This window comes from Triticum urartu, chromosome 7, assembly GCF_003073215.2.
Source record: "Triticum urartu cultivar G1812 chromosome 7, Tu2.1, whole genome shotgun sequence".
Lineage (NCBI taxonomy): Eukaryota > Viridiplantae > Streptophyta > Magnoliopsida > Poales > Poaceae > Triticum > Triticum urartu.
In genome coordinates, this window is record NC_053028.1 from 163,351,942 (window position 1) to 163,423,549 (window position 71,608).

Sequence of the window (71,608 nt, forward strand, 5' to 3'; positions counted from 1 at the left end):
GAACATCATGACCACAAGGAGGCCACTTGAGCTGCTTCACATGGATCTTTTTGGTCCCAATGCCTACAAGAGTCTCGGTGGAAATTCCTTTGGTCTAGTTATAGTTGATGATTTTTCAAGATTTACGTGGGTGTTTTTCCTCAATGACAAATCTCAGGTCCAGAAGATCTTCAGAAACTTCGCTAGGAAAGCCCAAAATCAGTTTGATGTGAAGATCAAGAAGGTTCGGAGTGACAACGGAACGGAGTTCAAGAACGCAAATGTGGACACCTTTCTTGACGAAGAAGGGATTTCACACGAGTTCTCGGCTACATACACACCTCAACAAAATGGAGTTGTTGAGAGGAAGAACCGGACGCTCATCGAAATGGCAAGGACAATGCTTGATGAATACAAGACGCCAAAGCACTTTTGGGCAGAAGCGGTTGAGACAGCTTGTCACGCAACAAATCTCTTATATCTTCACAAGCTACTCGGCAAGACGGCATACGAGCTCCTCACCGGTAACAAGCCTCAAGTTGGATACTTTCGAGTATTCGTCTCAAAGTGCTACATTCTTGATAAGCATCGCCGTTCAAAGTTTGCTCCCAAATCTCATGAAGGTTTTCTACTTGGTTATGGCTCAAACTCTCACACTTACCGTGTCTACAACAATTTCACCCGAAAGGTTGAAGAGACGGTAGATGTGAAGTTTGATGAATCTAATGGCTCGCAAGTAGAGCAATTGCCAATTGATGTAGGAGACAAAGACCCTTCAGAAGCAATTCAAGATTTGTCCATTGGCAAAATTCGTCCAACGGAGGTGAAGGAGAGTACTTCATCCGTCCAAGTGGAAGCTTCTACTTCACAACAAGGTGAACCAAGGATCGACACGGAAGCATCCACAAGTGGGCCACACCAAGATGAAGAAAACGAGGAAGTACGTCAAGATGAACATCAACAACCTCCTTCTCCACCACGACAAGAGAACGACGACGTCAATAATGAAGAAGGCCAAGAAGAAGAACAAGATGAAGAAGATGCTCAACAAAGACCCAAGCAAAAGCTCTCACGAGTTCGAGCAAGAATTGCCAAAGATCATCCCGTCGAGCAAATTCTCAATGATATACAAACCGGGAGAATCACTCACTCAAAAACTCGTTTAGCTAACTTTTGTGAAAACTATTCATTCATCTCGAGCATTGAACCAATGAAGGTTGAAGAAGCATTGGAAGATCCGGATTGGATAAACGCTATGCATGAAGAGCTACATAATTTTGAGAGAAACCAAGTTTGGACATTGGTTGAGAAGCCCGACAACAACCACAACATCATTGGTACCAAATGGTTATTTCGCAACAAGCAAGATGAAGATGGACAAGTGGTTCGCAACAAAGCACGTCTCGTCGCCCAAGGATACACACAAGTCGAAGGTATGGACTATGGTGAGACATATGCTCCCGTTGCTAGACTTGAGTCCATTCGCATCTTACTTGCCTATGCTAATCACCATAATATCACCTTGTACCAAATGGACATTAAAAGTGCTTTTCTAAATGGAGAAATAGAGGAGGAAGTTTATGTCAAACAGCCTCCCGGCTTTGTCAATCCTAAGAAACCAAATCATGTTTACAAACTTCACAAAGCCCTTTATGGTCTTAAACAAGCTCCTAGAGCATGGTATAAATGCTTGACCAAGTTCCTTACTACAAGTGGTTTTGAAATTGGTAAAATTGACTCTACTCTTTTCACTAAAAAGGTTAATGGAGAACTTTTTGTATGCCAAATTTATGTTGATGACATCATATTTGGTTCAACTAACCCTCTCTTTAGTGAAAAGTTTGGAAAGCTAATTTCAGAGAAGTTTGAGATGTCTATGATGAGTGAACTCAAATTCTTTCTCGGGTTGCAAATCAAGCAAACTAAAGAAGGTACATTTGTCTCTCAAACAAAGTACACCAAGGACTTATTCAAGAAGTTCAACATGCAAGAATGCAAAGGTATGTCTACACCCATGCCTACTAGTGGACATAATGATTTGACCAAAGATGGTGAACCCGTTGATCAAAAGGTTTATCGCTCTATGATTGGTTCATTGTTATACCTATGTGCTTCATGTCCCGATATTATGCTAAGTGTGTGCATGTGTGCTCGATATCAAGCTGCTCCTAAAGATTGTCATCTTAAGGCTGTGAAAAGGATAGTGAGATATTTAATCCATACACCAAATTTTGGCATTTGGTATCCTAAGAGGTCTTCTTTTGATCTTGTTGGCTATTCCGACTCAGATTATGCCGGAGACAAGGTTGATAGAAAGTCCACTTCGGGTACTTGTCAATTTCTTGGTAGATCTCTTGTGTCTTGGTCTTCCAAGAAACAAAACTCGGTATCCTTATCCACCGCCGAAGCGGAATACATTGCCGCTGGTTCATGTTGTGCTCAATTACTTTGGATGACCCAAACTCTTAAAGATTATGGGATTTATGTGAAACATGTCCCACTGCTTTGTGACAATGAAAGTGCTATCAAAATTGGTCATAATCCTGTACAACATTCTCGAACTAAGCATATTGAAGTTCGTCATCATTTCATTCGAGATCATGTTGCTAAGGGTGACATCAATCTTAAGCATGTTCGCACCGATAAACAATTGGCGGATATATTCACTAAACCGCTTGATGAGAAAGTGTTTTGCAGGTTGAGAGGAGAATTGAACATTATTGATGCTTCGAATTTGGAGTAGAAACTCCATTGGCCACATGCAAGACATGAGCTTATGACTAATCCATGATATATCTCTTATGATAACTATCTTATGTCTTGGATATATTTGTACCTTGCATGTTGTCTAACCCATGTAGGTGCTTGGTTGAATCTAATTCCATGATATTGTGACTCACTCACATCTTGAGCAACCTCTATATCACCAAGACTCTACACAATGGTGGTTGAAGACAAGGAAGCACAAAACCATTCAAACATATCCTTTGACAAATTCTATGTTGAGCTTCATGATTGTCATTTTTTTTTCACAAGTGCTCTTCCTTGCAAGAACTAACCCATGTAGGTAGATGAACTCAAACTCCAAGTGGTGCTCCCAACTCTTGATGAGCTACATCAACCTTGAGCACCCACACAAGTTCAACTACATGAGCAAGAACCACACCACCACCCAAGGTATGTTATTCCATCTTAGAGAAGCTTTACTCCAAGACATGAGTCAAAGCAACTCAACAAGATGTGAATACATGAAGATGCTTAAACGAAAAATGGTAACCCCATTTTTGAGCTTAAACGATGAGTATGACCTATGATCAAGTGTTCTCACTTGACTCCTAAGTCAATATACTCTAACATAGGTGACTATGTCACCGCCTAACTCTAGATGAAGTTCTCTTGTGTTCTTTTCTGTGTTATTGCATTTGTCTCATGCATGTTTAGTTTCTTTTCTTTAACAAAAAAAAACTTCATCTAGATCTTTCAGTTTCTTCTTTTTTCTCTTTGTTTTTGTTCTGCATGTTCTGCATTTAATTCCTTGCAAATCCTTCAGGTAATTCATTGCAAATCTTTGTGAGATCCTACAAGTGAGCTGAGGTGACTAGTGAGCTGAGGTGACAAATGTCTTTCTCTGTGTAAACTCGGTTTCACCGACTTGCAAATTTCGGTTCAACCGAATCTTTTCGGTACCATCGAAATATGCCACTCGGTGCCACCGACTTTACAATCAGAAAAACAGTTTGCCACTTGTTCTACATTTCTTCGGATCCAGCTCCACTCAATGAATCTTGTCCTCTACAAGCATCACAATTTTATCCTCTGCTTTGTGCTGAATCTCAAGGACCAAACCTATTCGACGGATTCCAGGAAAAACCTTCTTGGAAATTGATGTCAAAGGGGGAGAGAGAGATCACATCAAAGCTTGTAGGAAAGAGAGATCACACCAAGAAAGAAAAAGTATTAAGGGGGAGAGAAAGTCTCAAGGATCCCAGATGTTGTTAAGGGGGAGAGAGAGATCTCCAGGGAGAGAAAAATACTCAAGGATCCCAGATGCTAGATGTTCAAGAGGAGAGATGCCACATGTCTTTTTGGGGGAAAGACATGTTCATATGAACTCATTTGAATTTAGTTCTATTCAGCTCTGATTTTCTGTTTCCTATCTTCTCCCAATATCCCATGTAAGATTCAGGGGGAGCAAGACACCTAAAGGAAAAGAAATCAGCCAAATTCATTGCATATCTTTATTCTTGGGGACATGTTGAATCCAATGTTATCACTCTCTACATGTCATCCCAGTCTTGGCATTCTTGTGGTTTCTTTTGTTTGCTCTGGCTAGTGGACGTACCTGTGTTATCTAACCTTGTTGCAGGTCCATTCCATCCTAAGCCAACTCGAGACCACAAGGTAAGTATATGCATCAAGATCATGAGTATGAGGAGTTCTTGCTTATGTACATACTGTTTGCAAGAAGGACTCATGAGCATGAAGGTATTTTCCTTAATAATCTTTTGCTCTGATGCATATGGCCAAGATACATGTAACACATTGCCTACTCTGTCATGTTTATGCTCTCTCATGCCTCTATATTTCATATCTACATGAGTGCATACATGTAGGGGGAGCCTATGCTTGCTACATGTTCTTCCAAAGCTTTACTTGCTGTTCTTTATATCTTTATCTAAAAGCTTTGATGTATGTTGCCATCAATTACCAAAAAGGGAGAGATTGAAAGCACAAGTGCTCCCTAGGTGGTTTTGATAATTGATGACAACATATCTCTTGTTGGACTAACACTTCTATCTAGCATGTTTCAGATAAGTTCAACAATGGCATGGCATGGATGTGAAAGTGGAACCCTCAAAATGCTAAGGACAAAGGATTGGCTCAAGCTCAAAAGCTCAAGACTCTTCATTTTATATTTTAGTGATCCAAGATCACATTGAGTCCATACGAAAAGCCAATACTATCAAGGAGGGATGAGGTGTTGCTTAATGAGCCTCTTGCTTCATGTGCTTAATGATATGCTCCAAAATCCTCAACTACTTTCCCACATCCACATATGACCTAAACTCTAAGCCAAACTCGGTCCTACCGATTTTTCCTATCCGGCGCCACCGAGTTTCACTTGTCATAAGCCACTGCCAAACCCTAGCAATTCGGTTCTACCGATAAGGATCTCGGTCTCACCGAGATGGGATTGCAAACTCTCTGTTACCCATTGTAATATTCTCGGTCCCACCGAGATATGCAATCGGTCCCACCGAGATTGCAATGTAAACTCGGTGTTTCCCCTTTGTAACTTTTCGGTCTCACCGAGTTCCACTCGGTCTCACCGAAAGAGCAAATAGGTCCCACCGAGTTTGCCTGACCAACTCTCTGGTTAGCTAATTACCAAACTCGGTCTCACCGAGTTTGTGTAATCGGTCTCACCGAGATTACGTTATGCCCAAACCCTAACCGAATCGGTCCTACCGAGTTGCATGTCAGTCCCACCGAAATTCCTAACGGTCACTAGGTTTACTACTTCGGTCAGACCGAGTTTATTTATTCGGTCCCACCGAGATTGGAAATCTGTGTAACGGTTGGATTTTGTGTGGAGGCTATATATACCCCTCCACCTCCTTCTCATTAAGTGACAGAGCCATCAGAACACACACATCATTCCTACTCATATGTTCTGAGAGAAAACCACCTACTCATGTGTTGAGATCAAGACATTCCATTCCTACCATATGAATCTTGATTTCTAGCCTTCCCAAGTTGCTTTCCACTCAAATCTTCTTTCCACCAAATCCAAATCCTATGAGAGAGAGTTGAGTGTTGGGGAGACTATCATTTGAAGCACAAGAGCAAGGAGTTCATTACCTACACACCATTTGTTACTTCTTGGAGAGTGGTGTCTCCTAGATTGGCTAGGTGTCACTTGGGAGCCTCCGACAAGATTGTGGATTTGAACCAAGGAGTTTGTAAGGGCAAGGAGATCGCCTACTTCGTGAAGATCTACCGCTAGTGAGGCAAGTCCTTCGTGGGCGATGGCCATGGTGGGATAGACAAGGTTGCTTCTTCGTGGACCCTTTGTGGGTGGTTGCTTCTTTGTGGACCCTTCGTGGGTGGAGCCCTTCGTGGACTCACGCAACCATTGCCCTTGGGTGGAGCCCTGTGTGGACTCGCGCAACCGTTACCCTTCGTGGGTTGAAGTCTCCATCAACGTGGATGTAGGATAGCACCACCTATCCGAACCACGGGGAAAAACATCCGTGTCTCCAATTGCGTTTGAAATCTCCAAACCCTTCCCTTTACATTCTTGCAAGTTGCATGCTTTACATTCCGCTGCTCATATACTCTTTGCTTGCTTGCTTGATATGTATTGTGTGTGCTGAAATTGTGCCTAAACTCCACTTAAACCGAAAAGGCTTAAAAATTGCAACTTTAGCAAGAAGTGTCTAATCACCCCCCCCCCTCTAGACACATCTACTTCTAGATCCTACACAAGGCCGTATTTTTTGGCGGCTAGGACTTCGGTCCATCTATCATTAAGCAGATCTTGGTCAGCTTGAAGCTGCTGCTGCTTCTTCTTCAGGCTCCTTGCAGTGGCTATTAGTTGGTGCTTTAAGCGCTCCTGCTCGCGAGGTTCCTCAGGCACGATGAAATCTTCAGCGCCGAGGCTCACCTCATCCTCAGAGGGCGGAAGGTAATTGTCATCCTCCGATTCTTCGTGCGTGGCCTGTTTACCGGGGCTATCCTGCTCGTCGTCCCGTTCATCATTAATTGTATCAACGGGGTCTTCGTTGTCTTCGGCGTCATTGTCCATGCTGTCAATATTCTTAGAGTCGTAATCAAGTGTTACGGTCGAATCCTCGATTGTTGCTATGAAGTGGGTGGCGGGTGGGAAGCAAAATTCTCCATCGTCAGCCCCTAGCTCGAGCCGGATATAGCTCGGCTGAGAGTCCTCCGCCAAGGACAGGTTTTTTAATGAGTTTAGCACATCGCCCAAAGGAGAGTGCTGGAAGATGTCTGCGGCGCTGAATTCGAAGATCGATAAACGATCAAGCTTGGCATCCGCGGGCGCACGTGGTTTGGAACCTACAGCCGGAGAAGAGTCCGGCGTTCCGGTGGCATAGGCATCGAGTGGGACCAGGTCCATGTGTGGCTCCAACGCCGCAGAATCTACGGCCTCCGTGGTGGGGTTAATCCCCTCGTCTTTGGATGGCGTGGCCTGCTCAGGCTCTAGGGCCGGAGCGGTTATAGGAGCGATCTCCTGGATGCGACCCGATGACAGATTTATGTCATGATCATCGGGGTGATTGGGAGCGGCTACCGTGGTATCGAATCCGGCGAAGATCAAGTCTCCACGGATGTCTGCGACGTAGTTCAAGCTCCCGAATCTGACCTGATGGCCAGAGGCATAGCTTTCGATCTGCTCCAGATGGCCAAACGAGTTGGACCGTAGTGCGAAGCCACCGAACACGAAGATCTGTCCGGGGAGGAAAGTTTCTCCGCAGACAGCGTCGTTATTGATGATTGAAGGAGCCATCAAACCTTTCAGCGACAACACAGCAGAACTCTCAATGAAAGCACCAATGTCGCTGTCAAAACCGGCAGATCTCCGGTAGGGGGTCCCGAACTGTGCGTCTAAGGTTGATGGTAACAGGAGACAGGGGACACGATGTTTACCCAGGTTCGGCCCTCTCTATGGAGGTAATACCCTACTTCCTGCTTGATTGATCTTGATGAATATGAGTGTTACAAGAGTTGATCTACCATGAGACTGTAAGAGCTAAACCCTAGAAGTCTAGCCTGTATGACTACGGTATTGAGTATATCCTATTTGGACTACACCCTCTGGTTTATATAGACAACGGGGGGATCTAGGGTTACATAGAGTCGGTTACACAAGATGGAATCTTCCTAGTTGTTCGCCAAGCTTGCCTTCCACGCCAAGGAGAGTCCTATCCGGACGCGGGTGTAGTCTTCGCTCTTCACGTCTTCACAGCCCATCAGTCCGGCCCATAGATAACAGGTCGGACGCCTGAGGACCCCTTAGTCCAGGACTCCGTCAACGGGCGCCGCCCGTTCATCACCGCCTCCTCCGCACCACACGGTTGCATAGGCACCTGACCCATCACCTGCTCCTCCCTGTCATATGGTTGCATGGGCGCCGCCAGTCCATCACCGCCTCCTCCGTACCACACAGTTGCGCGGGCGCCCGGCGCACACCGCCTCCTCTGCACCACAAGGCTGCACGGGATTTGCATGTCCACCACCACGCTGCACACCATGCATATCGCCTCATCTTTCTCCTATTTTTTGTGCGGTAATTAACGTCCAATGACGACGACGCTCGGGGCCTATAGGAGCAGGTGACAAGGTAGGCTGCCATGGCTAGCAATAGCATTGTACATGTAAGACTGTCATCTTCGGAACTTGGTCGCCTTCATCGACACACCATGGTCCACAAGGTCTGCGGTACAACTCCCGATACATCCTTCCTCTTCCTCTATCATCCTTTCTTTGGTATCTTGATTCAAATTCAACCTCGCTCAATTCGGGGCTAAACAAGTGGCAGATTATCTCACAGTGTAAGGTTTCAATCTAAAAGTCTCATCCTGCACTGCTTGAGTGCCATGTTCGTGCTTGTGGATTAACAACCTCAGGTAGTTTATACATGGCATGCTTTATGTTGCCTCTATTCCACAATGCAATGCATATTAATTTTTCAAAAGTCAAAAGATGTCCATGTTTACCAAGTTTCTAGAATAAACTATCAGTATCTGAAGTACTAGATAAATAAACTATAAAAGTACATGTGGATATTGATTTTTGTAAACTTGGTCAAACATTGATGGGCTTGACTTTTCAAAACAAAGTATGTACTATATTTTAGAACGCAGGGAGTATTAATTAGCATATGGTTCCACGCCTAAGGAGCATATTATCTAACTGAACTTAATTGACACTAAAACAATAAAACAAGAAGATAACTAGGTTATTCTGTGAAGATAATTTGGTTAATTATCACCGGGTCGCTTGTGTACACAGCTGATCACGCCTTATTAATGCATCAATAATGTTGCATTCAAATGAAAGCTGAGATCAATCACTTGTACTATTATCTCTTGATCCTCTCGTTTCCGTCTCTTCCTCTTAGAGGCCGCTATAGACATGCTTCGTTCCCTTTCCTATCATTAGTCGGTGCAAAGCATTGCTTTTATTTCAAATATGTTCTTTCTATTTTGATTCTAACTACGCATCTAAATGATCAATATTGAAAACCAGAAGCCATGTACTTTGGTGCAGTGTTGCAACTTCCAAGTATTTATCACTCCCACTACCCTTTTACTGTTATTGCAGACCATTATTGTTGGTGTTTTGTATTATTTGTATCTGACCAAGGTAAGTTATGAAATACCGGTTGGTCAAATCTTAGAGCTGTATGATTGTTGTAGGTGTATACTACAATCAGAAGCCTGAGTTACACATATCATAATTTTGAATTAGTTTTGCAGATAAATATTATCATGTCCATCCAGTACTATGTTTTAACCATGCATGTCCGGGGCATACGTGGCACAACCACTACTTTGGATATGTTTTTGACAGTGCTGCTAACACATTAGTAACAAACAAATAAATGGTAGAAAGGTAGAACGACGCGGCAAGGCGTGTGTATGCTTCTAGTCATAATCAATGCGTCAATGTAGCTACCAATCATGATGATCGGGCAAACTTTGCACTGAGGGGCCCCATTTCAAACAAATGCCTAGACTCTCGTTGCCGGCCTTTTGAGTTCAAATCATTCGGCAAGAGATGTGTGGGGTTTCAGTTTACTAGCATTCATGTTAATTACAGAGGGTAGGAGATTTCTTTTACTCATTGTAGTCGTTCGTAGAATAAAATTAGTCATGAGCTGGATGCCTACGCCCCTACGGGCGTAGTACCCCCGCACTGCAGTGTGGTTGCACTCAGGAATGGACTTCGTTGTAAACTTGCTGACAGCTGAGAAGCCTCCTTGAGTAATGAAAATCTTCTTTAACCCCGCAAAAAATATATTACAGGGGGTGTACCGAAAGACGGCTCTATTGCATGAATACTCAGGTATTTTCCTTTTTTGAGGGGTAATAGAGCTTTTCTTTTTGCATGGTAATATGTGTCTCATTTATATCATAATAATGATCATATTGTAAGCAATGCAAATACCGACCTATCAAAATTAAAAAATAGCAAAACGCTAGCCTTTGCACAAAAGAACACCAGCAAAGAAACAAAATTACAAAGAATCCCCTGGGTTTGACCCCATTGCCTATCACTTGCCTCCGGCACCACGACAACAACCAGCAAAGAAAAAAATAGTGAAACACCTCCTTACCCGAGCTCAACGCGGCTTCAAGCTAATATACAGCTTTGCAGACCTCCAAGGGGGCTCGTCAAAGAGAAAACCATTTCCTTTGAACAAATCAGGTCAGAGCAACACTCCGAACAAGCCACCAAACTTCAGATCTGGCACCCCGCATGACTAAGACGTCGGAGGAGGAAACCATACATGCCAACCACGAACCCAACACACGATCCACCATCTTCCAGATGTCATCAATGCAAACCACAATCTGCATCCACTCCTGCACTACCTTCCACCCTCTGCTCCCGGACCGCAATATGATTATCATGTGGAGCAGAGACCGCAAGTTTAGAAGCCCAAGCCACAACTGCCAAGGCTTCTAGGTGCTGCCACTACCATGGGTTCTTTCAACGTGCACAACTTCATAGCCCACAACACCTTCTTTGACAGTGCCAAGAATCCATACTCGAAGCCAAAGATCTCTTCCGATCGCTTCTGGAGCCATCAGCAGTGCAGCTATTACTCCTGCATTCTATACAATTAAGAGCGGATCTTTCCACACATGTGTCTTGGCTGTGAAGCTATTGCTGGGTTGCCCTGTCTTGAAGAATCACTTGAATGCTTCAGGGATGTTGGTCTTCTACCATTTGTGACAGAGAAAGAGCACTGGAATGAAGAGCTTCTGCTGCAGTTCTATGCAACACTACATATTCGCGGCTACAACAGGGATCCAAAGACATGGATTCTTGAGTGGATGACAGGTGATGTGCATCATGAAGCCAAAGCTCAAGACATCATCAAGCTTACTTCCCTGCCTAGGCGAGTTCTACGAACTTGGTTGTCAACGTCATCGCGATGAACTACAGAGTATCTTCCAGAGGCCTGAGCCCAATATGAGTGGGATGAAGCCATTGCCCCAAGATGCTGAATACCCCCAAAGAGTTCTTCGTAAAGGACCTTGAGTACTTTCCCCGCACTATTTATCATATTCTGTGGTGTACTCTATGGCCGATCAAGGGACACTCTTCTGAAGCCAAACTAGAAGGAGCCATGAAGACTTTGGTATTTTACATCATCCATGGCATCAGATTCAACTCCCGGGATTTCTTCATCAGACAACTTGCTGCATCTGGGATTGATCTGTTTGGCCTCAAGATTTGTGATCCATGGGTGATGCACCTGATCAAGCTCCATTCTACTATTGACTATCATCCCTCGGCGCACAACCATCTTGTCTTTCTGCCTGAGGTTGATCTGTCCATTGAAGACATCTACCCCGAGCCTACCAAGCAACCTATACATCTTTAGAATGTTGAACACCATAGCTTCCGCAACCAATGAAGGGAATTCTTGTCCCCAATGCTGCAACCCCCACTTATCCTCTGGCTAGGAATATGAGAGTGCCACTTCGTGCCAACACTGAAGCCACAACAAGTACGGTTGCCCAAAGGCCTCGGAAGCGTTCTCGTGTCCTCAATGACCAAGAGCTTCTTATGGCTTTGCACCAGAAATAGGATAAGCATCATGACTGGCTAAAGCGTCAGATGCAGAGTATCTTGGTGGATGTCAATCACATTCGAAATTGGCCACCAAGAACTCGTTCGTTGCCCATGAAGCCTATCAGCGGTCCTGGAAGAGTCTCACACTGTTATGTCCTGAAGACGATCTTCATGAAGATGACTTCACCGAGGGCTTCAAGTTTTATTCTAGGCCTCCACGAAATGGAAGTTGGCGCCGCACTCCCTCAATTGAAGATTCTGGGCGCTCATCCTCGGCTGCAACTGTTGTTGCGAGAGTCGTCGATGAAGAAGACGACACCACTTCACCGACCATGGCTACACTGCATCTCGACACTGCATCAGGCCCGTCTGCACCATCGAACTCCAACTTGACCTTGCTCCTTCATCTACTCCTGATGGGAACGAGTAGATACTATATGTATTCAAACCTTTTTGGTCCTTACTTACAAAAGGGGGATAAGCTTATGAGTTGATAGTCTTCAAGTGGGTCCTTATGGGTGGTTGCTTTATTTTGCTAAGTCTTTACAACTCTCGTCTTTTGAAACATTTGGTTCTTTGAGTTGTAACACTTAAACTCGATGGTCGTCTGCTACTTATTCTGCTACCTTGTGATGCGATGATAAATTCCGCATGAAGCCATTCCACAGACGTCCATTTTTCATTATGCATGTCATTATCTTCGTTATCTCTTTATATGCATGATGAATTGTATTCATAAGTTGAAGAGGATCTCCACAAAGTAAAACCTGCCATGTGCATTTGCATTCAAAAGCAAACTACTTATATGCACATCTTCAGGGGAAGCCTTTGCTACTTATGAAGACAATGCCTTAATCCTTAAAGTTTCACATACTTTTATCCCCGTTGAAAACTTTAACCGGTTTGTCATCAATCACCAAAAAGGGAGAGATTGTAAGTGCATATAGTGCCACCCTTAGTTGGTTTTGGAGTATTGACGACAAACTTGGTTGAGGGACTAATGTGTTTGTGAGAATTGCAGGATAAGATAGGTAGTAGTCCCTCATTTGATTCGGTTTACCTACCGGAGATGACGCCTAAAAATGTGTGAAGACACTGAAGACAATGGTGGTCGGTGAAGATATTCACAGTGAAGATTATGACATGAGAAGACATTCACATGAAGACTATGGAGTGGGAAGACATAGTTGTTTCGTAGTTTCCTTTTCTTCTTTGTTGAGTCATAGGAACCACCATACTGTTAAGTGGGGTCCAAGTGAAAAAAGTCAGAGTGACTGATGTGATGCTCAACCAAATCCTATGTCTTCGAGTGAAGACAATGAGAGCAAATCTTATCCAGAGCTGGATGAGTCAGCTTTACTTGTAGCCCAAGTTAAGCTGTCGCGTGTGTTTGAAATCTGACCGTTGGACGTGTCTCAGTTCCTTAGTGACCTAGGGTCATTTTGGACAAATCAAGTCGGGTTGCCCCTTGGCTATAAATATCCCACCCCCTACACCATAAATTGGTGGCTGCTCAGAGTTAGTGCACGGCTTCTGTTGTTTGAGAGCAACCCACCTCCGAAGCATTTGAGAGACAGATCCTTGCGAGGACAAAGACAAAAACACCCAGAGCCAAAGAGTGTTAGGAATCACTGAAGTCTTTCTGCCTGCATGATCTGAAGACTTGTTACACTTGAGGACTTTGAATCCTCCGGCCGGTTAGGCATCGCGTTCTGAGCATCCAAGAATCATTATGGATCGCCGGTGAACGAAGTCTGTGAAGGTTTGGAAGTCTACCTTGAAGACTTACCAGAGTGATTGGGCGAGGACTGTGTGTCCTTAACTCAAGGGGAATAAGGTGAAGACGCGGTCTTCTGAGTTAAATCTCAGCCTCCCTAACCAGACCAACAGTTGTCACAGCAACTGGAACTGGTCTACCAAATCATTGTCTTCACCAAGCTACTGGTTCTATCATTCACTTCCCTTTACTTTACAGTTTGTCTTCGGGAAGTCATTGATTGTCTGTATGATCTGATTGACTTCACTGAGTGAAGTCTGTTTACTGTTTGGCTTCATACTGTCTTCCATCCTGATCCATACTACCTAGCTGCCGATAGTCTTCATGCTTGCACTTCATTGCTTATTTGACTGTGGCTTGCCTAGTGTAGTCTACCTTCCGCTGCATATCAATAGGTTCATTTCTACTGTTTTTCTTCAAAGCCCCCGTGTTTTGAAGACTTTCATAAAAATCGCCTATTCACCCCCCCCCCCCGCTCTCTAGTCGATAACTAGCACTTTCACATACTTTGAGCGATCCAGATTTTCCCCGATCAATGATGTCAAGGCATGTGAAGAGTAAGGCTAGACAATCACAGGACCTTCACTATGTTGCAATGCCAACGCCATGCTTGCATTAATGCATGAATTTCCGCTTCTAGTCCATCATTGCAGTTGAAGAGATATCTGTACACCGCGAAGATCATCCTGCCATCATATCTTCGAAGGACCATACCGCTGCCACAGTGCCGTCAACAGGTCAAAAGGCACCGTCCACCGATAGGGCAACCCGATCTGTCGTGGGTGGCGGCCATGGCAGCACCGGTACAACCACTCTGGTGGTAGGAGGAGGCCCCATGTCCATTATCATCTCCCCTCTAAGGATTTCTTGTGTAATGAAATGCCTTGACACTGATACGGAAGACATGTAGCTTTGAAGATACTCGGTCGAGATATGAGGAGATGATGCTTCCTTGCCGTGGGCCAAGTCTGATCGCAACGAACAAATTTGCCACACCAACGTGAGGTGCAAATTATGGCCACGAGGAATGCAAGGATCTCGCCATGCCTTTATCAAGGAACCATCCCCAACATGCCAAATAATGCAATTTGTTTCCATACCACTGATGTATTGCCACAGAAAATGGTGTCTACTAAATTCCCCATGGGATAATGCCTTGCTCTTAGTAGACGAGCACACAAACTATCAAGAGTGTCTAAAATTCGCGAGGTCTGTTCTGCCAGTAGGGCCTGATTAAAGGCTCTCATACCCTTAGACACATACCTGGGAGCCCCATCTTTTTCATTCCCTTTTATACTTCGCACCAGTACTACCTCATCATGTGTGCCAAGTCATCACAAACAGAGGCGGGGAAGATGAAGACACTCATGACATAAGTTGGGAAAGCTTGCGGCACAGACTTGATCAAAATTTTCTTGTTTCCAGACCGGCGCGCATGAATAAACACCTCTCTTGGGCACGCAGCTAGGTTTGGATCCAAGTTATGCACTACCTCCATTTCAAAATAATTGAAGTTCTAGATTTGTCTTTAAGTAAAAAAATCATTAAGTTTGACCAAGTTCATACGAACATATATCAACATCTACAACACCAAAGTTGCTTCATTATGATTCTAGGACTTCCATTGTTTTGAAACAGAGGGATTAAAACACAACCCGTCACATTGCAACCCTTAGAAACAGTGAGGTCCTAACCTCGTTGCCCAGCCATAACCCCATGCTTTTTAGGATAAACCCCATACTATGTTCCATCATGTCATCGATGTAGCTCCATGATATGAAATTCCTCGCCACTTACTTCTCTACACTGGCGGGGGACTCTAGTGGGCAAGGTTTTGCGGCCGCCATACCTTAACTAGGTGCAAGAAAAAATATGTATGCATATACAACTCTCGACTGGCTAGGTGCGCTCACTCGCCTCGCTAGGAAAATCGCTAACACAGAAAAAGAGGCCATTACACCGGATAATGGGCCAAAACCCAATTTTGATTAATAAGAGTATAAACTTACAAAATTCAAAAGAAGAAAAAAAAGAGAAAAAATACAATACACATTGGCCTATCCAATGCTCGTTCTTTCAAACATCATGATCATCAGGTTATGTGTTCAACTAAGATAGACTGAAATCCACTATTCAAGATCAGTTGCAAATTTAGGCTTGATTCTATGAGTGATAAGTAGAAGGTCTTGCCTAAGGGAGAAGTGCCAAGACTTCACGGTGAGAAACTGATGCTTGAAAATCCATCCATTTCTTTGCATCCACACATTGCAACTTCCCATGATGATAACTATTAATGCAAATTGTTTGGGCAAAGCTTGCATATTCAAGAGAATCCCATCCAAGACATAAATTCCTCTCTTACGAAGTAAATTAGAAGCCCAGCGGACATGAGCAAATGGACGGTCCCAAAACTAGTGTAGAATTGTTTCATCATCACAGGTGGTACAAAAAGCACAGTTGTAGTTAGACAAATGAAAGTTCTTGCGTTGTAGAAGATTAATGGCATTAATTATGTCATGTAGAAGTTACCAGAAAAATATTTTGTATCTTGGCATGACACCATTTTTCTAAATGATTTTGAAGAGAAAATGTACATCTAGTGCATGTCTCAAAATTTTGTATGTCTAGTTGGAGGAAGATTCTACAGACTTCCATTGGTATGCCCATCTATCATTCCGGCCATTTCAGTGAATAACCTCAATAGAGTTTGTAGTTGACTAAATTGGTCCACAGCCTGTGTGGATGCAGGAGTATGGAAAAGTTCTAGTAAATCAACTTTATCCTAAGTATCTTTAATGGAAATGTCTTGATGCTTGGCAAAGGAGAACAATTCAGGGGATTAATTTTGGAGAATGTGTGTTTAGACCATCTATCCTTCCAAAGCATAATAATGCTACCATTTCCAATGGTGCATTTAGCAATTTCCTTATAGCTTTGGATTAATATGGAGATATCTTTCCACCAAAAGGATCTCATCTTACTGGTTGCCAAAGATTTATCCTGAAAATATATTTCCCATATCAATTGCACCTAGGGAAGATCCTGAGGTATGAAGAATTTGTGTAGATGTTTCATGAGCAGACATTTATTTTGCATGGCCAAATCCAGGAATCCCAAAAAAACCATGTTCCTTGGAGAGACACACCTTTTCCCAAGCAATCAAAGTCACTCCTCTTTACTCAACACCAAATTTCCTCCAAAAGCAATGTTTTGAATACTTGTTTAGTTGTCCCACAATCCCCACCGGCAAGATAGAGTGCTCATTTGGAAAATAGGCATGCTGGAAACAACTAATTTACCAAGACCAACTTCTCGGCATAGGAAAGCAAATTGGAACGACCAAACAATATTTCCTCAACTCTTGTAAGGATAGGCACAAAATATTCCATCTTAGGCATGGTCAAGCTCAAAGGTAGACCTAAATATGTGAAAGGCACCGATCCAATATTGCATCTCATAATAGAGGCCAAGTGAGTCATTTTTTGAGCAGAAGTGTTTATCGGCACAATTACTGATTTCGCATAATTGCTTACAAGGCTTGTGTAAGTAGTGTAGGTAAGTAGTAAATTTTAAATTTGGAGGAGTTGATTTGGTCATGCTGACATGATAATAATAGTATCATTAGCATATTGGATGACAAGGAAGTCTAGGCAAGACCTTTTTGCAAGACGGGCAACACTAAGCTTGTTTTACATGGCCTCACTTAAGATTGACTGAAGCAAGTCGGTGGCAAGTACAAATATTAAGGGTGAAAGTGGATCTCCTTGTCTGGCTCCCATCTTTCATTGAAGCTGTTTTCGAGGAATCCCATTGAGAGGGACTGATGAGAATCCAGAGGAATATATCGATATCAGTCCACCCCATCCATTTACTATCAAAATCTCTGGCCTCAAGAATTTCTTTGATTGTTTGATGTTCTATCATGTCAAAAGCTTTCTCAAAGTCTAATTTTGAAATCACTATCTCCACTTTAGACTGGTGGCACTGATGGATGCATTCATAGGACCATGCCAAACAATTCTGTATAGACCTTTTTCTGTAGAAAGCCACAAACCGATTGAGTGTGCCCAACACAACATGACGCATACGCGTGGAATGCCAGCCGCCAGACGGAGACGCACATGTGCCACTCCCAAACCTAGCTAGTGAAGCAGTGGCTGGCGAGATGACGCGAGCCGGCGGACGGCGGCGGCTAGGACATCGAGCAAGCGGGTGACTGGGCGCTATCGTGCAAGAGGCACTACACAGCGAGAGGCAGCTGAGGGTGGGGCCTAGCAGGCGGCGACAGTGAGTGAGGGCGCAAGGCGTAGTGCAGCATCGTGTTCATTGCTGATAAAAGACGGAGAGGAAAAGGAATGGGCTAGCAAATGCAATGAAAAAGGGGCGAAGCAAGGGTATATTTCTTTGAATTTTAACATCTTATATTATGAATGTGAGGAGGAAGGGGCATGGATGAGCTTGCTCAACTTATAGAGATTTATCATGAGGATTTCGCTCATTATGCACGTGAATATATGGAAGATAACCTTGAGTTGTTCATTATTCATATGAGAAGAATTGAAGACTTTAGAGCTTGGCATGATATTGCAAGCATGACTAAAAAGATGATTGAATTTGAAAGGCATGTCATGTTTCTTACTGTTTATCGCCTCATTGAGTTGGCATTGCTACTTTCGGTAGCGACAACGCTAGTTGAAAGGGTCTTCTTAGCAATGAAAATCATCAAGACTGAGTTGCGCAACAAGATGTCCGGTGGCTAGCTTAATGACTTGATGGTGTGTTACATTGAGCGAGGGGTCTTCAAAGTCTTGATCTTGGTAAAACTAAGGAAGATTTTTAGAAGGAGGCTATGGCACTGTCATTGCCTAAATCTTCTAGACACCATAGAAAACATCATTATCGGTATGCTTTAGGTTGTTTTTCTATTGAAATATGTCAACATTTTCATTGTATTTGATTATTCATTTGAGAATCACATAAAAAATACTAGTGTGTGTTATTAGTGTGGATTGACTCTCTTGGTTACGCATCAATAAAATCGTTGCTCAAGACTCCGCCCCATCTTAAACAAATGTTGTCCTCCTCCACTACTTCTCTGCTAGCTAGTTGACACTTCATCTCTTCCTCCAACTTCGGACCACGTAGAAAAACCATTAATGAGAATGCTAATGTGAACACTGGTCTGGTCCATATAATCTCCATTTCCATAACTTTGAAAAAATCAAGTCATTTAAATTTGAAAATACTAAAAAAAGGTACCCTTGCATCTATAAAATCGAGACAGTATGTAGTTGGTGAGGTGGGGAGGGGGAGTAAAATACTATATATAAAGTGGCTAAGGTAGGAGCCCTTCCGTGCATTTGTCGTTGTGAATGATGGCTCTCCTGGCCTAACAAGTGTACTAGGGTTTTACTTGGTTCTTCACTAGTTTTTGTGTTTTGAGACCGTTTTGATCTTTTTCCACCACTTGGTAAGCGGACGATAGATATTTCACTCCGTTCCTTTTGTGTTTCTTTTCTTTTCTTTTTTATTTTTCTTTTGCAAGTTTATTTTCCTTTTTCAACAAATGTTTAGAAATTTATAAGATACACACTTTTTAGAATTTGTTTATTTTTTAAAAAATGCTCATGTTTCTAAATTTGGTTCATCGATTCCAAAATAAATACTAAAAAATTGTTACCTTCATTTGAAATATGTTTGAAAATCAAAGAAGTTTACAATTCCAAATTTTCAAAAATATTTCCATTTTTAACTTTAGGGTTTCCACCCCTTTCCTCCTCACACTATCTCATCCCCCCCTCCTCCTCCTCCTCTTCCTCCTCCTCCTCCTGCACCACCACCTCCTCCTCCCACTTTTCTCTTCCACCTCTCATGTGCAGCCTTCCCCGACCCCGGGCCTCCCTCGACCCAGCCTTCTCTCTCCCTCTCGACTCGCACGCACTACCACCATCAGGAGAGGACCGAGCATGCCTCACCCACCTTCGTGTATGCGCCATGGATGCGCTCGGGACCGGCCATGTCGGCAGCTACCGGTCGCCGGCGAACACCTCTCTGTCTCCTCTTCCTCGCTTCCCTCTCCCCCCTTCATTGGAAAAGGTTCATTTCTGCCATCTTATATTTGCGATCTTGGCCCCTCAATTATCTAGGCATCCAGGTGGAAAACTCTATTCGTGGTCAACTTCCCTCAATGGTGTTATCTGTTTGCACTGCAGTAGCTAGATATGTTCGCAATTCAAGTCTAACCATGGCGACTATTTTTGTATGTCACAAAATTTTAATCCAAGCATAGTTAACTACAAACATGGTGTTTGTTTATCTTAGGTCTAAAATATCTGCAAGGACTTCTAATGTATTTATCCATGGTACATGGGATTTCCATCCATATCTCTAACTATACAACATGATTTTAGACAACAACTATGTACATGGAACACACATTTAGGAAGTGTTAATTTTATTTGCAGGAATGTTACGTTGAATACATATTGTACAATTGCCTTGAGTAATTTAGCAATTAACAGATGTTGGTTGTGCAGTATCAAAGGTGGCCATATAACTCTTAGGTAAGAGTTTTCCAGTTTCTATACAAAGCTGAGAAAATTATGACCTGAATGTTCCTGCAGAAATTCGTATATATCAATTTCTATACAGACCTGCAAAGATCTATGTTCCAGTTCAAACTTACTAAGTTTTTTGAATAGCATATACGACAAAGTAGTAGATCATTAACAAATAAATCTTCTTTTCTATGCCTGCTAATAGTCACTCCTTCTTTGCACTTTTCTCCATAGTTCCTCCTTTGTTTCTATTCTGATAAACACTATTTTTATCTTTTCTCCGCACTTAAAGGCCAATCAACAGAGACGTCAAGACGATCACTAAGATATACAGCCTCTCAGCTGCTCAATCCTTTGGAAAATTTTAAATAGAAATACGTTACAAAATTGGCAAATCTTATATTAATTTTTATATTGGTGTATATCTTGAATTAAGCCATCTCTTCGTAAATGCTAAAGTTTTCTGCATGTTCAGCCTAGCATACACTATTAAACTCACTTAGTTTGCTGTGGCCCAGTGGGGTAGGCCTAAATACACAACAAATTATGGCCTAATGCAATCCATGTATGGTGCAATGAATTATTTTCAACTCAACATAATCCTCTCCTGAATATTCAAGTTCTGAACACCAAATTTAACTTTCCCCAATTTAAAATGATTCTTTCCGTTGATTATTCTAAATTTTGCCATGTTGTGATAGAAAAAGGCATATAGAACTATATGAACAACTTTTAAATCAAGTTTTATTGAAGTTTAGATCATAAATTAGGCCACTTGCCTAATCAATACTAAAGTTTCCTTTAAACTACTTGCATTACTGAAACACTCACTATTGATTGAATTTCCCTATATACAGTGCTACAATTAATCCGGGCAACATTGTTTTCAAAGATGTGTTCATGGATGATGCACAGCTCCACACAAGAGTGTGTGTCATGTGGCACTATCCATTCATTGTTCAACTCTCTCTGATAGTCACGCAACCTCCACGGCTTCACACAAGACTGTGTGCCATGTGGCTCTATCCATTCATTGTTCAACCTCTCTCTCTCTCTCATTCTCTCTCATATCCAAGCAACCTCCTAAAGCAATAATAACTGCCATAAACCAAAGATTTGAGACAAAGGTTCAGCTAATCATCCACACGATGAGCGAGGAAGAAGTGGTTCTGTCTTTCCCTGATCATTGGGAAGTTGTACGAGCATCCAAATATGCAGATAAAGGAGACATGTGAACGTTGTGGCATATCGCTTCATAGTTTATCTTCTACAGTCAAATGTAATAGTGATAGGCAGTAATCTAAGAATTACAGTATATATGAAAAGGCGTCCTCTAAATAAATCATTGCATCTCAAACTCATTGTCATTCCTTCTCTCATGTTAAAATAGAAAACGACATACTCCCTCCGTTCCAAAATAGATGACCCAACTTTGTACTAACTTTAATACAAAGTTGGGTTATCTATTTTAGAACGGAGGGAGTACATGCAAGCATGGCGTGCCGCCGCGCCTTCCGCCTGCTAGTATGTACTAGTTCAATTCATGAGGAAACAAAGCTAGATTCGCCACGCAGCCGGTGAACAATAGGATAGGGACATGGATATGGGCAGAAGGGCACATTTTTGTGGGGCATGGGGACAATCCGATTGGAGCTGAAAAATCCAACACCGAAATTCATTCCGGGTCAATCAATCGGCTGATTGGATCCAGAGCCTCGACATTGCTAATCTTCGCTAAAGAAGAGACAACTAGACAATGACCGATCACGAAAAGCAGGACTAAACTCGAATCATCAGGGCTAGCTTCTGCCTTTTCCAGCCTACGGCAAAGTTGGAAATGGAGCATCTCACAGTGCACAAACAGTACATTCAGTTCAACGCATTGTTCATCTGTTCAAAACCTAGTTGTTGTCCCAATAGTGGCGTAATTGCACTGCTAGAGCGACTAGTCAAACCGAACATTCTCATGTCACTTATCAGTCAACCACAGCCATATTCAGATGAATTTGTAGACCCATCGCCCATTTGAAATGCTGGAAACTTGGTGCAAATTTTACATGAACTTTATGCAAAATTTACACTTTGTAGTGGCTGGTGGTTTAGTGACACGAGATCCCTTCCTATATGGAAGAAGAGATCCAAATGTTCCAAGGGAGCATCGATCGATCACGGGCTGCATAATGTACATGCTCCTAGGCTTGATGCAGCATATGGGCGCACAGTGCAGTCGTGCACTTGCGCTGTGGAGTCATAGAAGTTACCCAACGCCGACAAGTGCAGGGAGCCACCACCGCACCGGCACTGGGTCCTTACTCCGTAACCACGTCGCCGTCACGGCACGCCCACACACCCCCAACCCCGATCAACTGCCCCCGGCCGAGCACCACGCACAACTGCTTATAAACCCTTCGTCTTCATCGTCCCCGCATCACCACCGCCCCTCGCCTCTCGCCCCTTCCGTCCCCTTGCCGCCGGAGCGAGCAATGGACCTCGACGACGACATGGTGCCGTACTCCCCCTCCGGCGACTCCTCGCCATCGTCCTCCGACCTCGACACCGAGGTAGTTATCGAATTTCTTGGCTGGGCGCGGTTAGTTCCATTTGCATGCGCTGACGGAGTTGTTGGTTCTGGTCTGTTGGCAGTCGACGGGGTCTTTCTTCCCTGACCGGAGCACGACGCTGGGGACGCTGATGGGCGTGTCGACGTTCGGCGGCGCCGGTGTCCAGCGGCGGCTGACTCGGGCGGCGCCGGGGCAGGAGAGCGAGAGGCCGACGCGTGCGGCAACGGAGGAGCGAGACGGGCGGCGCGCGGGCGGGTGGCGACGGAGGAGGCGGCGGCGGGGCGGGAGCTGGTGGCGGCTGTGCCGCGACGACGCCAGCGGGCCGCCGACGAGGCTGGGCGAGTTCCTGGACATGGAGCGGCAGCACGCCGGCGCCGACTTCCTGTGCGGCGGCGGCGGCGGCGGCCCGCAGGAGCCGGAGGCGCCATCGGTGGCGGCGACGCCGCTGTTCGAGGACGGGAGGGTGCGCCCGCCGCAGCCGCGCGCCGCGCCGCCGGAGGAGCGCGGGAGGTGGCGGCTGCAGCGGGCCGCGGAGGGCTCGTCCACGTCCTCGTCGCTGGCCAGGCTCCCGGTGCTGCTCACCGGCATCTGCAGCGGCGGCGCGGGGTAGGCAGGGGCAGCACCCCGCAATTAACACCCCTCCCGAGGGGCGTTTACGCCGCGTACGTGAGAGCGGACTGAATGCAGCATGATTCTTTTCTTCACCCCACGGAACGGATTCCCTCTGCCGCTTCATTTCTCCTTCCCTCGTTATTAAATAATAATAATTGTCGTTGTTCGGCGCTCCCCCTCTGGCCCAGTACAAAAATTCTTCGTCTGATGCTTCACTTCTTCTCTTTTTGCTCTACTTTACTATCGAAAAGAATCGGAGGCGGTGCAACAAAAGTGACAAAGCTATGTTCTCTTTGCTCATGTTCTCTGTTACACCCGTCAGTTTTTATCTTATGTACGTACTTGTGTAAATACCAAAAGTAATAAGAGAATTTTACGCAAAGCTGCAGTGGGCAAAGTAAAGTCGCTTGTAGTATTAGTCTGTATGTACCATTCGCGGCCGCCGTGCATGCATGCAACGCGGATTCGCGGCAGTAAGTGTATCGCCAGTACAGGCGCGGCGCCGTGGCATTTTCTCTCCTGTCCGTGCACTGCCCGCGGCCCGATCCCATCGCACGGACGGAAGATACGCCACGTCGCCCGGCGATTCGAGTGCCAGCTGAGAGCTGACCGCCGAGAGCAGACACGAAACCCCGACGCCATCGGACGAACCTTTGCACGGCGGCCGACGCGATCCGCCGCATGGGTTCATCTTCGTCGGTCGCTCTCGGGATCAGGTTAGCGGCGATCCGTGGCCATGCCTGCTCTGCTGCCCCCACGCGGCAGCCGAATGATGATGAGGAGGAGGAGATGTATCCGGAGTTGCTTCCGGTGTGAAGCAAAGCTTCAGATTCCAGCAAGGGCCCAAAGGGCAGAAAAAGACGCGGCACCTGCACTGCGGCACATGACATGTCCACTAGCGGACCAGGTCACACCTGTGTAAGTTCAACCTCAAGCTTAAATTGGATGGCCGCTCTGGCAGTTCAAAGCTTGGAATGAATGATGTTCAAGTAGAGCTCCCGCGCGCCGATTCTTCTTTGGCTTCATGATTCATCATACCAAAAAGGAAAAGGGAGTTGTGTTCTCTAAGCAATGTTGCATCAAAGTATTTTATTAAGGGGGGTTGACCTTGGAGTATTCCATCGTTGTGTGTGGGCAAATTTCTTGGGATTGGTTGTTTTACCATGAAGCGATGACATTGACCTCTCAACCGGAAGAAGGCGGCCATTTAGATGGCAGAGGAGTTGATGCGATGCTAAACCTAGGACGATGATGATGATGATGATATAGATAGTATATTTTTTGACAATAGGACGATGATGATGATATAATACGTAGTAGATAGATATAGATTGCTTGTCTTGGCACGACCGATCCTTTTCCTGCCATTTTTTACAGGAAAGGAGCGGCATCCGTTTTACACGTAGAAGTAGAAATAATAATACAGGGGCAGCTAGGCAACAGGACGAATCAGCCCACTGCAGCCCATACAAAACAAGGACCGCCAACCAGGCTTCCTTCTTCGGCCCACCACAGCTAAAGAGCCCACTTCCACCAATATCTCTTCAGTCGGTGCCATCGGACTGGGGCAGGTTGGGGTGGGCGGAGAAGTAGGCGAGGAGGCCCAGCAGCGGGGCGTTGATGTAGGTGGTGGGCTCGGACTGCTGGAAGACGGCCCGCGCGTCGGGGAAGTTGTCGCTGGTGTTGCTGGGCCCGCCCACCACGGCGCCCACCAGCAGGTTCGGGTTGGGCGCGCTGCTCCCGTAGTAGGCCGCGCCGGCCTTGCATCCGATCCGGGCCGGGTGGGCCGACACCGACGGCAGCGAGCTCCCGCGGTGGTGGATGCGCCGCGGGAACCGCTCCCCGTACCCCACCATGTACGACATGCGCAGCGGGTTGTCGCCCAGGATGTAGTCCACCTGCCAGAGCAAAACAGGAGGTTAGTTTTCGCGGCGCGTTTCGGGCGCGGGAAGCACGGCGGCGGGTTCGGCGGCGACGGACCTGGCGCTTGGCGACGCGGCGGAGCACGACCGGCGAGGCGGAGGAGCCGCCGCACGGCACCCGCGCGTTGGCGTGGCTGGCGTAGTTGGCGTAGGCGAGCAGGAGGAACGACAGCGACGTCACGTGCTGCATGTTGCTGTTGCCCACCTTGAACAGCAGCCCACCTGCGTCCGTATTTCACAAGGTCAAGTTCAGAAATGTTTATGCACACGCTGGACTGCATGATACACCAAGCTAAATTGTACTCCCTCCGTTACTAAATACTTGTCTTTCTAGACATTTCAACAAGTGACTACATACGGAACAAAATAAGTGAAACTACGCTTTAAAATATGTCTACATACATTTGTATGTAGTAGTCATTTAAAATGTCTAAAAAAACAAGTATTTAGAAACGGAGAGAGTATAATAGATTGGCAATGGGTGGCTGACCTGGGGAGTACTCGATCTGGGGGTGGTTGGAGATGCCGGGGAGGAGGGTGCAGATGAAGTTGTCGGCGTTCACCCGGAACGACTTGAAGAAGGAGTCCTTGCCCATCAGCACCTCCTGCGGCACAGCACAGCAGATCCCACCATCAGCGACCACACTAATCAACCCAACACTTTGGTGGTGTTTTGGTTCTTTAGTCTTAGGACTTTTTTCAGTTACTGGGATTTTTTGAAAAAGACTCTCAAGGAGGTGCTTCTAAGGATTTTTAGCAAAAAGTCTTAAAAAAGTCCCACCCTGTTTAATTTGCTAGGAACTTTTTCTAGTCCCAACACAAAAAAGTCCCTGGAACCAAACACCCCCTTCAGTACTAATATGATATGATAAGTGAAAAATGACAGTGGTTCTGGCAGGCATATCGCGCTACGATCGAGACCCGTGAGCACACCACTGAAAAGTCGCCCACAGCGCGCTGCCGGACCCACCCTGCTCGCCTGTTTTTACAGCGGGGCACCCGACCCCATGGGTAGACCAGACCGGGGCGGGCCGGGCCAGTGTTGCTACTGACGACTACTGAGAGACAAACATGCTCGCCTGCCTGCTTTCATCCACTAACCAGCCTATCATCACTGCCCGTACTACAGATAAAAATATAGAGTAACATTGTTGAGGAGTTTGATTAACCTATCCAGATAGAATCTGGCCCCAACCAAGGCCCGGCAACGTGCTGTGCGAATCTAGGATACGCTCCAATGGGGCACGGGCCCAGTAATGTACACATGCTGCGCCAATCTATATAGCCAGGCATGTGAATATGTGATGAGTACACTCTGCCACGGTGTGAGTAGGCATCACAGGTCATACGGCCACGTCCATGTGGAGTGCCACATGAACGCCACAAAGTGATTAGTCGGGCCAGAATCGTGTCAGCTCTCACATGCTGATGCGCCAAACAAGTAGTCGCATTGATGCATCATAAGATACTACAATGGGGAGAACAAAGGCATATGCTCAGCCCGAACACATGTCCGATCTCATTGCCTAATCACCCAACAAATGTACGCCACACGATCTACTAAGTTTTGCTATCCTGGCCTTGGGACAATTGTTCCTCTGACAGCTAGTTAATCCAGACAAGCGAATGCACCCACCATGGCGTGCACGTTCAAAGGAATATCCGGCGAAGATGATGGAGACGTGAAACGCAGCGCTTTGCAAGCATAGGCTCTACGCACTAGTAAACATGATATCGAGCCGACCTTTTTCCTCATCCTTTAAATTTTGCTTTTGGGCCCGGCCTAGCACACCCAGCCCCCACATGTCTGTCTGTCTGGCCGAGCAAAAGCGCAGAGCCCGCGTGCAAAGGTTCCCCGCCGGCCTTCCAGCCCATGCATGACCTCGCTTTGCTACGCGAGCAGAGCGCCCTGCCCTCTCCTAGCACACGGAGCTCCTCTGCAGTGGTAACAAAAAGGGCGGCAAGCAGCCGGGCGCATGTGCGCGCCGCAGGGCAACCAGAGACTAGCGTCGTCGTTGCTCTCGCTCTTGTGTGTACGCAAAACGAGCAGGGCAGAATCACGCAATGACACACGAGAAGCGGCCAAAACAGGGCCAGGCATCCCTGCGTCGACGCACTGCCCTAGAGTACCTGGCTACACTTCACGCCCTATACAATAGGCCGGTATAGCAATGCAGTCCAAGTCAAGTACTCCGCCTACTGTGTAGTCTGTGTTACACCAAGTGGTAGTAGAGTGCTACCCTACTCTAGTCAACAGGAACATGCATGTAATCTACTACTACTCTAGAAATGAGGATACTACCTTGGAGATGAGGATGTTGATGCCGGCGTGCTTGTTGTCCCAGCCGAACTCGTTGATGGAGTCGCTGGCGCCGAGCGCCACCTCGTTCTTCTTGATGTAGTCGCGGTACACCCGCTGGCGCGACGCCTTGTGCAGCCACGCCGCCCCCCACAGCAGCTCGTCCTGGTAGCCGTCGTAGTCGCAGTAGCACGGGCACACCGCCGAGTACAGGCTGCTGCTGTACGCCCCGCGGTACTTGTCCGCGAACTCAAACACCTGCTCATCGCAACCCAAAAAATGAAAACTCACTCAGCCCATCTGCTTGGCCTGCTGCCACTAATGGAAAAAACGCGTGCAACATCTATCTACTGTGACCAAAGCTATCACCAAGAAGACCAACGGCGAGCGACGGGAAATGGTAGGGGTACGTCTGCAGCGACGTGGCAGGGTCATAATAATCGGCCGGCTTTAATGCGCTTTATTTACGAGCCAGCGAACGGAGAACGGGGGGTGAGTGGAGCGGCTGTCTTACGGAGATGGCGCGGTCGAGCAGGCGCTTGGAGTAGGCGGGGTCGGCGTCGCGGAAGACGATGGAGCCGGCGGCGAGGGCGGCGGCGGTCTCGGCGGCGACGTCGGAGCCCGGGTGCTGGGGGTCCACCTTGTAGACGGTGCGCGGGGTGTCCATGTCCTCGGGCCGCTCCCAGCACGAGTGGTCGCGGAAGGCGTCGCCCACCTGCACGTACACCGTGTTGGGCGTCGCCGTCGCCTTCATCAGGTAGTCCGTCGCCCACCGCACCGCCGCCCGGGCCTCCCCGCCGTGCGACCCGAAGTTCTTGCCGAAGTCGATGAGCCCCCACGACATGAGCGTCGTGGTGAACGCCATCGGGAACCCGAACTTGACGTTGTCGCCCGCGTCGTAGTACCCGCCCGTCAGGTCCACCCCGGCGGCGGCGCCGTCGTTGAGGGCCGAGTCGCGGCGCCAGCGGACGCGCTGGTCCGGCGGGAGGCGCCCGGACCGCTGGCCCTCGAAGAAGAGGATGCTCTTGTGGAGCGCGTCGCCGTAGTTGTGCTGGGCCTGGGCCACGGCCGCCGTCGACAGGAGCAGCAGCATTGCCGCGGCCGCGGCCGCACCCATTGCCTTCGCCGGCGACGCCATTGCTTCTCCGGCGTGGATGGGTGGCGGTTTAGTTGGTTGGCGCTGTGTGTGTGCGGCGGTTCGGGCGCTGGACTGCTGCTGCTGCTGCAGTGGAGTGGCGAGGCCGAGGATTTAATAGGGGGAGGACGCCGGCTGGGGTGGCCAAGTTTAATGGCATGTGAGGCGAGGCTCCATCTCCATGTGAGGCTGAGCCAGAGAGGGAATGGGATGCTGGGGACGGAGCCAGTGGCCGCGCGACACGTGCGCGTGGCAGCGTTGCGGCGCCCGGGGCGAGGTCGACGGCCGCTTCGGTGGAACTGGTCCTTGTGGACGTCGTTGCCGTGGGTGCCAACGAAGGACTATTGCCATTTGGGAGCACGAAAGTGGCGTACCAAACCCTCAGAAATGCCTGTCTTGGGACCGGTCGATATAACTTTTCTCGGAATCTCGACGGCTGTCCCTAATACCTGTATTCACGTACAATCATTGGTTCACAACCTTGCAACATTTTGGACGCAAAGAAACAATAAAGCAAAATTTAAACCTATCAGAGATGAAGTACCGGGCAACAAATTAGTTTCATGACCAACATTGTCGTAACCGATATTCGGAAGAAATATTGGTTGGACAGAAAATAGAGTATCCAAAATAGTCATTGCAAGTGTTACAGAATTTCACATGAAATGTCTTTATATGATAACGCGTGCGCTCAGGGAAGACGGTATATGGGATGCTCTTGATCGCCCTGGTGAATTTTAAGAGGTTGGACTAGTTAGTAGAAGTATTTTACATAGTACTTCCTCCGTAAAGAAATAAATGAGCGTTTAGATCGCTAAACTAGTGATCTAAATGCTGACTCTTATATTTTTTATAGAGGGAGTATTAGCTAAGTGTAGAAATATTGATATTCTATTGTTTACTAGTTACTACTCCCTTCGTCAACAAATATAAGAGCGTTTAGATCACTATTTTAATGATCTAAATGCTCTTATATTTCTTTATAGAGGAGTAGCAAATACTTGGTGCCTTCTTTCTATATATGAAACGCCACGATACATCTAGGGAAAAATGTGGGATGTAATTCCTCGGCATTATGATCCGATTGTGAAAAGAAACAAAAGCAAAGGTCATTTTTTATGAGATTGGCTAAGTTCGTATGCATAAGAATTAATAAACTAGTCATTTCGATGAGGTTGGCTAAGTTGCTATGCATAACAATTATTTTGGGACGGAGGGAGATTGAGCAAAAGATGCAGCTTCACTAATTGAGTTAGGCACCTGCACTTCCACCGCAGCTCTAAGTTCATTCTTCAGACCCAAAAGAAATTGTGAGGGAAGCCATGCTCGTTAGAAGAGAAAACAGATGGTTTGAGCAAGCATGGGTTCAAGCTCGTCTTTGGCGACCAGCAAACGGAGGGCTAAAACCTGTAGTTTTGAAGCAAGGGATGAGCGCGAAAGCCGTTGCGCTACAGCCGTAAGTACAGTTGCGGGCGTCAACGATCAGCAGTACTGAGCTACGGAAAGTCTATCGAATTATAGCTACGGAAAGTCTATTGAAAGGACCTAATCATTCATGGGTGCTCAACGATAGATTCCACATCAAGATAGGCAAAGCGGAATACCATATCCCGCCCGGCTCCGCCTTTAGCTGACCCCATACCTCTATTGAACCCTACTGGATCCAATTGTTTAAGTGTTTAGTCGCTTTCTTTTAAGCTTGTTAATGGAATTCCACAGGAGTCAAGCGCTAGCAAAGAAGAATTGGAAATCAGTCGCTTCCCTTCTGGACTCAAGCTTCGATTCAAGCAGTTTATGTACCTGCAGACGATTTGACCGACCCTGCCCCTTGTTCCCCCTCTCCGGTAGATCTATCCTCATCTCTACGGTTCCCAAATTCTCTCCTTTCCAAAGCTCCACAAGGGGGTAAATAAGGGGGAAGAGGAGGGCACAACCACCACACTACACGTATAGACGCGAACCCCCTCCTTACCGTACATGCGACTCTCACCGCATACGGCTCGCACAAAGACTGCTTGAGGAGTCGTTTTCTCGCTATCTTCTTCGTCTGGATTAGCCTTTTAGTAGCCTAGTAGGTTGTTTGAGTTTCAGGAAAGGAAGAGTAATAAACTGGCTAGGGGTAAGTCGACTGAAAAAATAATTTGGGTCGGTCAATTTGTTTCTAGTCGTGTGATGTAAAACAAATGGCCATATAGTCTTCTTCAACCTCTTGCCCTCATGTTCATCTTCTTCCGCAAACGACCCATGGACCATCGGCCAAACCACCAGCCTCACCGTCCCATCCTTCCCTCATCGCCGCCCACCACTGTGCAACTACTTAGGATCTATACTGCCCTCATAGATCAACATTAGTTTTTCTTGTGCACTTTGTCCTCATCGGTCACCCACCATCAAATTGCTCCAAGCCAGGCACGCTTAACTTTGAGGTTTCTTTTGGATGGGCTCCTGAAAAAGAAGGTGCATCTTATTGATATGAGTAGTCTATCATTCATGTTAAGATGGAATGTCACATCCGGCGAGTCCTGCACCCTCTCCCCTCCAAAACTGAATGGTCAACTTTCTTACTCGCATCCACGAGTTGTGGGTCATTCCTGGATGAGGCTGCTCTCATCCCCGGTCTAACTTCGCTCGCCCCGGCTCCGCCGTTGGTGGTTTCGGTGCCGCGCGCCGTCGTTTGCTTCCTGCTCCACCGAATTGACTGACCCAATTTCAAAATTAAGACGACCGACGTCCAGTTAAACCAAACAATAAAACAACCACTCTGGGTATTTTAGAGCATGCAATGTCATATTTGATATGGATTAATGTTATATATTGAGATAATGGGAACGAATAGACGCCCACGGCCGCTAGAGGAAATACCGGTGGACGGCGGTGGCGGGCTCTCATCCTCTTCCGCCGATGGGACCTCTGGCCTAGAGTGGGGTGCGGCCCTAGATGACCTTGCGTTTGGCGGAGCTGGGAATCGTCACGATAGCCCCGGATCTTTTTGGTGGTGGCTTGGCTGCGACGGCTGCGAGAGCAGCCTGACACCCGCCTATGGATCCAGGCAATGGTGGCCGCGACGATATGTGCGGTGGTGGTTAAAGAATCGAAGACGGAGATGTCATCCACGGCAGCGGCAGTCACCTGCGGTTCGACTATGCCCTGATTTAAGACAGGATATTGCATATCAGGGTTGTGCGCAGCCACAGGTGCAGCTGGACAACTGAAGGGATTCATTTTCCCAAGTTCGCCATCAGCTGATGGCTAGGACGACATGAGTCTGCCGGATTGGCCCTTAACTTCGACAGTGCCTGACAATCGCATCGTTGTCTGTCATCAAGCTCATACGAGTACAACTTTTGGCTGCGTTGATCAATTGTGTGCATGAGCAGTGGTTGTTAACCCCAACATTCTAGCTGAAGACATTTTGAGATGTCATGTTTCATGGTCCTTGCACATGAGATGCACATTCTCGTTCCTAGAGTGGTCTCGTCGGCATTGTCAAGGATAGAAGGAATGAAGGTAGTGGTCAAGCGGATGCGGCAACACATCGTGGGCTCGTTTTGGTGGCAGTCATACCTGACAATGGCGGTGTTTCGACATTATTATCTTGTTGAAGGCATTACATGAAATTTTGCTTCGTTCTGCTCTTAGGGTGAAAGCTCGGGATTTAGTCTTTGACTGAATCTGAATCCGGCAAGGATGACACTTGCGTGTCCTCGTCTTTCTAAAGGCGTTGCTTTTGAACAACCTTCTTGCAAATATGTGTTGTCACAATAGTGGTTGATGCTGCTGTTGGTTACTGCGTGCCTTAGATCTTGTTCTACTCTTATGTTCTTGTTTCATTTGGCTGTGTGCATCCTCGATTCCTCGAGTTGATCGCGCCTTGCATCCGCATTTCATCTTCGATATTATGAATAGATATTTTTTAAATGCCTTCTTTCCGTGCAGTCGTACTCGTCGTGAACTCCATCGCTGCCGCGAAGCAAGCAACCAAACGCCGCCGGCCGGTGCATGGACGGGGCGTAGCACGGGCAGAGCCGAAAGCAGCACTGGCCCGGAGCCTAGCCTGGGGCAGCATCAACCGGATGTGACGGGACGAGGGGAGGGGAGGGCCCCCGGCGCCGGCGATCTCACGTGCCATCGGCGGAGGCGATCGAAAGTGATGGGAGGAGGGGGCGTGGGTAGGCATGTTACCAGAGGACGATATCGGTCCATACAGGAGCACGTACCTGCGCATGGCCGTAGCGACATTAGCGGACGCCGTCGCGGGCGGCGCCCGATCGACGCTGCTTAACCACTGCCTACCATGCGGCGCCGGGCCGATCAGCCCGTGGACCGTGGTTGCTTGCTTGCCCGTGCGGTGAGGTGGTTGCCGTGTACTCGTGCGCCGGTAAGCCGGTAGCTGCTGCTGCTGTAGCAGTGGCGTGCGGTACTGGGAGATACGCTTGCCCTGCCGTAAGCCCGTAACCATGCAGTAATGGCGGGAGACGTGTAGTAGTACTTGTTTCTAAATATGGGCTGCGCCTGCTACCGTGTACGTACCACCACTCGTTTGATTTAGACTCTGTCAGCAGTGTAGATACGCATCAACACATGGGTGGGTCGTCCAAACAACTACTAGTGCGTTGTTTTCTGAACTTTTACGAGAAATAAAAACTTGTCCTGCAAAATCTCTGTTTCCAACGACCAACATTGTACTAATATTGTAACACGAGCAGAGGAGATGGCGGCCCACACCAGCAGCACATACTCTATGCCCGTCACGCATGGAGGGAGCCGCCACGTCCACAGCCACTTGATGCAGGCGGCAGTAACTGTGTCTGTGGCCGTCATCGATAGGCGAGCCGTTAAAGCCTGGAGGCGGGGCGAGGACAGCGGGAAGCGGCAGGCAGACCACCGGCCTAGTAGAGAGAGATGGGTACGGATGGGCGGTAAGAAACGAACGATCATTTCTAATCGTAATTGAAGACGCCGCGTACGTACGGCCGGCCGTAGAACCCGCCGGACGGGGACGGCTGGTGATGATGGCGGATTCTAGCATGCACCATCGCGGCCGACCGAGGCGACATGCATCCTTCCCGCCCTTTCTCTTTCCAGGCCGCAAGCCCGCAAGGGGTAAAAACCAGGGGTGAAAAAGCCTCTCCGTCCGGCCATGATTTCGCCCGGAAAAGTCACCGCATGGGGCGGAGATGCACGGGACGGAGGGGGCACGGGGAGGTAAAAAGGCGACGGGAGAATCGATCGATCGGTGCCCTTTTTTGACAGGAGGGCAAACGTTTTGGTCTTATCATCAGCTGCGTTTTCGAATCTTTCGTTTGCTGGGGAACATGGCGTTCACTGAGCATGGAGACGGAAAAACTGAGCCCCGAGGCTAACCTTTTTGTACGTGTTGGTGTAAATTTAACCGAAGGAACAGAGCCACTTTCTTTATCCAATGTTTATCCAGCGGGCAATCGAATGGCTTACGCTCTTTAACATTTGTTCTTGTCAAGGGCACTACTGGGCGGGAAAAAAAGAAGAGCGCGGCAGCAGCTGCAGAGCTCCTCCTAGAAAGCTTCCATCTGCTGAAAAAGCCTTCGGGCCTTCAGGGCAACAATAGTTTGACCGGCGGTGTCAGGGAGAACACACACACACGGAGGCCATAAAAGCCTGCGCGCCAAGACCCTTTTCAGCACTGTAAAATTTGAGCCGATTCCCATGTTCATCACTCGCATCCTATGCATTCCATGGATCTGCCAAACCTTTCCTGTCATTTCTCTAGTAATCTGAATTCTAGAGCACTACCAGCAGCATTCTTTTCTTTCCAAATAGGCGGCAACAGACCATGGGAATCAACTTAACATGGTGGTGGCTAAGACAGAACATGGCAACAAAATAACAAGATAAGATTCAAGGCGGAATCCGCCAAGCGCACGACGGGCACGTTCTCGTGCCCCTGATGCGATGAATGAATCCAAGAAACAAGGAACAAACCAACCAGCCAGCCATTAGTGAAGCACATGAATGGTCCAGACCCTCCCCGCGCCGAACAAACAGTTTTACCTGCCAGACACGGCAACATCAACCGGCCCTGCTATCACTGCATCATCATCAACCCCACCGTCACTGCAAGATCCGCAGCGTTGTACCTTGTGTGATATCCCACACCAGTGCGCAACGCATAAGTATTGATGGATTCAAGAAAACATTTTGCCATATTCCTGAACGAAAAATCATCACCAAAGCACGCAGGCGGGGAATGATTTGATTGTCTTGTCAACCATGATTCATCAACAAAACACGCAGACGGTCAAAGATTTGATTTGTCTCATCAACCATGATTGTGTGGGTAAGTGTAATTCGCGGTTCTGTGCCAGGAAAAGGATCCAACGTCGCACATTGTCTTGAAAACTACTCGCCACTCTTAGACCACCCACCACTCACAGTTGTAACATGGCTTAACAGGAGTCGATCAAAATATCCACCCACCATTCCCAGTTGTGATCTTTCTGAAAGAAATCCAGAGCATGATACTACTGCCTCCTGCCCCGTCCCTTCTTTGATTGCTGCTGCTCCGCTTGTTCCTTCCCTGAAACCTCGCTTATGTCAGCTGCACCATGGAAAGGTCAGGGATCCAAATTAGTGCAAAAATTCGAGGCTTAGACGCAATAGCCATAACCAAGGAGAAACGTTGGGAAATACCATCAGGTCCACGAGTCATGAGAGCGAAAAAGATGTTGTTGAGCTTCTCCATCTTCTTTGCGTCCTGAGCTTGATCCGTCTTGAACTTCAAGCACTGCAAAGTAATCACATACAGTCAGCAGAGCAGGGTTGCTTTACTTCAATCAAAGTTTAAACTACAAGCAGTTCCCGCATTAATATCAGAACAGTCAGGCGTTGATCAAGGACAGCACACCATACAATTCTCCACTTTTATCAGTTTAACCAAGACAAAGTGCACACGGTCGCTCTTATAACTATAAGAAACAAGCAGGAAGCAAGACCTCTATTCGGGAATCCGCAATGTAGGCAAGAGACCCATGAAATTATGATGCTGTGCTTTAGCACCATAGCACAACATTGCTGACCCCATCACAAATACCAGAAAAGAAGAAACCAGTGGGAACAAGCTGCTCGTGCTAACACTGGGCAAGCAATAAATTTTAAAGAAAGAACTGGGAGCTTTCGCTATAGAACTTAACAACTGCATGGCAAGAGAACAGACAAACGGAAGCGTATTGTTTGACTTTCTGGAAAGAATAAGGTTAAGTCTAAGATGGATCAAAAGTACACGTTACATCTGACAACTGCTATTGTTGCTAGATTGGTACACATATTTGGCACCTAGCACACATATTTGGCACCTAGCCTATAACACCACAATGCCAACCGAGCAAATAGATTGGTAATAGTTGAGTTTTCTAACGTTTTCTTTGTATAGCATAAAACGAAATCGGTTCACAATTTAAGTGGCTATCTAATTACAGGTTGGGTCGAATATAGGTGATAATGTACTAATCTTAACAAAAGAACAAATAAACAAGAGCAACACTATATTACAAACATTATATTTCAGACTTTACATTCATTTAAATATAGCCACTATTTCACATTTCATTTCACAGTCAGAATTACGGTGAGCGCAGAAGATTGATCACGGTGACATACAAAATCCTAGCCGATTCATTCAACTGCAAGACTCTATAGTCATAATACATACTGCCTCTGTCCCTTGATATTCTTATATTGAGGGACAGAGGGAGTACAACATAATGTTGCTGCGTAACACTGTAGTCAAGAATAACCCGACAGTATTTTTTCATCGCATTTTTACAGTGATGGCTTTCAATCTAGAAAAAGTAATAGGCAAGTGCAAAGTTAAAAACCAATCCACCACAATCAGCGAGTGACTAGGAATCTGGATTACAAAATGCAGACAACCTCTCATTAAAATCCAGGTTTTGGATGTCATACTTCACATCGACCTCTCATTAAAATCACATAGAAGGGATAGATAAAGAAATGCAGAGCTGCATATCACATTTTTCAAGGCAGATACATGCATATAATATGATTGACATGATGACCGTTAAAGATGTACTGCATTTAACAACACAAATCATGGGACTTACAGGGAAAAATATATAGATTTTACGAATATAACATAATACCAGCAGATGATTACAACAAAAGTCAATTAAGACGATCCATGACAAGAAGAGAAAAACATTCAGCTACAGTTTCATCAAACAAGAATGAATATAGTTTGATTGATGATTAGGAAGTAAGGTCAACCAAAATTTGCTCACGGCACATTTTCGAAGTTCCGCAAGAAGGTGATTTCCAATGGTATCTACGGCATTTCCTAGCACAATGGGCCCTCTATGCTGAATGTGCTATTGTTGTCAACTAAAAGGCACAGCTGTAGGTTGACTTGTGTGCCTATATAACTGTGGAGATTCAAATATTTCATCTGGAAGTGCTTATTCACTGAACTATTATGCAAATTCAATCATTTGCAGCAATGCAATGTCGAACCATGAAAAAATGCTACACCAATATTTATGATTTCCTGAACCGTTGGGTGCAATCAGATGCACAACTATATGGTTACATCATATTCCAAAGCAAATATGTTGACTAGGAGAGTACTGAAGCAACTAGTAGATAACACCAGCAGTATGATGTGTGGACAGTGTAGTTGCATATAAAAGCTTTATGGAGTCATCGTGAAAATCTAGCTCTACCAAAAATATCAGAATATCTTAAGTACACTAAGATATAACTTATGACTCAGATTTGGGACATGTGTGCCCAGAAGCTGCAGTATTTTACGAGTGTATGTTTGGGCTGCACCTCCTACGGGTTCCCCAACAGTAAAGGCAGATACATGCATATCACATTTTGTTTTTTCAAGGCAGGTACATGCATATAATAGGATTGACATGATGACCAGTAAAGAAGCACTGCATTTAACAACACAAATCATGGAACTTAAGGGGGGAAATATCCAGATTTTATGAATACAATATAATAGTACATTGGACGATTATTCACCACATGGCTTAAAGGATTACAAGAAAAGTCAATTAAGTCGATCCATCACAACAAGACAAAACATTGAACTACAGTTTCATCAAATAAGAATGAATAGATAGTTTGATCGATGCTTAGGAAGTAATGTAAACCAAAATTTCCCTCACAGCACATTTTTTAAGTTCTGCACAGAAAGTGATATCCAATGGTATCTACAGCATTTCCTAGCACAATAGGCCCTCTATGCTGAATGTGCTAAAAGGTACAGCTGTAAGCTGATTTGCGTGCCTATATAATTATAGAAATTCAAATATTTCATCTGGAAGTGATTTCTTCACTGAAATAATATGCAAATCCTCGTTGAAGCAATGCAATGTCGAACCATGAAAAAATGCTACACAAATGTTTATGATTTCCAGAACCGTTGGGTGCAATCAGATGCACAACTATATGGTTACATCATATTCCAAAGCAAATATGTCGACTAGGAGAGTACTGAAGCAAATATTCCAGGTGCCCAACTATATGGTTACATCATATTCCAAAGCAAATATGTCGACTAGGAGAGTACTGAAGCAAATATTCCAGATGCACAACTATATGGTTACATCATATTCCAAAGCAAATATGTCGACTAGGAGAGTACTGAAGCAACTAGTAGATAGCACCAGCAGTATGAAGTGTGGACAGTTTCGTTGCATATAAAACCTTTATTGAGTCAATGTGAAAATTTAGTACTAACAAAAATATCAGTATATCTTAAGTACACTAAGATATAACTTATGAGTCGGTTTCGAGACATGAATGTCCAGAGGCTGCAGTATTTTACCAGTGTATGTTTCGGCTGCACTACCTACGGGTTCCCCAACAAAAGCATTTAAGTTTGAGCTCAACAAAATCGCCCTTCAGTGTTGAGCTAATCACATACCAAATCCACATATGATGATATACATACAAAACTAAATAGTTTTCTAGATGAAGCCAGGAGAGGGATGGTGTATACAAAATTAAGCGGTTTTCAGATAAAGTCAGCAGAATGCCACTTGCTCAAATCCATATAACTAAACATGTACTCTGCAGTCTGCACTATCTATTTTCCTCGCTTCACATTCATCCAGGAACAAACAAACTTACTAGTGGGCACAAGAGTACTTTCTTCATGCACAGCAATGATTTGCTTCAATTAGGGCGCACATGTCCACCCACACTAGTGTACCTACTAACTCCTGTGAACTAATGCTAATGGCTGCTAGGCACTTATCGCAAAATCTCCTGCATTTATGATATCAAGCAGACATTTAGTTGTAATTAGCATCTCACTATCTTTCTTGACTTGAAAGTAAACTTCAGATAAAATATAAATGTACACGATTGGTGTAAAATCAGAACTGCTCAAAACAGAGATCAGTTTTGTTTTCTGTTAATGCTGAAATATCTAACTACCGTAGTATTTTATCGAGCCACTGATACTATACCAAGATATGCTACGTCACACAAATCAATAAGCAACAGTGAACCATCTCACTCGATGCATGAAATACAAGAACGCTCGATCGGCTCAATTCCTAGTTGTAACATGCATATCGTAGTGACACGCGTGATCGGGACCTAAAATACACACTTCCTGATCATTAATTTGGAAGCAATCCCCAAATCTGGGCACAACAAGAAGCCTGGGCGCCGTACCTCGCGGTCGTCGGTGACCTTGAGCACGAGCTTCCCGTCGCAGTGCCGGTACTTCATACAATAGCGAGTCTGACACATGGGCAACGGATAACGGGTTAGATCGAGATGCGGGCATGGGTGGACGAGGGGGGAATCGGGGAAGGAGGGATGGGGTCCCGGCGTACGGTGATGGGGTCGGCGCGGAAGAGCTGCACGGACCGGTCGACGAACTCGTCCCATGAGTCGAAGTACACCATCGCTGCGGCGGCGGCGCTGGCCGGAGGCTAGGGCTTCGCCGCGCTGTGGCGTGGTCTCGTCGGGATCTGGGGGTTTGCGGGAAGGAGTCTGCCGCGCTTTGAAGAGGGCTGCGTTCGCTAGACTGCTCCCTTCCCTTGGGTCCGGTCCAGGGCTGAGCTTGTGTTTGGAACGAGAAAAAAAAAACCGGCCGACCCAGACGGACAGTCCTTTTTCGCAAGGCTATATCTCGCTCATAGCAAGCCCGATCGTTCAGTTGCAGCGCACTGCAGCTAGCCACTGCGTCATCGTCCGGTTCATGCTAAGTTTTTTTTTTCAACACAATATACACGCAAAGCGCTCATATACAAGCGCATACACTCATCCCTATGACGCGCCTACACACCCTATCTCTATGAGCATCTTCGAAAGACTGAGCCGGCATATTATCTTGAAATTTACGAAGTCACTGTAGGCACCTCATCGTCGATGGGAATGTCTCCTCCCACTAAATGCGCATCGCCGGAAAATCCAAAAATAAATCCAGAAATAAATGCAAGCATCAAGACTTAAACTCTGATGGATTGAAGATACCACAGTCTCATCTAACCACATGTTGATTTGCAGTTCATGTTAAGTTAGTATGTCGTGATCTAGTTGAAGAAAAAGAGCTGGTCTTCCACAAGTTTTTCAGTTTTTTCCTGTTTGTTCACCGTTTTTCTTTGTGTTTTTTCTCTATTTTTACTTTTTTTCTCTTCAATTTTTCTTTGGTTATCTTTGTTTCTTTTTCGTTTTCGACTAGTTTTTTATTTTGTTTATTTTCCCTTCATTTTCCTTGGTTTTATTTTTTATTGTTTTTCATTGGTTTTGTTTCTTTTTCTCTCTTGCTACTTCATTGTTTTTCTATACATGTTTTTAGTGTATATCTAATAGATTTTTCTAATACATATTTAATAATTTTAAAATACAAAATTAACATTTATTGAATACATGGTCATCATTTTTCTATATGAAATCAACATTTTTGAAATGTTTGATAAACATTTTTCTAATACCAGAATAATATTTTTAATACATGATCAACATTTTTTCTATAACCATTTAACATTTGTTTCAAATCTTTGATTCAAACAATTCAAATACCAATTTTAATTTTGTTAATACATGGTAAATATATTTTTAGACACATTTAATATAGGACTGTGATATTTGGCACACGTGTGTCATATAAACAAAACTGCCACACCTCTATTTATTTCATTTTAAACTATCATACGATCTCTCGTTTTTTGACCTCGCCTCTTCCCAAATAACCTCGCAGGCTCGCTTGAGAAACCTGCTTCTTCCGTACATCTCGGGCGCTCACCCCCGAGAAAACTGCCACTTCTTCACGTCTACCACATGATTTCTCCTCAGAACAAAGTTACCATGATATTCATATGTAAGTTATCAGGCCTGTGTTGCACAACTTATCGTGCTATTTACATAGAACGTATCAGGTACTATGCTTCAACAACTACACCCTTTCAAAGTTACCACTGCGTTTTGTACACAAGTTATACGGTCTTCGATGTGTAAAATACCGTGGTACTTACACATAAGTTATCAGGGTATATGTACATCAACCTCCCCCCGGTCAAAGTTACCATGGGGGATTGTACACGAGTTACCGGGTCTACGGTTCGTATATTATCATGGTACTTGCATCTAAAAATCTGGGTGTGTTTCGGTAGCTTTTTCCATAGATCAAAAATTATCGTGATGTTTTTGCGTAACTTATCACGCCTATAGCACGTGTGCCCCTCATGACACTAAACATTACGTGACTTTTCCGTTGGACGCCATGTGTTGTGTTCATCCAAGAGGCCCACGCGCGAGGCAAGTGTATGTTTTTAACAACTTATATATTTTCCTTTGGTAAAAAAGTTACCATCATGTTTATATTGCAAGTTATCGGTTATGCAGTGCTTATATTATCATGTTATTTACACAAAAAATATTGGGGATGTTTTGAACAACTTTTTCCCGGGGCAAAAAGTTATCATGGTGATTCTAGGTAACCTATCAAGCCCGCAGTGCTTAAAATATCATGCTATTTACACAAAATTTATCAGGGATATGTTTCAGCGACAAATCCCCCCCTCCCACCCTCCACAGGTCAAAAACTTATCATGGTGTTTAGTTATCGCAGTGCATATGTTTTCATACTATTTACACATAAAAATGCCAGGGGAGGGAGGTATACTATCATGCTATTTACACAGAAGATACCGGAGTATCTTTTAAAAAAAATCCCTACGGTCAAAGTTACCATGGTGCTTCTACCTCAGTTATTAGATGTGCGCTGCGTATATTACCATCTATTTACACATAAATTATCAGGTATCTTTTCACATTTGTTTTCCCCAATGGTTAAAGTTACCACGATGTTTGTATCTAAACTATCAGGTCTATGGCGTGAATGTTATCGTGCTATTTACAGAAATTACCGGGGGGCGGGTTCAACAAATTTATTCCCAATGATCAAAGTTACCATGATGCTTGAAAAAAAAGTTTTTCAGTGCTAACATATTAAAGGCAAAAACATGTCAAAAACAGTATTTCCCTTAGAATGTTCAACAATGAGTGTCATAGGTGAGGTGGTTAGCTCCCTTTGTTAATTACTTGCAGGCCAGAGATCAAATCCTATTCTAAGCATTATTTTTGCTGAATTAGGAAGGCACGAGCGGATGTGCCCAATAAAATCGGGGAGGACGCGCGGGAAAGGAAAGAAATCGGAGGAGGACGTGAGGGAAAGGAAAGAAATCGGGAGGTCGTGCGAAAAAGGAAAGAAATCAGGAGAGAATTGATGGCGTTGGATGCGTGTGGCAGTTTTGCAATCTGCCACACGGTTGCCATATACATATTTCGTTTAATATATTTTTCAAATGCTTGATTGACATTTTTCAAATACAATTTTTACAGTTTTTAAAATACATGGTCAACATTTTTTCATACACTTTTATTTTTTTTAAATGCTTGATTAACATTTATTGAAGCATGGTCAACATTTTTCCTATACACATTTAATATATTTTAAATATAAGATTAAAATTTTCTTTTCAAATGTTTATATTCACATTTTTTAAATACATGATCAACTTTTATCATACACATTTGTTTTTCCCGTATATATTTTTGTATACATGATAAACTGTAACACCCACGATGCGGCTATATCTCCCACGTGTCGGAGCACGACTTAGAGGCATAACTGCATTGTAGGCAATGTCGCAAGAGGGGTAATCTTTACACATCCCATGTACTGAATAAGAAAGAGGTACATAGTTGGCTTACAACCGCCACTTCAAACAATACATAAATATAGCATTACAATCATCCAGATACAATCAAGGTCCGCCTACGGAACCCAAAATAAAGACAACCCCAAATGCATAAGATCCCCGATCGTCCCAACTGGACTCCACTACTGATCGTCTCGAAAGGAAACATAGTAACGTCTCGAGTCCTCATCGAACTCCCACTTGAGCTCGGCCGCATCTCCTGGAATGGTATCATCGGCACCTGCATCTGGTTTTTGGAAGTAATCTGTGAGTCATGGGGACTCAGCAATCTCACACCCCCGTGATCAAGACTATTTAAGCTTATGGGTAGGTAAAAGGTATGAGGTGGAGCTGCAGCAAGCACTAGCATATATGGTGGCTACCTTACGCAAATGAGAGCGAGAAGAGAAGGCAAAGCACGTTCGAGAAACTATGATCAAGAAGTGATCCTAGAACTACTTACGTTCAAGCATAACTCGAGACTGTGTTCTCTTCCTGGACTCCGCCGAAAAGAGACCATCACGGCTACACACGCTATTGATCCATTTTAATTAAGTTAAGTTTCAGGTTTTCTACAACCGGATATTAACAAATTCCCATCTGCCCATAACCGCGGGCACGACTTTCGAAAGTTCAAAACCCTGAAGGGGTGTCCCAACTTAGCCCATCACAAGCTCTCACGGTCAACGAAGGATATTCCTTCTCCTAGGACGGCCCGATCAGACTCGGAATCCCGGTTACAAGACATCTCGACAATGGTAAAACAAGTCCAGCAAAGCCACCCGAATGTGCCGACAAATCCCAATAAAAGCTGCACATATCTCGTTCTCAGGGAACACCGGATAAGCAATCCATACAACTAAAACCAACCATCGAGTTTCCCCGAGGTGGCGCTGCAAGGGGCTCTAGTTTGGACCAACACTCAGAGGAGCACTGGTCCGGGGGTTTAAAATAAAGATGACTCTTGAGTCCGCGGAACTCAAGGGAAAAAGGCTAGGTGGCAAATGGTAAAACTAAGGTTGGACCTTGCTGGAGGAGTTTTTTATTCAAGGCGAACTGTCAACGTGTTCCCATTATAACCCAACCGCGTAAGGAACGCAAAATCAAGCAACATAACACCGGTATGACGGAAACTAGGGCGGCAAAAGTGGAACAAAACACCAGGCATAAGGCCGGGCCTTCCATCCTTTACCAAGTATATAGGTGCATTAAAGAAAACAAGATATAATAATGATATCCCAACAATAATCATGTTCCAACAAGGAACAAACTCCAATCTTCACCTGGAACTAGCAACGCTATAAGAGGGGCTGAGCAAAGCGGTAACATAGCCAAACAACGGTTTGCTAGAACAAGGTGGGTTAGAGGTTTGACATGGCAATATGGTAGGCATGATAAGCAAGTGGTAGGTATCGTAGCATAGGCATAGCAATAGAGCGAGCAATTAGCAAGCGAAGATAGAAGTGATTCCGAGGTATGGTCATCTTGCCTGCAAAGTTCTCCGAGTTGACGTAAGCTTGATCCTCGTAAGCGTACTCAGCGGGTTCCTCGATCATGTACTCGTCTCCCGGCTTTATCCAAAGCAAGAACACAAGCAAAGGGAACCACGATCAACCACGATGCAATGCGCAAGCAACATGATGCAAAACATGGCATGATATGCGGGATGTGATATGCAATGCATATGCATGCTCCGAAAGGAAAAGATTGAACCAGGACTCAACTTGAAAAACCAAGAGTGCCGCTGGAAAGATGAGTTGATTTCGGTCGAAATCGATATAAAGATCACCGGAATCGGATGCATGGTTTGCAAATGGCAAGCAAAACAATAATGACACAAAGCTACGATCAACAACATGATGCCATCTAAATGCATCAAGAAAAATAAGCTACTGCACTCTAACATAATAACAAAGCACATGGTAGTGATCCACTCCAGATGCTTGACAAAAGATGAACACTGAGCTACGGCTAAATCACACAAAATCAGGTTCAAATAAGCATGGCAAAAGTGCAAAAGATATCAAGTTCACAGACTTAGTGAAAATAACAACATGTCAGGATTTAATATCAGGAAGCAATGTTTAGAGCAAGATAACAACATGCTACAGGAACATATCATGGAAAAGCAAGGCATGACATGAAACAACTCAAAGCATATAACAAAAGTCCCTTACTGACCATAAGCCAAAAGGGATCAGAAAATACAATGACAACCATGTAAACATAGCAAGTTTAGTTAACAGATTCAGACTTAGCATAAAACTGGACATGGTAAAAACGGAGTTACGTAGGCATGTTTGTGAGCTCGATGCACTCACCACAAGGCATTGCATGACAAACTAAGCATACATCCAGCAAGAAGACATGATCAAGTAGCTAACCATGGCAAGAACACTCTCATAGAATGCATGGAACAACTACAACAACCTCGGCAATATTGATTAACACGTAAACAATCTGCCAGGAACATTTTATAGCAAAAGTAGAGCAAGATTGAGTCATGCTAGGGTACTCCATAATTGCAAATAAAGACATGGATGGATAGAGCATAACAATATCTCAAAATCATCCTTAATGAACATGCTCAAAAGAGGCATGGATCACTCTGTAGCAACAAGACTACATGGCATAAAAATAACATCAGGGAAAAGACTTAGAAGAATTCTAAGTCCCCGAAATCAGCAACATCACGAGAGCTACTTTGCATGCTTGTGCTAGTCACCACAATGATCACAAAAATACATGGCATACACCCCTGTAAAGATGGCATGGCATATGACAAAACACATGTAGGGATCAAGTTCATAGGAGGCACACATTAAACATGGCAAAAATGACAAATGTCCATAATCTGTTAAGAATCAGAACCTAACATTACATAGCACTCTTGCAACAGAATTTAGGGCATCAAGATGTACTCAAATAAACATGGTGCAATGGAATGAAATGGAGTGCACATCCAGACGAACAATTTGATATGCTAGACGCCCAAAACGAAGATACGCATGCAAAGATATGACATGATGAAAATGCCTAAAAATACTGAAAACTGGGAACTTAGAGAAAAACAAAAGTCACCCCTAATCCTCTCAGATCCAGATCCGAGGCACGGAGTTCGAGGATCGCCCGGGCTTCTCGCCGGAGTTCGTAGAGGAAGAAGAGGGCGGCCGGAGGGAGCTCGAGCTCGCCGGCGTTTGCGAGGCCGGGCGGCGCCGATGGCTGCGGGCAGCTCAGGCGAGGAGGAGGGCGGTGGCCGGCGATGTCCGATGAAGGTGGCGGCGGCCGGGCGGCGATGTCCGAGCGGCGCGGCGGCGCGGCAATGTCGACGGAGGCGCTCGGGCGGCGGGGCGCGGTCGCGGCGCGCCTGGGGCGGCGGAGACGCGGGCTTTGGGGGGCTCGACCCGGGCTCGGGCGGGCCGGCGACGATGTGGGGCGCGGCTCGCCACGTGGCGGCGCGCGGTTGGACGGGGGGAGCGGGGCGGACGTGTCCGGCCGGTGGAGATTTCGTCCGGCGGCGGAAAGGGGAATTAGGTTAGGGTTTCATCCGCAAATTTCGGGGGATGCACCTATTTATAGATAGAAGGAGCTAGGAGACTCCAAATAGAGCACGGTTTTCGGCCACACGATCGTGATCGAATGACCGAGATGATGGAGGGGGGTTTAGGTGGGTTTTGGGCCACTTAGGAGAGGTGTTGGGCTACAACACACACGAGGCCTTTACGGTCCCTCAGTTAACCGTTGGAGTATCAAATGAAGTTCAAATGGTACGAAACTTCACAGGCGGTCTAGCGGTAGTATACAAAGGCTGCTTGGCAAGTCTCGGTCCAATCCGAGAACGTTTAACACCCGCACAAGAAAAGAGGCAAAAGGGGACATTTGAGGACATAGAAGTGTCGGAATGCAAAACCGACAACGGAGAAAATGCTCGGATGCATGAGACGACCACGTATGCAAATGCGATGCACATGATGACATGATATGAGATGCATGACATGGACAAAAGCAAAACAAAGACAAAACCCAACAACGAGGAATATCATAACTTAGTGTCGAAAATGGCAAGAATTGAAATACAAATATGGCAAGTTACATACGGGGCATTACAACACTCCACCACTACGAAAGGATCTCGTCCCGAGATTTAGGACTGGATAAACTTCGGATATTCGGAACGGAGGTGGTCCTCGCGTTCCGAGGTGGCTTCACGGTCAGAATGATGTGACCACTTCACTTCAGGAATTTGATAGACTTGTTGCGAGTCTTGCGCTGAGTTTCTTTAAGAATAGCAACAGGATGGTCATGATAAGACATGTCTTCTTGGAGATCAATCTCTTCAAAGTTGATGGTGCGGTCAGGAGTCTTGAAACACTTGCGAAGCTGAGACACGTGGAACACGTCGTGCACGTTTGCAAAGTTGGATGGAAGCTCAAATTGATAGGCGAGATCGCCTCTTTTGCCAATGATCTTGAAAGGACCCACATACATAGGGGCAAGCTTCACTTTGATACCGAAGCGACGCGTACCTTTCATTGGAGAGACGCGGAGGTAGACATGGTCTCCGATCTCAAAAGCCAAGTCATGATGCTTGCTATCATAGTAACTCTTCTGGCACGATTGCGCGGCTTTGAGATTTTTATGAATGACTTTGCACATTTCTTCAGCCTCTGTCATCAAGTCATTGCCAAGAAGTTGGCGTTTACGAGTCTCTGACCAGTTAAGAGGAGTACGACACTTTCTGCTATAGAGAATTTCTCTCAAGCTATCACATAGATGCGTTGGCCTCGCGACTAAAGTCCTAACACTAAGGATATTTGCCGTGACGATTTCACGACAGTTGACGCCCACCATGAGACCTGCGCACGATGATGTTGAGTTCTTGAAGGGATTTCTCTCAAGGATCGAGAAGCTCACGTTTGTCCGAATAAAGAAAAGCCGTCATAGAAGGATCTACATCAACTTGGAATTTATCAAAAAAAAACCGCGGCGACTCACCGCATCAACAGCGATCTAGCCTATGGAGGCAAGGAGTTGTTTCGACGGCGACTTGCGCCAATTTAAGCTAAGATCGGTCTCGAAAGAATTTTTTCGTGGCCACTCCGTATGCCGCAACAAGGAATCTGCTAAAACCAATTATTCAACGGAAAGCACGCCATACGCTATGATCGGAACGCGTCAACGTAAGTCTTTTTTCTTAGTCAAGATCGGAAAGAATTAGAGGACCAAACGGCGGCGCGTGAAGAAAAAATAAACAAGGACGCCGGACGCAGCACAGCCGCATATATTAGGACAGACAACTGTTGCCTCTGCTCCCATCAAATCAAACTCCGCGCAAAAGCAAAAGCTGCAGTACTGTAGACTCGTCGGATCGCAGGCGGAGAGAGGAAAAAAAAATAAAGAAAAGAAAGGAAGAAGACCGAGTTCCAATAATGCTAAACATACAAAGAGTTACGAGCAATTACATGCTGACTAATTTTTTTTTCATCTACTAACCAATCATAAACTCCTCCCCCTCGATTTTCAGGGGGTGGGCCGCCTCGCCACCTATTGACCAATCAAATTAACTCTTTTTGTAAAAACTTATAACTCGTTTGTACATGTAGCATTACTCGACCAAGGCCCTGTATAATTTGGCCAGCCATTGCTGTTGTCAGGGCCGGTCCTGAGATTTTGGGGGCCCGGGACGAAACTAGAACATGGGGCCTATAGTATAAACACTCAAAATAATGAAACATCATTGTGTCAACAAATAATGGAGAAAAGCAATGAAGGTTAAGTTTCATGCAAAACTCTACCCAGCTATCACATTTCCCCAAAAAATGTGTGAGCCGATGCAATCCCTAACTAGGAGTACTACTTATGAGGTAAACAAAAGCTAGTAGTTTCCACAGAATGAATCGGAATGCATCTTAAGAACCATATTTATTTATTAATCAAGAAGAACCAGCCAAGTGCAGGCCTCACCTGCAGGACTATAAAAATCGCTCTGAAAATTTCTAAAATTTAGGATGCTAGAAAACTGTAACATCCAGCAAAATTCTCGGCAATCAGCAACAATCTACAGGGTCATATGTGATTTTAAGATGATGGATTCTAAGAAAAATGTGGCAAACTTATTGGGAAATTCAAGCTTAACATGTTACCTGGCGAATCATGTTAATCTCTTTGTCTCAATGGTCAGAACTAGCAAGTCTTCCGCGTTTTTTCCTGAACATAGTCTTCTGTGTTTAGAAATCCTTCTTTCTATCCACATTGTGAGGTGCACGTCTCTGCAGCAAACTGATAGTAAATTCGATACTGACACACCAAACTAAGGAAGAGATTACCCTGTCTAACAATAAACATGCTGGCGGGGAACACAACACAAACAGCCACGGGACACGTACGTAGCTTGGCTCCTTGGCTCCCCCGCCGTGCGTCACTCCGACGCTGGCGTCCACCCACCCGCCGCCAGCCGCTCCGGCTCCGGCGGCCACCGTTCCCCTGCCGTCAGTCGCTCCGGTGTGGGCTTCCCTTTTCCCCTTGTTGGTCGCCTGGCCCCTGCGGACCTAGTTCTGGCCGCCATGGCAAGTAGCCCGTGCTTTGTGTCGTCGTCGTTCCATGGGGAGCGGCCGGTCGTCTCTGGCCTTGGCATCTCGTCGGCGTCGGAGGGCTCGGCGGTGGAGGTGCCTGCTGGCGAGGGCCCGGTGGTGGAGGCCGTGGCTGCCCTGTCGCGCAGGATTGCGCCGTGGCAGGAAGCCCCTGCCTCAAAGCGGTCGCTTTGGAAGCGCCGCCGCGAGGCGGAGCTGTCCGAGATGGTGCTGCGCCGCAGCTCGCCGCCTCGGAGGGAGGTGACGCCGGAGATGCGGGACAGGTGCTTCAAATGCTTGGAGAAAGGGCACTTCTTGAAGGACTGCACGAACAAAGTCGTCTGCCTCCGGTGCGGGCTGCCTGGGCATGCCGCCAGTCAGTGCAAGCGGCCGCGCAGCCCGTCGCCGGTGGAGGAGCTCCGGCGGGATGCTGCCGCTAAGGTGGCGAGGAGGGCGTCGGGCCTGGGCGCGGCTGCTGCACCGGGTTCGTCGAGGCAGGGCGCGGTCGCTCAGCGTGCTCTGTCGTCTTCCTCTCCGCCCGGCCGTCTGCTTTCGTCGGTGCCGCCGCCGATGGATGGGCTTCGCCAGGAGGGGCCTATATTGGAGGTGCAGGCGGATTTGGAGATGTCCCCGTCGGAGCTGTGTGTGGTTAGGAGGACTGGGGCCATGGCTGAGCTTGAGGGTAGATTGCAGCACACTATGGTGGTGTTTGTGGGCGGCGACAGGTTGGGGCTCTCGGCGGACCTGATCCGGCAAGCGCTGCTGACTAGGAGGGGCATCCCCGCGGACAGAATCTCAGTTCATCGGTTCCAGCCGGAAGATTTTCTTATGGTGTTTGCTAGCAGGGAGGACCGGAACAGAGTAGGTGCGAGGCCAGTGATCGAGTTTGATGGGTGCAGGCTTTCGTTTCGGCAATGGATCCGACAGAGTCAGGCGGTGTTTGCGGCTTTGAGGACCAGGGTGAGCTTGGAGTTAGAGGCCATTCCTCTGCATGCCTGGGAGCTGGATGTCGTGGAGAGTCTGCTGGGTGGCTCATGCTTCATTGAGACGGTGGCGCCGGAAACGTTGTCAAGGGCGGACTTGGCCTCCTTCAAGTTGCTTGCGTGGATGGCTGACCCGGAGTCGATCCCCACGAGGCGGTGGCTGGCGGTGCCGGAGCCGGAGGAGCAGAGGGATGTGTACCAGCCGAAGACCCTGCAGTACAAGGTGCTCATTCATTTGGACGCCGTCACCACCTTCCCGGAGGGGGAGGAGCCCTGGTTCCTTGGCGGCAGCTCGTCGGGCAGCGGACAGAGTGGCATGCCAGATTCGCCCATGGACATGGGCAGAGGGGGGACTACGCGCCGATGTGTTTGGCAACGTGGAGTTAGGGATGCCAGAGGCGACTACGCGGGCGGTGGAGTTGGATCGGTGGCCGGCCGGACTTATGCCGGCATGGTCCGTGGCGCAAGGCAGAAGACAGACTGGATGATACCTCCCATGGCTCCTGTACCTCAGGTGGGGCCAACAGGTGGGCCTACCACAGTTCGGGACAGGTTGTCGATTCGCCACTCAGCTTTTGACCGTCTGGGTGGCTCGGGTACGTTCGAGGCGGAGACCGAGGTGGGACTGCAAAATTCGAACCCGTCTGGCGCGAATGGGGTGGCGCCGGTGCTGCCGATGGCTCAATTGGCTCAGCCGGTGGGCGAGCTCATGGTTGGGCCAGACAGTGGGGGACCCATGATTCAGGATATCCAGACGCGGCCCACCGAGGCGTCTCAGCAGGTGGCTGGGTTGGTGGATGTGCGCGACAGTGGTGGGTCCGCGTTTCAACTCAGCCAGTCGCGGCCCGAGCAGGTGGGGTCGGTGGCTGTTGAGGTGGGGGCGAAGGAATCTGATGGGTTGACCCCTCAGGATGGGATGCAGCTACAGCGTGTGGCGGTTGAGGGGTCGGTGGAACCCATGGCTGCGACGCGGGTACACGAGGAGTGCATGACTGGGTTGGGCATAGAGGATCAGGGGGCCTTGTCGCCTGACGGGTTGCAGGCCAATCCGCTGGCCCCGGAAGATGCAGGTGGAGACAAGGAGGTCTTGGGAGGGATGCAATCATTGGTACTCCAGCTGCCTGGGAAGGATAGCACAATGATTGGAATAGATACTCCAGTATGTGAGGTTGTGCAGCGACAAGTGGCTAGTCCTGAGGAGGGGGTGTTGGTGCAGCGACAAGTGGCGGGCGTCCATGATTTTGAGCCTGGGCAGCTGATTCCTGACGTTACAGAAGACATGCACCAGCGGGAGGAGACTGTGAATGGCGGTATGACTCCCCAGGAAGCCATTGCGTTTGGCAAACTTAAGTGGTTTTGCAACGCTTTGGTGAGGAAGCTTGCACCACCGCTCTTGTTGGAGGTGCAATCCTCACTTCGACCGGAAGCGGAGCCGTATACACCACGACGAGCTACGAGAAGTGCTCGGCGGGGCCAGCCACCCAAGTCGAAGGCAACACAAGCGGAGAACGTCCTAATGCGCGCGCTGGGCATGGTGCCGGAGGACTTGGAAGGGCATGATGATAACATTACGGAGCTTGCGGAACTATTTGAGTCACCACTAAGAGAGCAACATATCCGAGTCATTGCGGCTCTGTTTGGCAAGGAGATGCCACCAGCGCATGAGAGGGGTGCCAGCGCGTCTGTGGTCTTGGGGGCGGCTTGAGTTAGTCGTGGGTAGGAAGGGTGGGTGCCTTGTCTACTATGGATTGGAATCCAAATATACTCTCTTGGAACGTGAGGGGTCTTAATAACCCTACTAAAGGAAACGCGGTAAGGGAGTTTGTAATAGATGCTAGAGTGAACTTGGTGTGTCTCCTTGAGACGAAGCTACATGTACTGGATCAATACTTGGTGATGCAATGTATTGGGCCATCGTTTGATGGCTTTGCTTACCTGCCGGCGATCGACACAAGGGGTGGTATTTTGCTCGCGTGGGACAGTTCTTTCATGGAGATTGATAACTTCTCCTAGGACTCTAACTTCCTGACGGGGCGTGTGCGTAACAAAGATGGATGGGAGTGGTGGTTATCCGTGGTCTATGGCCCACAAGGGGATGAGTTGAAGACTAATTTTTTGGTGGAGTTGCAGCATCGGAGAGATGTTTGCCCGGGGCCATGGATGGTCCTTGGGGACTTCAATATGATCTTAAGAGCGGAGGAGAAGAATAACACTAATCTCAACAGATCCATGATGAGGAGATTCAAGGCGTTTGTGGATAATAATGAGCTCAAAGAGCTTTACATGCACAGGAGGAGGTTCACATGGTCTAACGAGAGAGAGAACGTGGTGATGACCAAAATTGATCGTGTACTGGTTTCGGTGGATTCGGAGCTCTACTACCCGGATGTTTTACTCCAAGCTTTATTCACGAACATCTCGGACCACGCCCCGCTTCACCTTTCCACGGCGGCTCCGTTTTGTGCCAAGAAGAGGTTTAGGTTTGAATTGTACTGGACCAGGCTTGAGGGTTTTGAGCAGGTGGTGCAGGAAGCGTGGGTGTGCGCTGAGGACATTATAGATCCATTTAAAAGATTGGATGCGTTGTTGAGGAATACAGCGGTGGCATTACAAGCCTGGGGACAGAGGAAGACGGGAAACATAAAGATACAAATTGCTATCGCCAATTACGTCATCATCCGGTTGGACAGAGCCATGGAGACGAGGGTGCTGTCTTGGTTGGAGAGATGGTTGAGGAGAACTTTAAAACATGCTATGTTGGGGTTAGCCTCTCTCCAACGTACGATAGAGATGCAAAGATCGCGACTCAGATGGATCAAAGAAGGGGATGCGAACACGAAACTTTTCCAAGTAGTGGCGAATGGACGGAGGTGCAAAAACTTTATAACCCACATTAGACATAATGGTGAGCTGATCACGGATCAGGGAAGAAAGGAGGAGATTTTCTCGGAGGCTTACGAGCGGCTCCTTGGGCATGCTACTGCCCGGGAGTGGGAGGTTGATCTAGACTTCCTTGGTCTGGAAGGGACTGATTTGTCGGAGCTTGATGATATATTCATGAAAGAGGAAGTGTGGAACACTCTCAAGGAGATGCCTCCGGATCGGGCTCCGGGACCGGATGGGTTTAGCACGACTTTTTATCAAAAGTCTTGGCATATTATCAAAAACGATGTGATGGCTGTGCTTATGAAGCTCTACGTAGGGGATGGCCGTGGTTTTGGCAAATTGAACCGAGCGCACATCGTGCTCATTCCAAAAAAGCCGGAGGCCGAGGAGGTGGGAGACTTCAGACCCATTAGCTTAACCCACAGTGCCGCAAAGTTGTTTGCAAAGATGCTAGCGAACCGCGCGCGGAGAAGAATGGGGGAGATCGTTGAATCCAATCAGTCTGTGTTCATTTGTGGGAGACATTTGCATGATAACTTCCTCCTGGTTCGGCAAGTCGCCAGGAAAATATATGCTACAAAGGAAGCGGGTGTCTTCTTGAAGCTTGACATCTCACGAGCATTTGATTCCGTGGCCTGGCCGTTTCTATTTGAGGTCATGAGACGGAAAGGGTTTGGAAATAAGTGGTGCCAGTGGATTGCTATTCTTTTACGGACCGCCAGCACAAAAGTGATCGTAAATGGGGTGCCAGGACGAAGCTTTGTTCATGTTAAAGGCTTAAGGCAGGGGGATCCAGTCTCGCCACTTCTGTTCGTGATAGCCATGGATGTGTTGTCTAAGTTGATGATACGTGCTGCGAGCCTTGGCGTTGTGAGTCCTTTCACTGGCATTGCCCCTCACCAGGCCGTGTCAATTTATGCTGACGATGTGGCCCTGTTTGTCAAGCCGCGGGAGTTGGATCTCAACCTTGTTCGGTCGGTGCTTACGGTGTTTGGGGAGGCCTCTGGTTTGAAGGTGAACTATCAGAAATCAATGGCGATCATGATCCATGGTGATGATGCTGACAAGGAGCGTGTAGAATCGGTGCCGCAGTGCCGCATGGGAGCCTTTCCATGTAGATATCTGGGGCTGCAATTGGCCATTAAGAAGCTTACTCGGGCCGAGTGGTAGCTTATGTTGGATCATGCGAAAAAATTTGCACCGGCTTGGCAAAGAGGGTTGTTGCATCGGCCGGGTAGGCTTGTGTTGGTCAAATCGGTTATTGCGGCAAAACCTATTCACCATTTCATGGTCGTGGAGGCTCCTGGATGGGTGTTGGAGGATATTGATCAGTGGATGAGGGGTTTCTTCTGGGCCGGCAAGGAGAAGGCTAATGGTGGGCAGTGTTTGATAGCTTGGGACACAGTGTGTAAGCCTACTTGCCTGGGTGGTCTAGGAGTCCAGAACTTGCAATTGCAAGGGCTCGCACTGCGGGTGAGATGGGAATGGTTGCGAAGAACGGACCCCGAGAGGCCGTGGCAAGGGCTGCCGATGATGGTGGACAAAGATGCCCGCGCGGTGTTTGACAGCTTGGTCAATATTTCGGTGGGAGACGGCGTCAAGGTCCTGTTCTGGCGCGATCGATGGATCCATGGGTTCTCGGCGAAAGATATTGCACCATTCATTTATGCCAAGGTGGAAACAAGGACAAGAAACAGGAGAACAGTGGCGGAAGGTTTGGAGAATGGGAGATGGCTGCTAGACATTTCAGGTGAGCTCAGCTTCGGAGATCACATGCAGCTCATCCATCTCAACTTGGCTATGAGCACGGTGCAGCGCGATGCCTCCTTCCCGGACTCCTTCTCGTGGCCAGCAGATCCGTCTGGCCTTTATACGGCTAGGTCGACCTACAAACGGCTTTGTTTCGGAGCGGTTTTGGTGCCGTATGCCGCATGTATATGGAAAAGTTGGGCACTGCTCAAGTGCAAACTTTTCACTTGGCTGGCGGTGCAACATCGCATCTGGACCTTGGATAGGCGAGCGAGGCATGGCTTGCAGGATCAGCCCTCGGCTTGCTATACGTGCCTCCAAGAGGAGGACAATGCGGAACACATCTTGGTCCAGTGCGTGTATGATAGGGAGGTGTGGCATATCATGTTTGACACTTTGGGTCTGCAGGCAACCATCCCGGACGCGCATGATCACCTCTTGGATTGGTGGCTGACGCAGAGAGCAACAGGGAGTACGGTCTCTAAGAGGGGTTTCGACACGGTCGTTATTGCGGTCATCTGGGATCTTTGGAAACAACGAAACGCGAGAGTCTTCCACAGGACCAACCAACAGTTGATTGGGCCAGATCTGGCTACGGCTTTTATTGGGGAGTTGAAGGAGTGGAAGGAGGCAGGCCTTGGGGGAGGAGGTTTTCGAAGTTTTTGCGAGAGAGTAGGCCTAGGTTAGATAGGGGGTGAGTGGGTGTGTTAGCCAGGGATGTTTGTTCGCATTCATCCCTAGGCCCCCTGTAAACTGTTTTTCTGCTCTCTTCTATAAAATTAAGGCGCGCTCTTGGCATGCTCTCGAAAAAAACAATAAACATGCTATATCTAACATATAGTACTGCAATAATTGAAAAATACCGACGTACCATGGCAAATTCCCCATGGCATAGGCTAGGGAAAAATCGCCTCCGCCTGTTGACGAGTTACATGAGGGCGTCTCTGGCTGATTGGCGTGAGCGGTGACCCAGCCGCGTAGTTGCTATTCCCATCGGATGCAACGACCTTCAAGCGAAGGCGCTGAGCCGCCGAGATGAACTAGCGAAGGCGATTAGGGCATCAGATCGGGAGAGAAGCAAACGTCGTGCCTCGTGCGTGCGCGTGACGACTGGCTCCTTGTTTTCCTTTTTTTTCTTCGTCTAGGCTCCATGTGGATCGGCTCCAAGTCAAGTGTACGGCCCAGTATTTCTTTCTTAGGCCAACTCCACCGCAGAACCCCATCTTGTCCGGTTTTGTCCGTATGGGGCAAAATCTGGCCCAACGGGCACACCCAAACAGACAAGCACGTCCGTTCGCGTCCGTTTTTGTCCGGCTCAACCCCAAACCTAGACCAAACTTGAGCCACGAATGCTCCCGAACGGACAGAAAACGGACGCTCTCCTCTTCCCTCTCGTCCGCTCCCGTCCGCCCCCGTCCGCCTTCTGGCCCACAAATCAGTGAGACGAGATCTATCGCGCGGCCTGCGAGGACAGCTGCGATGCCACCGGCGCAGGACGCAACTGCGGTGCACGCGGGGAGGGGCGGGACTAGCGAGCTCGGGTTGAGGCAGGGGCGCGCGGCGGCGGCGCGCTCGGGCGGTGCGGCGGCGAGCTCGGGACGGGGCTTGGGTCCGCGTGCGGGCGAGCGTGGCTAGGCAGGGCCGGCGCGCGCGGGCTGGGCGGGGCATGGCGGGGCCGGCGACGGCGAGCGTGGCGGGCGAGCGTGGCGCGCAGGTGGGTGCGGCAAGCGTGGCGCCGCGGTGAGGCCAGCCCGGTGCGGCGCAGGCGCGGGCAAGGGCGCGCAGCTGGGCGGGGAGCGCAGCTGGGCGGGGAGCGCCGCGGTGAGGCCAGCCCGGTGCAGCGCAGGCACTGGGCGGGCGTGCGGCGGGGCACGCGGCGGGCGGAGCGGGGCGCGCGCGGCGCGGCGCGGCCACACACGGGGTAAGCCGGCAGAAGCAGGGGCGCGTGCGGGGCGGCGCATACTGGCGGCAAGGTGGCGGGGGACGGAGCGGGGGCGGCGTGTGCCGGCGGCGAGGCAGAGCGGGATGGGCTGGGGCGGCGCGAGGCAGCACGGCGAGCTTGGCGCGGCTCGGGCCGAGTGCGGGCGCGGGGCGGCACGGCGAGCTCGGCGTGGCTCGGGGGGACGCGGGCGAGGGCGGCACGGCGTCGGCAAGGCGCACGCGGCGGCAGAGCTCGGGACGGTGGCGAGGCAGAGTTGCTCGGGGCAGGGCGCATCCGTTTTGGGGTCGGGACGGCTTGTGCGCGGTGGGTGCGAATTCCCCATACGCCTGTCCGCCCCCCGGACGTCCGCCAAATCGCACCCCAAACGGACGAAAGCGGACGTCCGGATGGGGTCTTGCGGTGGAGTTGACCTTAGCGTAGCTAAAGGCTAACATGACATACAGGGGGCCCCCTAGTGATCAGGGGCCCAGGGCGGCCGCCCCGTTCGCCCTGCCCCAGGGCCAGGCCTGGCTGTTGTCTCCTTTACCAAAGTCAATCTATTCGGTACAACACAGGCCGATGCAATCATGGACCAAGGTCAGACTAGTACACGCAAGTGTGGCCACGCATCAAAATCCATGTACAGGGTACAGGCGAAAGTACATTTTACATTACGTCAAAACATCCATGATGGCGCAGATACTGGATCGATTTTGTCTGCGCCCGGACAAGTGACTCATATTTCCAGTTTTGCTACACCGATTGTCGAAGGAAGAACATTATTTAGTGGCGATGGCAGCAAGGCAGTCTACATGCGTCAAGTACTCCCTCCGTTCCGAATTACTTGTCGCAGATATGGATGTATCTAGATGTATTTTAGTTCTAGATACATCCATTTCTGCGACGAGTAATTTGGAACCGAGGGAGTAGTATTTATGTGCAACAAGCCCGTCAACACCACTCCTAAAGGCATTTGTCGGTGTCAAAACCGGCGGATCTCGGGTAGGGGGTCCCGAACTATGCGTCTAGGCCGGATGGTAACAGGAGGCAGGGAACACTTTGTTTTAACCAGGTTCGGGCCCTCTCGATGGAGGTAATACCCTACTCCTGCTTGATTAATATTGATGATATGGGTAGTACAAGAGTAGATCTACCACGAGATCAAGGAGGCTAAACCCTAGAAGCTAGCCTATGGTATGATTGTTGTGTATGGAGTTGATCGCCTACGGACTACAACCCTCCGGTTTATATAGACACCGGATAGGGTTAGGGTTACATAAAGTCGGTTACAATGGTAGGAGATCTTGAATATCCGCATCGCCAAGTTTGCCTTCCACGCCAAGGAAAGTCCCATCCGGACACGGGACGAAGTCTTCAATCTTGTATCTTCATAGTCCAGGAGTTCGGCTGAAGGTATAGTCCGGCTACCCGAACACCCCCTAATCCAGGACTCCCTCAGTAGCCCCCGAACCAGGCTTCAATGACGATGAGTCCGGCGCGCAGATTGTTCGGCATTGCAAGGCGGGTTCCTCTCCAAATCTTGTGTACCTGTAGGAATAATGTGCGATTTTTGTAACGTAGTGATCCTCGGCTTCCACGCCCAATAATGGCCGTCTTCCACGTGTTCAAACGAATGCGAAAAGCCGGGGTGTTCTTACATCCACACCCCTAGCCGTATAAACGAGCCGCCTATTTAACGGGATGGGGATTTAGGTCCAAACCACATCTTCTCCTCTCCGCGAGTTATCCTCAGAGCGCTTCCAGCAAAGGTCCATTCCAACATGGCCAGCCGTCGCAGCTCCTCCCCTCGCCCCTCTGGTCCCAAACCCGGGGACTGGGAGAGTTGCACCGTCCCGCATAGCAAGTTAGCGTCACTTCAGGCCAAGGGATTTCTCCCTCAGGCGTACATGGTCCCGGTCCGAGCCGGTCTCACCACCTACAATGACGGAAAACAAGCGGAGAGCACCCCCAATCCTTCTAAAGGAGAGCGGGTGTGCCTCGTCCCCTATCTAATAAGGGGTCTGGGATTTCCAATTCATCCATTTCTCCACGGGCTTCTGGAGTTCTACGGCCTCCAGCTGCACAATCTCACGCCCGCCTCCATATTGCATATTGCGGGTTTCGTCGCCCTTTGCGAGCTATTTTTAGGCGTTGAGGCTCATTTCGCACTGTGGAAGAGGTTATTCTGCCTGGTGCCCCATTCTCAAAAGGGGTCTATATACCAAGTGGGCGGAGCCGAAGTATGGCGCATCACCGGGACCGGATACCTATCCGGAACCCCAAAGAAGGCGTCCAAGGACTGGCCTTCGGAATGGTTTTATATAGATGACGTCCCGCTACCGGACCCTATCCGGGTCGGTCTCCCTGAGTTCAACAGTGCTCCATTGAAGAAACGCTTGAGCTGGCGTCCGTGGAGCTCTCAGAGAGAAAGCGACAGAGACGTCCTTTACCTGATGGGCCGGATAAGACTGTTGGCTCATTCCGGACTAACCATGATTGGAGTCATGGCCGCATGCATTATGCGGGGGGTGCAGCCGCTTCAATATAGAGGCCACCCCATGTGGGATTTCAACGGGGAGGATGACGCCACACGTTACGGTCGTAAGGGGCCGGCCTCAGCTGCCGCCCTAGTAAAGATTTTATCCTCTTTGTACAAGGGAGAAAAGGAGGAATTCCTCCGCGTCAATCCGCAGGCCGGATTTACTATGTACGATCCTCCAAGTTGGGTAAGTGAATAATTGCGCTTGCCCGTTTGTTTTGTACTCCCACGGTTAGATATGTAGTCTAATGACTTCAATGCAGGAACTGCGACAGGTGGTAAAGGATATAAACAGCCGCCCTCCACAGCCCGAGGACCCAGAACGGTCCCTCGGTCCGGACTCCGAAGAGGATCCGGACATATCGGTGGAGCTTATCGACGGGGTGTTCCATCAGCTAAGCAAGGACAATACCTTGGTAGCCATCACGGCTGATTACCCAGGGTTAATCCCGGCCTCCCAGGTGACAGAAACCGGAGTCTCATTCCCTTGAGAGAGATTCCACTCTCACGTATTCCGGTGTTTCTGACGACAACCGTGTTTTGCAGGGGAGATTTCCGAGGCAGGAGGCCGAACCTGCGGCGGCTAGCCAACGAGGGGCCGCAGGGCCCCGTGGGGCAAAAAGGAATGTAGTCCGGACTGAGATGCCGGCGCAAAGTTATAGCGCACCCTCTGTTTCCCTGGTGTTATTCTGTCAGGGCATATTAACGTTCATGCTATCTTCAGAATGAAGAGACCTCGCCGGACTACATCCGGAGAGGTTGCCAATCGCGCCTCCACCAGCCAAGCTCCAACGTCTGGCCAGGAAGCGGAGGCGAGCACAAGGCGCGCACCGGACGCTCCTCCGACAGAGGATGCGGACAGGCTGTCTGCCACAAATTCTGAAGTGGAGAGTGCCATGAACCACAGGCGTCGCCGGACAGTTCTACGCGACGCTTGTTTCTCCCAAGAGGCTTTAGATGCCTTTAATTCGGGAGATTTGTACCTCCGTGCCGCTCAAAATGGTTTAGCCAGAGCCACAGAGCAGTATGTAAAAGACATACGGGTAAGAAAATTTTGGTCAAATATATATATACCAGTAGCCCCCGAGACTTGAAACAGTTAGAGCAACTGATTTAAGGATCATTTAATATGCAGCTTCTTACAGAGAAGAATACCGTACTGTCCCAGGAGCTGGAAAAGTGCAAGGCCCAACTAGAGGCCGCACTAGCCGCAGCAGGGGATCCCAAAGAGACCCCCTCAGGTAAGATACACTTCGAAAGATTAGTATTGTGCGGTGTGGGTGCAAATCTGACAAATCATATTGCAGATGGCGCCGGACTAGATCCGGACAAGCAACAACTCTTACGCCGGCTAAAGGCCGGTGAGAGTATGTTGACAAAGGTGAGGCGAGAGAAGAATGATCTTCAGGATGCCAACACCAAGCTGGATGTCGAACTTACAGATGTTCGTGGCCAGCTGTCGGACTCCACGAAGGAGAATCAGCGGCTTCGACGCGGCATTTTTAGTAAGTGCTTGAACGAACTTTGAAAAAAGAGTTCGGCGAGGAAGTCGACTAACAGAGTAATGTCTGTAGGTATGCTCACAGGTCGTCCTGCAGAGGAGATGCCCGGTTCTACGGGTGACCTTCTTCCCGAACTCATGCAACTGCACGAGCGAATTCGGCAGGCGATGCGTTGCCCAAGCCTTATGGCCTACCCACTCCATGCCCGAGGGCCTTGGAGAGCTTGCGGAGAAGCTGAAGGGAGCTCGGCGGCGCTTCCGGTTGTGGAAGATATCAGCCTGCCGACAAGGTGCTAGGGAGGCCTGGGCCATGGTGAAGACCCGTTTTACGAAGTCTGACCCAAACCACATGGCCGAGGTCGGACCAGTGGGGCCTGACGGGAAGGAGATCCCTGTAAGCTTAGTATACGGCCAAGTAGAGTTAGCCGCGAAGTATTCCCAGTAGGACTGTAAATTAGACAACCTGTTAGATGGTATAGAAGAGGAATACAATCAGTCAGAATGACTATGTAATTTTAAATTGACATGTGTAATGCCTTCTAGCCGGATTGTAGATCGTTTGTCGTTGCCGACCTTTTCGCTTCAACCTCGGGACCTAACGGTCCGGAGTGTGTCTGAATACCATAGCGGTTATATAAGAACCGTGGTATGCGTGGAGACCAGGCGTAGGGGTCATTAGTGCTTTATCAGACAAGTGCCCAACTAGTTATGTTATATTACATGGTTAGTAAGAAACATCTTCCAGAGAGAATAGTTCCGTTAGGGGTTCCTTTCGCTGGGAGGCATGCCCTAAAGTGCATGTCCGGACTGCGTAAAAAGACGCAGAAAAAAAGCATCTGGGGGGCGCATAAAATGAGTAAAAAGATCATCTTTTATCTCACCGACCGAATATTCCCTTAAGAACGCTAGCTTTCGGCTTCACCCAGTCTGAGGTACACATCCGGCTGACCCGGGAGTAACAATCGCAGAGGTGCTCCCTTTACCGCCTAGCCGAACAATCGGGAACGTAGGGGTAAACACAGGAGCCAGGCAACCCAGCTTGGCCAAAACTTAAGTCATATCGATGCATATAATGGTGAAGAAAAAGGTACATGCGGAAGTTTGACGCATGTGTTGGGCGTGAAGCCCGTATAAATAAGCTTCTGTTAAAGAAGCCCCCAGGTTTAATGAGCGCAAGTGGCGCGTCACTAGATGAGCCTTTAAGGGCTATAAAAGAAAAGAGGGGAAGGAGAGAAATGTAAGACAGAAAAATGCAAAAAATGGACAGAGGAAGGAGACGAACACAGAGTCCGGCGCTAGGCATAGAATCTTCGGAGACGGGTGGCGTTCCACGGGTTCGGTTCGAGTCGGTTATCCGACGCATCTCGCAGGCGGTACGCCCCGCCAGTCAGGACTTGGTCGATTATGAATGGACCTTCCCACTTGGGCTTGAGTTTGTCCTTTTTCTTATCCGGCAGACGTAGAACTAGTTCGCCAACATTGTAATTTTTGGCCTGTACTTCTTTGCATTGATATCTTCGGGCCTGCTGTTGATAAAATGCGGAACGGGCTTTTGCCATGTCACGCTCCTCCTCCAGGGCGTCCAAGTTGTCCTGCCGATCGAGCTCGGCTTCTCTTTCTTCGTACATGCGCACTCTAGGTGAGTCATGAATTATGTTGCAGGGCAGAACTGCCTTTGCGCCGTACACCATAAAAAATGGTGTGTATCCGGTGGTGCGATTTGGCGTGGTCCGCAGCCCCCATAGCACAGAGTCGAGCTCCTCTACCCAGTGCGTGTTAGATTCCTTGAGGGACCGCACCAGTCTGGGTTTAATGCCGCTCATGATAAGACCATTTGCACGTTCGACCTGGCTGTTGGTTTGTGGGTGATAGACGGAAGCATAATCGAGCTTGATGCCCATGTTTTTGCACCAGAGTTTTACCTCGTCGGCGGTAAAGTTTGTACCGTTATCGGTTATGATGCTGTGGGGGACGCCATAACGGTGTACAACCCCGGATATGAAGTCTATCACAGGTCCGGATTCGGCCGTTTTAACAGGCCTGGCTTCTATCCATTTGGTGAATTTATCCACCATGACCAGTAAGTATTTTTTCCTATCGGTCCCACCTTTAAGGGGTCCGACCATGTCAAGCCCCCAGTCCGCAAAAGGCCAGGTGATGGGTATAATTTGGAGTGCGGTGGGTGGCATATGGCTTTGGTTGGCAAAAAGTTGGCAACCAGCGCATCGTTGGACTAGGTCCTGAGCGTCTGCCCGGGCCGTCGGCCAATAAAAGCCTGTACGGAAAGCCTTGCTAACAAGGGACCGAGCAGCGGCGTGGTGACCACCGAGTCCGGCATGAATTTCAACCAGAAGGTTCCGCCCTTCCTCTTCGGAGATGCACCTCTGAAGGACTCTGGTAGTGCTTTTCTTATAAAGCTCTCCCTCATGGACTCTATAGGCTTTAGATCGCCGCACTACGCAGCGGGCCTCATTTTGGTCCTCCGGGAGTTCCTGCCTAGTAAGGTAGGCTAGGAATGGTTCTGTCCACAGGGCGATGACCGCCATTATTACGTGGGCTGAAGGTGTAATTTCATTGGCAGAGCCTCCAATTGTGTCAGATTGTTCGGCGTCGAGTGGTGCGGCTGGGTCCGGGCTGTTATTTGTGGGTTCCCCTCCCATGCTACGGATGGCTTGAACAATCTTTCCAAAAAGATGTTGGGGGGGACTGCATCGCGTCTTGCTCCGATGCGTGCCAGGACGTCCGCTGCTTGATTGTTTTCTCGGGCTATATGGTGAAACTCCAGCCCTTCGAACCGAGCTGACATTTTTAGGACGGCGTTGCGCTAAGCTGCCATTTTTGGGTCCTTGGCGTCGAAGTCTCCATTTATTTGGGATATCGCGAGGTTTGAATCCCCGCGTACCTCTAGGCGCTGGATACCCATGGATACTGCTATCCGGAGGCCATGTAGGAGGGCCTCATATTCGGCTGCATTGTTGGAATCCATGTACATGATCTGGAGCACATATTGGACTGTGTCTCCTGTGGGGGACGTCAGGACGACGCCAGCCCCCAGTCCGGCCAACATTTTGGAGCCGTCAAAATGCATAATCCAGTTTGAATATGTGCCGTACTCTTTAGGGAGCTCGACCTCCATCCATTCTGCGATGAAGTCGGCCAAAACTTGCGATTTAATAGCTCACCGTGGCTTATAGGTTATATCGAACGGGAGAAGCTTGATGGCCCATTTTGCAATCCGGCCCGTTGCGTCGCGGTTGTTGATAATATCGTTGAGTGGTACTTCCGAGGCTACTATTATGGAACACTCTTGAAAGTAGTGTCGTAGCTTCCGGGATGCCATGAATACCGCGTATGCAATTTTTGATAATGCGGGTACCATGATTTGCATGGAGTGAGGACGGTGGATACGTAGTAGACCGGCCTTTGAAGGGGGAATTTGTGTCCATCCGTTTCCCGCTCGACAACGAGTACTACGCTGACAACTTGATGTGTTGCTGCAATGTACAATAACATTGGTTTGCCGGTGTTCGGCGCGGCCAGGACTGGGTTTGTTGCCAATATGGTTTTTATTTCATCAAGTCCGGCCGTGGCGGCCTCCGTCCACTCGAAGTGTTCGGTGCGCTAAAGGAGGCGATAGAGGGGTAGTGCCTTTTCTCCCAAGCGGGAGATGAAGCGGCTTAAAGCCGCCACGCATCCGGTTAATTTTTGTATTTGTTTGAGGTCCTTTGGGATATCCAATTGTGACAAAGCTTGGATCTTGGCTGGATTTGCTTCAATTCCTCTACCGGATATGATGAAGCCCAAGAGCTTTCCGGCTAGAATGCCGAAGACGCATTTTTCCGGGTTGAGCTTGATGTCATATTTTCGGAGGTTATTGAATGTAAGCCTCAAGTCGTCTACTAGAGATTCGACATGTCTTGATTTGACGACCACATCATCCACATACGCCTCCACTGTTTTGCCGATCTGATTTGCCAGACATGTCTGGATCATGCGCTGATATGTTGCGCCGGCGTTTTTTAGCCTGAAGGGCATTGTGTTGAAGTAGAATGGGCCGTATGGTGTGATGAATGCTGTTGCAGCTTGGTCTGACTCTGCCATCTTGATTTGATGGTAACCGGAGTATGCGTCGAGGAAACACAACAAATCGTGTCCTGCGGTGGCATCGATAATTTGGTCGATGCGGGGGAGGGGGAAGGGATCCTTTGGGCAAGCCTTATTAAGGTCTTTAAAGTCGACACACAGGCGCCAGGATTTGTCCTTCTTTGGTACCATCACCAGGTTTGCTAGCCAGTCCAGATGTTTTATGTCTCTGATGAATCCGGCCTCCAATAGCTTGGCTAGCTCCTCTCCCATAGCCTGTCTCTTGGGTTCGGAAAAACGCCGAAGGGCTTGTTTGACAGGTTTAAATCCTTTTAGGATATTTAAGCTGTGTTCGGCCATCCTACGTGGGATCCCTGGCATGTCTGAAGGGTGCCAGGCGAAGATGTCCCAGTTCTCTCGTAGGAACTCTCGCAGTGCGGCGTCTGCATCAGGGTTCAGTCGTGCCCCAATTGAAGCTGTTTTGTTGGGGTCCGTTGGATGGACCTGGAATTTGACTATTTCGTCGGCTGGCTTGAAGGATGTGGATTTGGATCTCTTCTCAAGTATCACATCATCCCTGTTAACCGTGGAGCGCAGCGCAGTCAGTTCCTCGGCCGCTAAGGCTTCGGATAGCGCCTCAAGGGCTAATGCGGCCGTCTTGTTTTCGGCGCGGAGTGCTATGTCTGGATCACTAGCTAGAGTGATAATTCCATTCGGCCCGGGCATCTTAAGCTTCATGTACCCGTAATGGGGTATTGCTTGGAAGATTGTGAATGCTTCCCGCCCTAGTAAAGCGTGATGTCCGCTATTAAATGGGGACACCTGAAACGTGACTTCTTTGGACCTATAATTATCCGGCATGCCGAACACCACATCTAGTGTGATTTTTCCTGTGCAGCGCGCTTCCTGACTGGGGATTATTCCTATAAAGGTTGTGCTGCTTCGCTCGATGTGGTTCCAGTCTATTTCCATTTTTTGAAGGGTTTCCTCATAAATGAGGTTCAGTCCGCTGCCTCCATCCATGAGCACCTTGGTGAGGCGAAAGCTTTCCACTATGGGACTGAGGACCAATGCGGCTGGTGCTCGGGCTGTTCGGAATCTAGGTTCATCACTTGCGTTGAAGGTAATAGCAGTGTTGCTCCATGGATTTATTGTTGCAACTTGATAGACTTCGGCGAGGCTGCGGAGTGTTCTTTTTCGCATATTGTTTGATGCGAAAGTCTCGAAGACTGCGAGAACGGTACTGGTGTCCTCGGGCTAGCTTTCTGCGGCCTCCAGGATTAAGAGGTCCTCGCCAATTTTGGCCACCTGCCGGAGTATCCAACATGCTCTAAGGCTGTGAGTTGGTGTGGCGTCCTCTGTACTATGAATTCTACAGGGTCCATCAAGCCACCTTTCCAGTATGGTTCCATGCCCTGTAGAGGGTTTTGGCTTTGTGGTGTTTATCCCGGGTGTCCTATGATGATGTACCCTCTTAGTTCGGACGGGATTACTATTCAAGGCCGGATTATCCCAAAATTTTATTTCGGTTTTCCAGGCGCTTTCCATCGCACAGTATTTTTGTACTATGGACGCCAAGTCAGCGAAGCGTGTAATATCACGACGACTTACGGCGTTAAGGATTCCCTCGTCCGTGCAATTACTGCAGAAAATAGAGATTGCATCTTCCTTGCGTCAATCCTTTATCCTGTTCATAACCAGGAGGAATCTGGCCCAGTAATGATGTACTGTTTCCTCGGGCCTCTGCCTGATTTGGGAGAGATCGCTTATGTTCGGGTGGGCAGGTGTCGTTGAATCTGAAACCTCACCCAATCCAAGATTCGGAGGCCGAAGGGATTCCGAACTCTGAAGTTCGGATTCTTTGATGTTGCCCAACGAATCTAGCCCGTTTCCTGATCCTAAGCTCAGGTATTGAGTTACATCCTCCTCTCCGCGGGTATCCGGCTTGGAGGAGTCGGGAATTCGAACGTAGCTAGTTGTCGGTGTCAAAACCGGCGGATCTCGGGTAGGGGGTCCCGAACTGTGCATCTAGGTCGGATGGTAACAGGAGACAGGGGACACTTTGTTTTACCCAGGTTCGGGCCCTCTCGATGGAGGTGAAACCCTACTCTGCTTGATTAATATTGAAGATATGGGTAGTACAAGAGTAGATCTACCACGAGATCAAGGAGGCTAAACCCTAGAAGCTAGCCTATGGTATGATTGTGTATGGAGTTAATCCCCTACGGACTACAACCCTCCGGTTTATATAGACACCGGATAGGGTTAGGGTTACACAAAGTCGGTTACAATGGTAGGAGATCTTGAATATCCGCATCGCCAAGCTTGCCTTCCACGCCAAGGAAAGTCCCATCCGGACACGGGACGAAGTCTTCAATCTTGTATCTTCATAGTCCAGGAGTCCGGCTGAAGGTATAGTCCGGCTACCCGAACACCCCCTAATCCAGGACTCCCTCAGTAGCCCCCGAACCGGGCTTCAATGACGATGAGTCCGGCGCGCAAATTGTTCGGCATTGCAAGGCGGGTTCTTCTCCAAATCTTGTGTACCTGTAGGAATAATGTCCTATTCTTGTAATGTAGCGCTCCTCGGCTTCCATGCCCAATAATGGCCGTCTTCTACGTGTAAAGCAGATGCGAAAAGCCAGGGCGTTTTTACATTTACACCCCTGGCCGCATAAACGAGCCGCCTATTTAACGGGATGGGGATTTAGATCCAAACCACATCTCCTCCTTTCCGCGAGTGATCGTCAGAGCGCTTCCAGCAAAGGTCTATTCCAACATGACCAGCTGTCGCAGCTCCTCCCCTCGCACCTCCGGCCCCAAACCCGGGGACTGGGAGAGTTGTATCATCCCGCATAGCAAGTTAGCGTCACTTCAAGCCCAGGGATTCCTACCCCAGGCATGCATGGTCCCGGTCCGAGCCGGTCTCGCCACCTATAATGGCGGAAAACAAGCGGAGAGCACCCCCAATCCTTCTAGGGGAGAGCGGGTGTGCCTCATCCCCTATCTATTAAGGGGACTGGGATTTCCAATTCACCCATTTCTCCGCGGGCTTCTGGAGTTTTACGGCCTCCAACTGCACAATCTCACGCCCACCTCCGTGTTGTATATTGCGGGTTTCGTTGCCCTTTGCGAGCTATTTTTAGGCGTTGAGGCTCATTTCGCACTGTGGAAGAGGTTATTCTGCCTGGTGCCCCGTTCTCAAAAGGGGTCCATATACCAAGTGGGCGGAGCCGAAGTATGGCGTATCGCCGGGACCGGATACCTGTCCGGAACCCCAAAGGAAGCGTCCGAGGACTGGCCTTCAGAATGGTTTTATATAGATGACGTCCCGCTACCGGAACCTATCCGGGTCGGTCTCCCTGAGTTCAACAGTGCTCCTTTGAAGAAGCACTTGAGCTAGCGTGCGCGGAGCTCTCAAAGAGAAAACAACAGAGACGTCCTTTACCTGATGGGCCGGATAAGACTGTTGGCTCATTCCGGACTAACCATGATCGGAGTCATGGCCACATGCATTATGCGGGGGGTGCAGCCGCTTCAATACAGAGGCCACCCAATGTGGGAATTCAACGGGGAGGATGACGCCACCCGTTACGGTCGTAAAGGGCCGGACTCAGCTGCCGCTCTGGAAAAGATCTTATCCTCTTTGTACAAGGGAGAAAAGGAGGAATTCCTCCACGTCAACCCGCAGGCCGGATTCAGCATGTACGATCCTCCAAGTTGGGTAAGTGAACAATTGCGCTTGCCCGTTTGTTTTATACTCCCGTGGTTAGATAGGTAGTCTAACGATTTTAATGCAGGAACTGCGACAGGAGGTAAAGAATATAAGAAGCCGCCCTCCACAGCCCAAGGACCCAGAACGGTCCCTTGATCCGGACTCCGAAGAGGATCCGGACATATCGGTGGAGCTTATCGACGGGGTGTTCTATCAGCTAAGCAAGGACAATACCTTGGTAGCCATCACGGCTGATTACCCAGGGTTAATCTCGGCCTCCCAGGTGACGGAACCGGAGTCTCATTCATTTGAGAGGGATTACACTCTCATGTATTTCGGTGTTTCTGACGATAACCGCGTTTTACAGGGGAGATTTCCACGGCAGGAGGCCGAACCTGCGGCGGCTAGCCAACGAGGGGCCGCAGAGCCCCGCAGGGCAAAAAGGAATGAAGTCCGTACTGAAATGCCGGCGCAAAGGTATAGTGCACCCTCTGCTTCCCTGGAGTTATTCTGTCAGGGTCGTATTAACGTTCGTGCTATCTTCAGGACGAAGAGACCTCGCCGTACTACATCCGGAGAGGTCGCCAATCGCGCCTCCACCAGCCAGGCTCCAACATCTGGCTAGGAAGCGGAGGCGAGCACAAGGCGCGCACCGGACGCTCCTCCGACAGAGGATGCGGACAGGCTATCCGCCACAAATTCATAAGTGGAGAGTGCCATGAACCACAGGCGTCGCCGGACAACTCTACGCGACGGTTGTTACTCCCAAGAGGCTTTAGATGCCTTTAATTCGGGAGATGCGTACCTCCGTGCCGCTCAAAATGGTTTAGCCAGAGCTACGGAGCAGTATGTGAAAGACATACGGGTAAGAAAATTTTGGTTAAATATATACATATGCTAGTAGCCCCCGAGACTTGAAACAGTTAGAGCAACTGATTTAAGGATCATTGAATATGCAGGTTCTTACAGAGAAGAATACTGTACTGTCCCAGGAGCTGGAGAAGTGCAAGGCCCAACTAGAGGCCGCACTAGCCACAGCAGGGGAGCCCCGAGAGACCCCCTCAGGTAAAATACACTTTGAAAGATTAGTATTGTGCGGTGTGGGTGCAAATCTGACAAGTTAAATTGCAGATGGCGCGGGACTCGATCCGGACAAGCAACAACTCGTACGCTAGCTAAAGGCCGGTGAGAGTATGTTGACAAGGGTGAGGCGAGAGAAGAATGATCTTCAGGATGCCAACACCAAGCTGGATGTCGAACTTAAAGATGTTCGTGGCCAGCTGTCGGACTCCACGAAGGAGAATCAGCGGCTTCGTCGCGGCATTTTTAGTAAGTGCTTGAACGAACTTTGAAAAAAGAGTTCGGCGAGGAAGTCGATTAACAGAGTAAGGTCGTCCTGCAGAGGAGATGCCCGGTTCTACGGGTGACCTTCTTCCCGAACTCATGCAACTGCATGAGTGAATTCGGCAAGCGATGCGAGGTGTTTCCCAAGCCTTATGGCCTGCCCACTCCGTGCCCGAGAGCCTCAGAGAGCTTGCGGAGAAGCTGAAGGGAGCTCGGCGGCACTTCCGATTGTGGAAGATATCGGCCTGCCGACAAGGCGCTCGGGAAGCCTGGGCCATGGTGAAGACCCGTTTTACAAAGTCTGACCCGAACCACATGGCCGAGGTCGGACCCGTGGGGCCTGACGGGAAGGAGATCCCTGTGAGTTTAGTATACGGCCAAGTAGAGTTGGCCGCAAAGTATTCCCAGCAGGACTGTAAATTAGACAGCCTGTTAGATTGTATAGAAGAGGAATACAATCAGTCATAATGACTATGTAATTTTGAATTGACATGTGTAATGCGTTCTAGCCGGATTGTAGATCGTTTGTCGTTGCCGACCTTTTCGCTTCAACCTCGAGACCTGACGGTCTGGAGTGTGTCCGAATACCATAGCGGTTATATAAGAACCGTGGTATGCATGGAGACCAGGCGTAGGGGTCATTAGTGCTTTATCAGACAAGTGCCCAACTAGTTATGTTATATTACATGGTTAGTAAGAAACATCTTCCAGAGAGAATAGTTCCGTTAGGGGTTCCTTTCGCTGGGAGGCATGCCCTAAAGTGCATGTCCGAACTGCGTAAAAAGATGCAGAAAAAGCATCTGGGGGCGCATAAAATGGGTAAAAAGATCATCTTTTATCTCACCAACCGAATATTCCCTTAAGAACGCTAGCTTTCGGCTTCACCCAGTCTGAGGTACACATCCGGCTGATCCGGCAGTAACAATCGCAGAGGTGCTCCCTTTACCACCTAGCCGAACAATCAGGAACGTAGGGGTAAGCACAGGAGCCAGGCAACCCAGCTTGGCCAAAACTTAAGTCATATCGATGCATATAATGGTGAAGAAAAAGGTACATGCGGAAGTTTGACGCATGTGTTGGGCATGAAGCCCATATAAATAAGCTTCTGTTAAAGAAGCCCCCAGGTTTAATGAGCACGAGTGGCGCATCACTTAGATGAGCCTTTAAGGGCGATAAAAGAAAAGAGGGGAAGGAGAGAAATGTAAGACAGAAAAATGCAAAAAATGGACAGAGGAAGGAGACGAACACACAGTCCGGCGCTAGGCGTAGAATCTTCGGAGACGGGTGGCGTTCCATGGGTTCGGCTCAAGTCGGTTATCCGATGCATCTCGCAGGCGGTACGCCCCGCCAGTCAGGACTTGGTAGATTATGAATGGACCTTCCCTCTTGGGCTTGAGTTTGTCCTTTTTCTTGTCCGGC

General features: G+C 48.1%; 3 protein-coding genes across 3 annotated transcripts; 1 reads left to right on the forward strand and 2 right to left on the reverse strand.

Annotated features, from left to right (window-relative positions):
* The first annotated feature begins 22,243 nt into the window (after positions 1–22,243).
* Positions 22,244–23,514, forward strand: LOC125520846 (uncharacterized protein At3g17950-like). The gene is made up of 2 exons (XM_048685878.1): positions 22,244–22,706; positions 22,789–23,514. Exons 1-2 carry the CDS (start codon positions 22,326–22,328, stop codon positions 23,314–23,316), a joined length of 909 nt encoding a protein of 302 aa, XP_048541835.1. The 5' UTR covers positions 22,244–22,325; the 3' UTR covers positions 23,317–23,514.
* A 1,106-nt stretch (positions 23,515–24,620) lies between these two features.
* Positions 24,621–28,794, reverse strand: LOC125523104 (endoglucanase 17). Its single transcript, XM_048688154.1, has 5 exons — positions 28,054–28,794; positions 27,543–27,797; positions 25,731–25,845; positions 25,299–25,462; positions 24,621–25,216 (listed from the first exon to the last, which is right to left on the reverse strand). The coding sequence occupies exons 1-5, from the start codon at positions 28,675–28,677 to the stop codon at positions 24,863–24,865; spliced, it is 1,512 nt and encodes a 503-aa protein (XP_048544111.1). The 5' UTR covers positions 28,678–28,794; the 3' UTR covers positions 24,621–24,862.
* Positions 28,795–34,874: 6,080 nt separating this feature from the next.
* LOC125522332 (signal recognition particle 9 kDa protein) lies at positions 34,875–39,769 on the reverse strand. Its single transcript, XM_048687393.1, has 4 exons — positions 39,528–39,769; positions 39,364–39,432; positions 35,344–35,437; positions 34,875–35,251 (listed from the first exon to the last, which is right to left on the reverse strand). The coding sequence occupies exons 1-4, from the start codon at positions 39,597–39,599 to the stop codon at positions 35,175–35,177; spliced, it is 312 nt and encodes a 103-aa protein (XP_048543350.1). The 5' UTR covers positions 39,600–39,769; the 3' UTR covers positions 34,875–35,174.
* Between the last annotated feature and the right edge of the window lie 31,839 nt (positions 39,770–71,608).

What these genes read in the sequence shown, in the direction of transcription:
- LOC125520846 (XM_048685878.1), top strand. Translation starts at nt 22,326, where the DNA reads ATGTACATGCTCCTAGGCTTGATGCAGCATATGGGCGCACAGTGCAGT. An exon ending in CCTCCGACCTCGACACCGAG is followed by an intron (nt 22,707 to 22,788) that starts GTAGTTATCGAA and finishes GTCTGTTGGCAG; the next exon opens with TCGACGGGGTCTTTCTTCCC.
- LOC125523104 (XM_048688154.1), bottom strand. Translation starts at nt 28,677, where the DNA reads ATGGCGTCGCCGGCGAAGGCAATGGGTGCGGCCGCGGCCGCGGCAATG. An exon ending in CCAGATCGAGTACTCCCCAG is followed by an intron (nt 25,463 to 25,730) that starts GTCAGCCACCCA and finishes ATACGGACGCAG; the next exon opens with GTGGGCTGCTGTTCAAGGTG. An exon ending in GCCGCGTCGCCAAGCGCCAG is followed by an intron (nt 25,217 to 25,298) that starts GTCCGTCGCCGC and finishes TTGCTCTGGCAG; the next exon opens with GTGGACTACATCCTGGGCGA.
- LOC125522332 (XM_048687393.1), bottom strand. Translation starts at nt 39,599, where the DNA reads ATGGTGTACTTCGACTCATGGGACGAGTTCGTCGACCGGTCCGTGCAG. An exon ending in AGGTCACCGACGACCGCGAG is followed by an intron (nt 35,438 to 39,363) that starts GTACGGCGCCCA and finishes ATTACTTTGCAG; the next exon opens with TGCTTGAAGTTCAAGACGGA. An exon ending in CATGACTCGTGGACCTGATG is followed by an intron (nt 35,252 to 35,343) that starts GTATTTCCCAAC and finishes TCCATGGTGCAG; the next exon opens with CTGACATAAGCGAGGTTTCA.